The 63993-nt window shown below is 44.9% G+C and overlaps 1 protein-coding gene across 1 annotated transcript; it reads right to left on the bottom strand.

The window, feature by feature from the left end:
- Positions 1 to 4646: 4646 nt before the first annotated feature.
- LOC147106251 (A-type voltage-gated potassium channel KCND2-like) lies at positions 4647 to 42874 on the bottom strand. Its single transcript, XM_086009200.1, has 5 exons — positions 42718 to 42874; positions 22969 to 23067; positions 18790 to 18885; positions 9097 to 9344; positions 4647 to 7388 (listed from the first exon to the last, which is right to left on the bottom strand). Exons 1-5 carry the CDS (start codon positions 42868 to 42870, stop codon positions 7217 to 7219), a joined length of 768 nt encoding a protein of 255 aa, XP_085865326.1. The 5' UTR covers positions 42871 to 42874; the 3' UTR covers positions 4647 to 7216.
- Between the last annotated feature and the right edge of the window lie 21119 nt (positions 42875 to 63993).

The raw sequence follows: 63993 nt of genomic DNA, 5'->3' as shown, positions 1-63993 counted from the left end.
AGTAAAAGAGCAAAATCCTGTTAGCTAAAGAATACTATTTCTGATATTCATGATCTTAGGGAGAGCCACACAAGAGGACTGAAGGCAATTTGGGGTAAAGAAGCGCAGAGAGCATATTTCATTATATTTACATTGATTTGGAAACCTCAAAATCAATCTCTTACTGGATCCAGTACTGAAAAATATGAGGCTGACATGCCTATGCAACTGGTATCATTGTGAAGTGATAACAGCTAACATCTCTTCCTTGGATTATTTTACGGCTCCTGCATTGCTTTGCCCCAGGAGTGAGGCTTTTTTTTTAATGGAGTACTTGTTCCTCTTTCTAACCCGAATTTTTCTCCTGGGCCATATATTAAGTTCAACTAAGAGGCCAAGCAACCCTCGCTGGACGTTCAATTTACATTGCTCTTACATAGGATTACATAGGATATATGGCACAGAGACAGGCCATTTGGCCCAACCAGCCCAACTCTTGTTGACTGCCGGAAAGTGCCCAAATGGCCTGGTTATGACTCCCACATCCAGTGTATGACTTTCTTTTTATAATAAAAGCTTAATTGTTTTCATCAAATATTATGGAACCCTAAATGTAAGTTTTTTTGGTTATTTCAGTTTAACGAATTAAGCCTAAATCTTACAAATCTGAATGAAAGCATAATAGGGAGTTTAAAGACTATTAAAAAAATTATTAGTCATTCTCAGGATGTGGGCATTGGCAGAAGGCTAGCATATGTTCCTCATCCCTAGTTGCCCTGCAAAGGTCATGGCGGGGGGGGTCTCCTTCTTGAATTGATGTAGTGTGTGTGGTGAAGGTACCCCACAGTGCTGCTGGGTAGGGAGTTCCAGGATTTTGACCCAGCGACGATGAACAAATGGTGGTATATGTCCATGTCAGTATGGTGTGTGATGGAGAACTTGGAAGTGATGATGCACCTCTTACCCTTATCATTCTAGGTGGTGGATTTGGGAGGTGCTGCTGAAGAAGCCTTAATGGGTTGCTGTTGTACATGCTGTAGTCACAGCATGCCGTTGATGGAGGGCAGTGGCGGAGGTAGGTTTGGTTGACTGGGGGTCAAACTTGAGATTTGGCTGACTTGGCAGGAACGGGACAGAGTTGGGAACTGAGGAATGTCAGCATACCTGCACCGAAGGCTGAGTTGGGAACCACAGTCTTGCAGGCCGAACCTGGAGGGTGACAGAAATTCCTCAGAGCAAAATGGAGGTGGTCTTCTAAAGCCACGTTATTCGATCTCAAAATTATTGAGGGTTGTCATTATGCCCCCGCTCCCACTGGAGGAGGGGATGAATGTTTAGGCTTGTGAATGAGGACTGCTTTGTCTTGGATGGTGTCAAGCCTCTTGAGTGTGGTTGCAGCTACACCCATCCAGACAAGTGGAGAGAATCCATCACATTTCTGATTTGTGTCTTGTAGGTAGTGGAGAGGCTATGGGGAGTCAGGGATGAGCCACTCACCACAGAATACCCAGCCTCTAACCTGCTCTACTAGCCACGGCATTTATATGGCTGGTCCAGTTGAGTTTCTGGACAATGGTGACTCCCAGGATGTTGCTGGTGGGGAACTCGGAGATGATAATGCCACTGAATGTCAAGGGGCAATATCTAGGCTCTCTCTCGTTGGTGATGATCATTGATTGGCACTCATGTGACACAAATAATAGTTGCCACATAGCAGCCCATGCTTGGATGTTGTCCAGGTCTTGCTGCATGCGGGCATGGACTGCTTAATTATGTGAGCTCATGGAGCTGAACACTACAATCATCAGCGAACAACCCCACTTCTGACCTTATGATGGAGGAAAGGTCACTGATGAAGCAGCTGAAGATGGTTGACTCTGCCCTGAATATTTTCAGCTAATTCTTTAACAAAAATGTAATTTTTGTGAATAGTTATAAACACAACTTGCATTGGTTGAGATGGAATATTATAAATTATTACGTCACTTCAAGAGTACCATTTTACGTAGTTCGGCAAGCGGCTGTAACATACTCACTAAAGCAGAAGGCATTCCATTTCTATGGCAACTCTAAGTATTCAGCACTGGGGATCCTTTTAAAAGAGCAACAAAAGCAATATTATATTCCTCATTTCCAATGGGTAATGTTCTTAAATATTAATTAAATTCTTTTAATACTGTGTACGTCTCATTAGTTGGTCTCCTTCATTAAACTAATTTAGAAAATGTTACATCTGTATGGATGCAGAGGTCCTTAGTTCTGTGCTAAGAGTACCTTATTTTAATTCTCACGTTCTATAGCCGCTCGGTCAGCACTTCACAGTTCCAGGGCAGAGGAGAAAGTCTCAAAGGCACTATCAAAAACAAAGTAAACATTTTTGTGTATCATCAGAAAATTTTAGATGTTAACATGTTCTTTAGTACAGTGAGATCTTTTATCCAACTCAGATGACTGCATATTCTTGGTGTATTCCAGTTTTCTTTATATTCTTCCAGTATATTATTATAAAAATGCAGTAAAAGAGCAATTGAAAAGGAATGGAATGCTAGGATATATATAACCATAACAGTAGAAGTATAGAAGTTGCAAAATAGTATCCATAAAGCAAACCCAAATTATTATTTCATAAACACCAAGAAAGTAGGATCAGACAACATAAATAAAAATGAGTGAAAAGTAGTTAGGAACAGGTATCACGAATAAGACTTCTTTGCTCAAAAGAGTGATAAATATTTGGAATAATCTACCAAGCAAGATAATAAAAGCAAAATCACTGGGGTTACTTAAAATAGAATTGGGTGCCATGATGGGGGAGAGTTAGTGTACTGGAAGAATGGGCTTTGATGGGTCAAATGATGTTTTCTTATGGTCCTAGCAGTATTGCATAAATGATACAATAGCAAAATACTGCGTATGCTGGAAATATGAAATAACAACAGAAAATGCTGGAAACACTCAGCAGGCCAGGCAGCATCCATGGAGAGAGAAACAGAGTTAACGTTTCAGGTCTGGGACCCTTCATCAGAACTGGAGAAGGCTAGAGATGTAACAGATTTTAAGCAGGTGCAGAGGCAGAGAAAGGGAAACTTGCTTAAAATCTGTTGCATCTCTAGCCTTCTCCAGTTCTGATGAAGGGTCTCAGACCTGAAACGTTAACTCTGTTTCTCTCTCCACAGATGCTGCCTGGCCTGCTGAGTGTTTCCAGCATTTTCAGTTATTATTGCATAAATGATATTCTTGTTAGTAATTCCACCTATACATGGTTTTATCTGGACCAAATTATTATGTAAAACAGGCCTCCACACCCAATTCATCAAATGGATTTTTATAAGAACATAAAAATTAGGAGCAGGAGTAGGCCATTCGGCCCCTCGAGCCTGCTCCACCAGTCAATAAGATCATGGCTGATCTGATCTTCGGCTCAACTCCACTTTCTTTTTAAAAAGATTTTCTTGACAAATTTTGCTCCTTCCCTTCTCTTTAAGCATTGCTTTCTTGCAAGGTACAGCTCCATTGAGGCCGAGGACTCATTATAACCCAGTCAAGTGCACCATCTTTACGTGTGACCCAAAGACAGTAAATATAACCAAATTGTTTGGCAGTGGGCAGCTTAGCTGCTGAGCTTTATCTTGTCCTGACCTGATATCCACACATCCATTTCTAGCAGGGATAATGAATAGCAATCAGGAGAGTGATCCGCTGTTGATTTTTTCCTTCCTTATCCCAGGGGTGCTGAGGCCAATTGTAAGATCCCTAGTTGTTTGCTTGGCTGAATTATACTAACTCAGTATAGACCTGGAATCAAACCTGGAACTTTCTTGATTTTTAGAGCTCAGCTAATACTGTCTTAATCAGCTGGACAATCAGGAAGCCAAAGAGAGTTCTTTTCACATAAAATTCTTATAATTATTAAATTTGAGGCATTAGGGACTGGGAACCAATGAAAAGAATGATGGGTGATGGGTGAGAGGGACATGGTGCAGGATAGGGTATGGGCAGTAGAGTTTTGGATGAGCTGAAGTTTACACAGGGTACAGGTTGGGTTGCTGGCCAGAAGAGCATTGGAATAGTCAAGTCTGGGAGTGACAAAGGCATGGATGAGTGTTTCAGTGGCAGATGGGGTGAGGTAGAGGCCGGGGCAAGCAATGTTACAGAGGTGGATGAAGATGGTATTTCTAATGAAGAGGATATGAAGTCAGAAGTACAGCTAACATTGTGAAGTCCATTTCAGCCTGAGATTGTTGCCAAGGAGGGGAATGGAATTGGTGATGAGGGTACAGAGTTCGTGGCTGAAGATGATAGCTTCGGTCTTCTCAATACATAACTGGAGGAAATCGGAGCTCATCCAAGACTGGATGTCAGACAAGCAGCCTTACAGCAGAGTGGCAAGGTCGAGAGAGGTAAGGCTGGGAGTCATCAGCGTAGTCAAGATATTGCCTACATTAGGATTGTATATGATTGAGTTTTATTCTGTTGCAGAATGTAACCATGGTAGACCTTTCAAACAAATGACCATACAGTGCAGTATGTACAGACAGTTAAAGAACCAGGATGCTTGTTTTTTCTGATATTTTAATAAAGAAACTTCTTCTGTTATTTTGTGGGTAACAACTGGCTCCCCTTGAATATGGTTAATTGCATTACTGAGGTGACAGAAAACACACATGCCCAAAAATTAAAACATTTTAATCTCAACTTTCATACATGGGAATCATTTTCTGTATCATGTGTCTCCAATGTGCCTTTGTTTTTAAAAATTATGTAAAATTCACAATTTTTGATCCCTCATTCTATCAAATACTTGCATTTTAACAACACATCTTTCCATGTATATTTTACAGGTGAAGATGTTCAGCTCAAATATTCTCTGTATCTCTAAGTTCTATTAAATACATTCTATTTTCCAGTTGCACATTCTGCCTGCAAAAATACTTCATTGTTATCTCACATCATTCTTACTCTATTTGCCCCATACAATTTACCTATGGATAGTTTTACAAGACTTAACCTTTTAGTAGTTAAGAAAATGAATGCTGTTGATTTATTAAGCATTACTTCTAGTTACAATACCAACTCTTCCAACTGAAGCATGCAGACACTTTATTTTTAGATGTCTAGTTATCCAGCATAATAGGTGGCAAGTTATGCTGCTTCACTAAAATGGAACTTATGAAAGCTGTTTAACTACAAAACAGCCAAGTTAGCGAAATCATATGATACACTACAAAATTACAACTAGTTTACAGCACAGATTGCACACTGCAACAGTCATTTTACAACCCAGGACAGTAAGTCTGACAGAGGTTTCTGAGTCACCCTCACAACACAATCTTAAGGACACTAATATATAAAAAAAGTTCAGAAATGCAGAGAAAGAAATCCAAAAGGAAACTTTTGCATAAGTAATACTTAAGTGTACATGGGAAAGTTCCAGATGCAACTTCTGCTATCCTTTACTGTAAAAGTATGAAGCAAATAATTTTATATTTGCAACCAGGTATTTATTAGATCTTTAAAGAAGTATTGCTGTATTACTTTGCAGTGCTTCAGCCAGAGACCAATCTATGGAAAACGTTGAACAAAAACGCAATATATTTTTCTTTTTCTTTCCAAGCACCCTACCCCATTTAACAGCACGTTAACAATGTTCACATTTATAAACTAGATATATTAGTCTAAATACAACAGCATTACAAAAAGAAAAAAGATGTAGTGGAAGGTTCACTGCCTTGCCACAGAAATATCAATCATGCAAGCTTGAAGACTCTGTCCTTCTAACCTCTGTTTGAAGCACTGTATCGTTTTGCTATTTTACTTTTTTCAGGGATGGAGTGGGGGTGCTAAATAGGTTTACTCTGTTGAAACACGCTCTGTCGACTGAGCATTGCCCAATGAGTGCAGATTATGGTTCTCTTTCCTTTGAGCTGTGGCTGCGAGTAAAGGACACTCTTACTCCATAATACCTTCCAGCGTGATTTTAAGGAAAATGGTTTATCCAAAGTCTAAATCATTCAAATATTACCACACCTAAAATCCCCAATTAAAAAAAATTGAATTAATACTGCAATTCAGTACATTTGAAGATACTGACTCAAAAATATACATATATTTATAGCAGGAAGAACAACTTCCACAGCTACAGATGATTGGAGCACTTAGCTTGCTGAATAACCATCCACTAAATCCCATATAAATCTGGGAGTCCATGCAGAAAGAACAGTCTGTTTGTCTTGCTACAGCTGCAATGAAGAAGGAGAAAATCTGTAATACACATCAATTGCAGTTCACTCATTCAAGTGCTTGCCTGGAAATTGTTCACACTCATTAGAAGCATTATAGTACAAGATTGTAGAGGAAAAAAAGCCTGGATAGAAATTTGGATTCTGCTCTGTCTAGCTGCGTCAGTCTCAATACAACATTTTTAATTTGAGGCTTAATATTCACAAGGTTTTATTGTAGTGTAAACGATTAATATAAACTAATGACCAAAACTCATTACTGCAATCATTTTTTTCCATCTGGTATTAACTAAACAGTCTTTTAGTGACTAATGACCAACTAGCAAAGGTTCTAAGGTAGCCTATAGATAGTCCTCCGATAACAAACAGGTCCTGATCTTGGTAAAATATTGTACGTGCCCATTGCATTGAAAAACAAAGAATGTTAGGTACTGCCTCAAGGAAAATTTAACATGCATTTTTGTGGTCTTTGTTTAATTTAAAATACATCAGTCTTCAATCCAATATTTACAATTACTTCTGTCTAACTTAAACAAGTTCACTTTATTTTTGCTGAATTCATTGTTGCAAAGAAGAAAATTCCATTTGTAGTTTTGAAAAGTTGTTTTCGTTTCCCCCCCATGCACACTTTTCCAGTTCATGTGTACTTTTATAATAAAACGAGCCTTCAGGGCAGGAAATGTAGCATAAGTGGAAATGTCTCATTGTGCTCAACTGCAAAGTAATTATTGCAGAATTTTTTTCAAGCTTAATGGTACCTCCTTTTGCTCATCTCTCTGTCAATGTTACATAACTTTGATGTCAAGCTTCACTGATAATAACTTCAGTGCGATGATCACTGTTATCATGGATGACACAATGCAAAACTATCAGGGAAAGCACTGATGTTCTCCTCTTGCTCTCCAATCTGTGATGTTCTTTTCTATTTCTTCAATAGCAGGAACATAACACAGGTGGTCAGATGACTTTCCGGGCTCACATTTGACGTAGTAAGATTTTTACAGTGCTGACACTTTTACAATGTTGCTTTCTGCTTGGTCTGGAGAGTCAGGCCTGTCGTCTCCTTCGGGTGTTGGAGGGCTGGGCATGCTTATTACTGCTGTTGTTACATATGATTGCTCACAATTTAGTTTGACATTTTCCTCTACCTTTGCATTCAAACTGGATCGGCTGGAAGAATGAACACAAATTGTTATAGCCTGTAAGGTACTGACAAAGCAGGGGCCACCATAAGGTGAGCTATTTAAGCAATCTTTCACAAAGAACAACTGAAAACAAATGTTACAAAGTCAGCTTTTGCATCAAAACAGTCATTAAAATAGATCATGTATTGGTTCACTAAATCCTGCATTTTTTGTTTTATTGTTAAAATGATTAGCAGAAGAAATAGTTAACTTGATTCACGTAGTTTTATTTTAAAAGGCCTTGACATCAAGGATACTGCGTTTTTTTTAAAAAGGTCAAAATCACTCCCCAATTATCACAACTGTAATCTTTTCTTTAATATAAATGATTCTTCAAACTTGAAATGAGTCAACTGGATTTAAAGAAATGAAAAGATGAAAAGGAACTCAGGAATAATTCAACAAAAGAAATGATGGGGTAGACTTTGGTCTGGGTTGGTTTCCAGAGACAGCACACGCCTGAACAGCACACGCCTGATTTCACTGAATTGATGTGGTCTTGGTTTCTATAATTTATAAATAATGCACATTTTTGCCTTTACTTATTAAGTTAAAGAATTGGGTTATTAAGCTTTGGATTGCGAGGAATTGGTCCTCGGGCATCAGCTAGATATTCGGGGCGAGCAGACGGTGCCTGTCGCCACTCCACAGCCAGCTTGCCCCATGAAAATAAACAATTTCGGGCCACCTGCCTCCCCAGCAGTGGTCCGCAGGCAAGTTCTGGGAGGGGGGTTGAAGCGGGCAACATGGTGGTGTGGGGTACAATTGGCAGGACTATGGAGTTGGGGAGAGAACTCCTACTCCTCCTGGTTCCACAGAAAGGTTTATTAAAAAAAAAATTAAAACTTCCCTTTAGTCGGTGGCTGCAGGGGTCACTGAAGAATACTGAATGGGGAAGGCTGTGATGCCTGCTCCATTCATCGGGAACAAATTTTAAACAGATCCTTCAACATTAAAGCCTTTCAGTATGAAACCTATTCCAGGATGCTGTCACACACTGGTTTGAACTTGTACCAAGTGCAGCTTAACTCTCAGGCCCTGATATTCCTCTTTGTAGCACCTGGGAAATGCCTGGAGAGTTCCAGGGCTGCCCCAAAGAGGTGGACTTGGGCCTGCGTCTAAAACAGGTGTGTTTTTAAGGGCAATCATTGAAATAACGTGGAGAAGGATGTTGCCGGCCCTCCTGCCAAAGTTTCCTCTTGTAGGAAAAGAGCAACGCCCACTTTGAGGGGTGCCTGAAAGAGCTGGCTTTAGGCCTTGCGCGTGGGACCCGCTCAGGTTGGAGGGTCTTTGTGCCTTAGGCAAGAAGGCAGAGGTGGGCTTCTTTTGCAGCCTCACCACAGATCTTCAGGCAGCAGCCAGAAGGGCCCAAGGCCGGTGGCCAGCCCTACTCCTGTAGGCATCTTAGGCTTGCAGATGCATCTATGCTCTAGCACACTGTTTTCCAGTGCAGGGCCAGAGGCGGGCTTACACCGGGGATGTGACTGAGTCAAGCAAATGACCTGATCCACTAAGTTTGTGAACTCTCTCACGGCACAGCTTACTTCAAAGTTGACGGTGACCATTTCACTGAATTGATGTGGTCTTGGTTTCTATAATTTATAAATAATGCACATTTTTGCCTTTACTTATTAAGTTAAAGAATTGGGTCATTAAGCTTTGATTTAAAAAAAAAGTTACTTCGAAATAGTTACCTATTGGAGAGTGTACTCTGCTGCACACATCGAATCTGAATAGTACTGAGCTCCTGTACACTTCCAGGGTGACTGCAAGAAATATTGGAATTTGGGAGCCGGAAAGGCTTTTTGCTGCGCCTCGAACAACATGTTCCAGTTAAACCATGTTGAGAGGAGAGTGAAGGGCTGTCTGAATTTGGTCGCTTTCTTGTAGACGCTGCTAGACAATTCTCTTCATATGTTTGTTCATCCACAAAGTCGTAATTCTAATTGAAAGAAAAAAAAGGGACAGAAAAAGAAAACTATTTTATAAATCAGCTTTAAGAAAACTTTGGCGCTTTACCTCCTTTTAGAAGAATATGTCAACAGGAAGAATCAGGGTCTGACTGTCTAGACTCACTGCAAGTTCACGAATATGGATTGAAACTGTGGGCGCGCTGGCTGGCACTTGCTGTTGAATTCCAATCTCGTGTCTGGCTGACGAAGCTAGTGTCAGAGGCTGCAAATAGCTAACCAGGTTTTTCCAGATTTTGACAGTGCATTTCCTTCCTATCTGTGTTTAATATACTCACTCTGATTACATATTTTATTTTTCCTACTTTTTGGCTGAGATGATAAAGTGTGGATTAAGGTTTTAGTAGCACCGAGGCTAAGTGGCACTTAGTAAGTAGCCTGTTAGCACCACGAGTTGCTGAGCAAGTTTATCATGTGGCGAGTCAGGTGCTGGAGCAGACCAATTTCACAAAAGGGTTCTACGAGCGCAGGATTACAAAATTTGATCACCTAACATGGAACTTCACGGGCCAGCAGTGCACATTGGGAGTGTGGGCACAGAAGTCAGTGTGCTCCACAGAAAAGTTTGGATGTAAAATCCTGTCGGCTGTTCTGACCCAGTTCCCGATGTGCGCTCCAGGGGATGATGCTCTACACTGGGAACATGAATTTGTAAAATCTACTCTGTAGTACTCTAATGGTGATGGATGGAAAATGATAACAAAAGAGAAGGCACAGAAGAGATTGTTGGGTGAAATCAGGCAGTGTGACATTTGCTATTTTATTGAAGACTTTAACCTATTGAAAATAACTGGGTTAGCATTAATTCTTAAAATAGCTGACAAAGGTATTTCATATCAGTATGTTTGTACGTTAATAGTGCATGACACAATTTCACCCACATATCAGTGAAATCAAATTGCTTGTTTCAGTGAAGCAGTACCATTATTTTCAACACATTATTTTGGTAGAAATGCAGCATTCTCTACTGAAGTCCACCAACACATCTGGGCAATCATAATCAGAAAAATCAATAAAGTTTCTAGAGTTGTCAGAAATACAGATGACTGCAGAAAACATTAATGATTTGAACTAGAAACTTGGAAAAACAGGTGCAAGAGTAGGCCATTCGGCCCTACGAGCCTGCTCCGCCATTCAATATGACCATGGCTGATCCTCTATCTCAATACCATATTCCCGCTCTCTCCCCATACCCCTTGATGCCTTTTGTGTCTAGAAATCTATCTATCTCGTTCTTAAATATATTCAGTGACTTGGTCTCCACAGTCTTCTATGGTAGAGAATTCCACAGATTCACCACCCTCTGAGTGAAGAAATTTCTCCTCACCTCAGTCCTAAATGTCCTACCCCGTATCCTGAGACTGTGACCTCTCATTCTAGACCCCCAGCCAGGGGAAACATTCTCCCTGCATTCAGTATGTCTAGCCCTGTCAGAATTTTATACATTTCAATGAGATCCCCTCTCATTCTTCTAAACTCTAGTGAATACAGGCCTAGTCGACCTAATTTCTCCTCATACGATAGTCCTGCCATCCCAGGAATCAGTCTGGTGAACCTTCGCTGCACTCCCTCTATGACAAGTATATCCTTCCTTAGGTAAGGAGACCAAAACTGCACACAGTACTCCAGATGTGGTCTCACCAAGGCCCTGTATAACTGTAGTAAGACATCCTTGCTCCTGTACTCAAATCCTCTTGCAATGAAGGCCAACATACCATTTGCCTTCCTAACTGCTTGCTGCACCTGCATGTTTGCTTTCAGTGACTGGTGTACAAGGACACCCAGGTCCCTCTGTACATCAACGTTTCCCAATCTATCACCATTTAAATAATACTCTGCCTTTCTGTGTTTCCTACCAAAGTGGATAACTTCACATTTATCCATATTATACTGCATCTGCCATGTATTTGCCCACTCACTCAACTTGTCTAAATCACCTTGAAGCCTCTTTGCATCCTCCTCACAACTCACAATTCTACCTAGTTTTGTGTTGTCAGCAAACTTGGAAATATTACATTTGGTTCCCTCATCCAAATCATTGATATATATTGTGAATAGCTGGGGCCCAAGCACTGATCCCTGCAGTACCCCACTGGTCACTGCCTGCCACCCCGAAAAAGACCAATTTATTCCTACTCTCTGTTTCCTGTCTGTTAACCAATTTTCAATCCATGCCAGTATATTACCCCCAATCCCATGTGCTTTAATTTTGCACACTAACCTCTTGGCCTAGAAATTGGGTTTTGGCGCAGCGACGGCTTTAGCGCCGGAAGTTAGTGCCGGAGCTAAGTCGCGCTGGGCGGGCCAAAAATTCACTAGTTCTGCGCCCAAACGGCTGCCGGCGCTGCTGAAAGCTGTTTGCGCCTGAAAACTGGCGCTACGCGCTGAATTGCGGCGCTATTCCGGCGCTGCGGCGCCCGCTGCGGTAGGTTCGGGAAGTGCAGGCCTCCTCCTTCTCTTAAGGAGGAGCTGCCTGCACCCGGCCGCGGCCCGCGAAAATCATTGTAAAAATGAGCCCGGCACCTCGGACAAGTGCCGGGCTTGCATCTGTCCCGGTGGGGGGGGGGGGGGAGAAGTCCGGGGAGGGAGCTGCGGCCAGGCGGCCGGCGGGAAAGCGGCCGGCCGCCGCGGGGCCTTTAATGAGCCGGCGCAAAGTCCAGTAAGGCACCTCTGCCAGAACGTTGCTTGCGGCTGCCACGGGCGAGGCGGCCGCAAGTCAATTTCGGAGTTCGGGCGGGTTACCATGGCAACCGGGACGCTGCGCACACCGATGACGTCATCGGTGCCGGCGCAGCGCTAACGGCCTAACGCCGATTTAGGGACCCACTCAATTTCCAAACTGGCCATAACTCCGGCGCTAGGCCCTCTAGCGCCTCAAAAGCGGCGCTAAGCCTACCGAATTTCTAGGCCCTTATGTCAGACTTTATCAAAGGCCTTCTGAAAATCCAACTACACCACATCCACTGGTTCTTCCTTATCTATTCTACCAGTTACATCCTCAAAATACTCCAGTAGGTTTGTCAAACACGATTTCCCTTTCATAAAACCACGTTGACTTTGTCTAATCCCGTTGATATTTTCTAAGTGTCCTATTATCACATCCTTTATAACAGACTCTAGTATTTTCCCTTCTACTGATATTAGGCTAACCGGTCTGTAGTTCCCTGTTTTCTCTCTCCCTCCTTTTTTAAATAGTGGGGTTACATTTGCCACCCTCCAATCTGCAGGAACTGTTTCATAATCTATAGAATTTTGGAAGATGACAACTAATGGCTACCTCTTTTAGTACTCTGGGATGCAGATTATCAGGCCCTGGGAATTTATCAGCTTTCAGTCCCATTAATTTCTCCAGCACTATTTTTTTACGAATACTAATTTCCTTTAATTTCTCCTTCTCACTAGACCCTTGGTTCCCTAGCATTTCTGGGAAGTTATTTGTGTCCTCTTCCGTGAAGACAGAACCAAAGTATTTGTTTAATTGCTCTGCCATTTCCTTGTTCCCCATTATAAATTCTCCCGTTTCTGACTGTAGGGGACCTACATTTGTCTTCACTAATCTTTTTCTTTTTACATACTTGTGGAAGCTTTTACAATCTACTTTTATGTTCCTTGCAAGTTTACTCTCACTCTATTTCTTAATCAATCTCTTGGTCCTTTTTTGCTGAACTCTAAACTGCTCCCAATCCTCAGGCTTGCTACTTTTTCTGGCAACTTTATATGACTCCTCTTTGGATCTAATACTATCCTTAATTTCTTTTGTTAGCCATGGTTGGGCCACTTTTCCTTTTGTGTTTTTGTGCCAGAAAGGAATGTATAACTGTTGCAATTCATGCATTCGTTCCTTAAACGTTAGCCATTGCCTATCCACCGTCATGCCTTTTAATGAAGCTCCCCAATCTATCATAGCCAACTCAGTCCTCATACTATCGTACTTTCCTTTGTTTAGATTTAGGACCCTAGTTTCAGACCATGGCAGAATTTGCAGGATCAGTGGGAGGGCATGTAATCTTCATGGGGCAGGTGGGCGCATGCACCACTGCAGATGGATCTCTGGCACCCATCTCGCCCATGCAGCCATAAAATCTGGTGTTTGCCTGTCATGGGGTGGGTTGCCGAGACCCCTCTTCCAGATTCCAGCTATGTTTCCCTCGGCCCTCTGAGTAAAGGCACTGATCAAGAATTTTTTTCTTCGGTTGTCTAGAGCACTTTTCTGGTCTGGACTTTCTCTGGTGGAACCCATTTTAGCCTATCTGGAGGACAGTATGCCTCACCTCACTGGTACACCAGAATCCAGTACTATACTGGGTCCCAACTGAACCAAGGAAGCAGGAACTCCCATTGTAGAAAGTCCCCGCTCCTGATGACATTTGCATTGCAAGGGGCAAGTAGAGGTTTCACCCCATATAAGGCATGCTGGAAATTCCCAGAACAGTACAACCAGATTCCTGCTGTTGTATAGTGGGTTTTGCTACTCTCCTGCTAGAGTTATAGCAGAAGACTGGCAGAACCCCCAAGGATTTTTGGGACCATTAAATTTGCCAAAAGATTTCATGATTAAATTAAAATTTATATATGATATCAATGAATGCAAATGATATATTGAAAAGCCATTAGAATTTTTCTTGGATCTGGCATAAGTTTATACAGAAACCACTGTCCACATATTTATGTAGATATATACTTATCTTCCCCATTACTTTTAAATGTATTCTCATCAACTTTAAACTTTTATAAGAACATAAAAACATAAGAAACAGGAGCAGGAGTAGGCCAATCGGCCCCTCGAGCCTGCTCCGTCATTCCATAAGATCATGGCTGATCCAATCTTGTCCTCAACACCACTTTCCCGCTCTCTCCCCATACCCCTGGACTCCCCTGTAGTTCAAATGTCTGTCAATCTCCGCCTTGAATATATTCAGTGACTCCGCCTCCACAGCTCTCTGGGGTAGAGAATTCCAAAGATTCACGACCCTCTGAGAGAAGAAATTCCTCCTCATCTCCGTCTTAAATGGGCGACCCCTTATTCTGAAACTATGCCCCCTAGTTCTAGATTCCCCCACAAGGGGAAATATCCTCTCAGCATCTACCCTGTCAATCCCCCTCAGAATCTTATATGTTTCAATAAGATCACCTCTCATTCTTCTAAACTCCAATGAGTATAGACCCAACCTGCTCAACCTTTCATCATACGTCAACCCCTTCATCCCAGGAAGCAACCTAGTGAACCTTCTCTGCATTGCCTCCAATGCAAGTATATCCTTCCTTAAATATGGAGGCCAAAACTGTACGCAGTACTCCAGGTGCAGTCTCACCAGTGCCCTGTAAAGTTGCATCAAAATTTCCCTACTTTTATACTCCATACACCTTGCAATAAAGGCCAACATTCCATTAGCCTTACTGTCCAAAGTTTAAAGTTCAGAATCATTAGCACTGACTTCCCACCATCCCTCCACCAGAAATAAATCATTGCATTTTTATAACATTCAGAGTGAAAAGATAGCAAAATTCGATGTCATAAAACCCATGGATATACTACATGTGTGTGGCATAATATTACCTACCAGCTTGTACAGTATTTGTCATTATTATTGCTTCATACATTTATCAAGTGCTGGGCATTAATGCTAAGCTGATCAATACTTTTTACAGAGAATGACACATAAAATGTGGAGAATACTGAACCCATTAAAACAGCAAAACAAGTAACCAGCAGAAAAGCTTTTGCACAATCACAGATTAACAGCAAACAGCACAAATATCTTCAGACTGTCGAAGCATTAACAGCTGCAGCACAAATACCATAAAATGCAGAGTTACAGACAATTCTGACACGAACAATCAAACTGGTACCTTAATGGACGCTGAAGACCGAATTGATAAGAGGGGATCATCCACAAGATAGGACAATCCCTATATGGTAACATGCCAACAAAAAAGAAACAATGACTAATGCATCTTAACAGTTTAAAATGAATATATTCAAATATCTGAACAAAACACCAGCATCCCTCTGACAGCTTCATTACCTGGAAAGATTACACAGTTAATCACTATATAATATCTATGTTTATTTGATAGAAAAATTCAAATATTTTTAGTAAGAAATCATAGCCAGGAGGATTTTTAATGACTTTCTTAACAAGTTGCTTTGGGAAAATAAGATCTTAAAAATAAATAGGCTATCAAGAAGACAATAATCATCTTTAAAGAGCAAATTTAAGTATATATTATATATATGGTTTAAAAGTCTCCTATTTCATTAATGTATTGGGAGATGATTGCACTATATCTACTCTTTCCCAAGTAATATCTTTAGAGTTAGTCACGGAATGTTCTTAAGGCTTTAAGAAAACATTAAAAAAGGTTTCAATAGCTACTCTACTGAATGCCAAGCTTGTAAGTTACTTTTTTGGCAGTTAGCTGACAATAGGATTTTGAGAATAATTAAACAGCACTGGAAAACAGTGTCCTGATCAAAAAGGGCTACCATGTTAAATTTCAATCGTTTTGCAGCGACAGTCCCTGATGAGGGGAAACATAGGCTAATTTGTTAAAGACTTTCAAGAATATCACAAGAAACTTTCTTCAGATTTCGGTACATGGCAGTTTCTTCAAACTGAACATTCAAGAAGCAAAGTGGGCTAAGTAAATTTATTTCTATTCTGTGAAGTATTTAACATAAATAAGGAATGCTTTATGTGATATAGTTTCTGAGTTTGAACGCATGTTTGTGTTAGGTGACTGAGTGGCATAGTGGGCTAGCACAGTAAGCCTTCAGGTCTGGGTTCTGGGTCTGGCTGTAATGGCCCAATTTAAAATGAGCTTGGGCACTGTTAATCCAGTTCTTAGTAGATATGCATCCATGGCCAAAAATTGGTCCTAAATTAGCAATCACACTCAGAGAGGCCATAAAGATGACTCGGGTGGAAAATAAAAAAAGCCACTGTGGTGCAGTAGGGAGATGTTCTGAGATTAACAGTTAAGGCTCTTTGTTGAAGCAGAGTAGAGCGGCCAGCTAATCTCCTTCTCATAGCTGACCTGGAACTGATTGATGCTAAAATGGGAAATTTTATCCATTGTATCCATTTTCCAGTACTAACACCTGTTACCTTAATAGGTGGATACATATAAATAAAAATAACATCAGTGTTAGAGAGATATTATGCAGACAACAAAAAAACTGCAGACACAGTACTACAAATAATAACAAAGATTCCTTTCACATTTCATCAGAAATCATTCCAAGACATGCAAATCTTGCTTGCAACTTCAGACACTGGTTGGCACAATGCTGACCTATAGATGCGAACATAGAGGATACATAAAACGGACTGTCGGCTTGTGAAAAATATAGATGATTGAGTGATTTTGGATGCAGACCTCATGAGGAGGTTGAAATTCCTCTGTGTTATTTTTAACACTAGTTGATGAGTTTGCAGGAATTTCCTAAATGCGCTATTTTAACAAAGTCCTTAATCCATAGTTTATTTTTCATTAAATGCTTATTTCCCATTGTTTATTCTGTTTACATGGTGTGGTACTTTGGAAAGTTTTTTAGCCAATATTCAAGACTATTGCCAGACTGAAGTGAAACCATTGTATGAAGTCTTGCAAGGTGACTGTGATAGTGTAACACAAAGGGCTCACTGTTCCAGCAGTCCGTGCATTGGTTGCAAATTACTGCTGCAACTTCACCCGTCACATGCGCTATTTTCTTTCTGAATACAGTTACAGAAAGCTGTGAAGTGGAAAACCGAAAGAGGTAAATCTCCATATTGAATAACACAACAGTTACTTGTGTACAGTACAAGATATTTGCATTTGCACATAAGGTAAATCATCCCAATTACCACCACCAACTAAAATCATGGACTGAAACTCATTCATGCCATCGGTGATGCCATGGCCAAAAGCTCTGATGATGGCGTGCCTCAAGAAAGGACAATGATCAGAAAGATTTCTGTTGCTTTGAGCTCATGTGAAACATGATATCACTATGTATTTATTCTATGGGGATGATTGCTAGTTTTACTGCCCCCATGATTGATTCAAAAAATATTACACTGGGTGTGAAATTATATTTTCACTGTTTCGACAGCAGTGAAGATGTATTTAAGCTTCTACTAGAAGCCATGCTCCTTTATAACAAACAGAACATCATGCTGGGGAGGTCTTGAAATTGCTTCATACCAGCAAAATATGGGTGCAGCTCATAAGCACCCAGCTATGGATTTGCTACCCTTATGAAAGAAACACTAAAGTTATTGTCATTGGCAAGGTGGCTAGTTTATCATTCAATGACATTGTTAGGTAAATATCTGTCTTGGTTTGGTACCTAACAATAGAACTATAAATGTTTCTTTTTTAAAAACCCTTTGAGAACTAAATTATGTTGCAGTTTTCATAGTACTTTTTCAAATTTCCTTATTCTAAATATTTTTAAACTTCTTCCTTAAATTCCCTGTTTTATGTACAATTCCTCAACTGAAGATGTGCAGTTGACCAGCTTCCAGTCCATTGCCAATGCTGCTGTCAACTGAGTTTCCAGAATCTATCTACCCAGCAGTGGCGAGGGCTCATTCATTCTTCAATTGTCTTCTTCCCTCCTTGTGAGGAACCACTTGGTTCCTGTTCTGTGGCCTCCCTGATGCCCTGGCAAAAATTAGGAATTTTCCAAATATTTTACAATGTATAACATTTAGCCAAACTCTTCCCCCTAAAATATCTCCAGTGTTCTGGGTGTATCTTGGTTCCTATTACTGAAATATTTTTTCCGTGTTTTAAAAATAATTGCAATTCCCAGGGCATATTGTGTAAAGTAATTATTTTTAAGCATGGTAAAATTATTGGACATATAGTGGAGGAAGACTTTCCATCAAATTGAAATTATTTTTATGCAAAAAATATATATTTTTTTACAAATTTCTAAAGAAGATATAACCGTCAAATCAGTTAATGCTGAATTATCGCCAACATTTAAAGTACTGAAATTCCCCCAATCTTTTGCATTTTATGTCCTGGAGCATCTTCAAATGGTTCATTTTTTTGTCAGATTATTTCAGATATAACTAGATCCTATTAAATATTATGTGGAACATTTTTATTTTGACTTATCCTTGTTCCCTATAAATATTCCCACAGGAGGTGAAAGGGGAGGGGGTGGGGGTGGGGGCAAAGTGATGAAGGCGAAGCAAGAATGCTGTGGTGCTGTTTTAACAGAATTTTATAATTAAAATCTTAGAATTAGCTTTTTGTGTTTTCAGTGAATGGGCAATATGTTTTTTTGCAAAACATACTCCATAATTTTAGGACAATCAGTTTTCAAGCAAAAATGCTAAAAACACAAAAAGCTAGTTATAAGAGAGTCAATTCATTTTACTTCCAAGTTCTGGTGAAGGCTCAAATGTCATTTCTTACCGTAGTTTTCTCCAAACAATGTAAAAGATGGTGGTGTTGCCTCTGAAACGAAGACCCTGACTTGCTAACTAAGGCTTGTTCTTCATCATTAGATATCTGGAAAAATCAAGAGACAATTAATCGAAAACACTGTAGCCAATTAATGAATAGATTCCAAACTCTAGTTCAACATAAATGGATCCTATATTTTGAAGGATAATGTGAAGTGGGAGAGGCTACCTGTGGCTTGTGAGGAGCCATAGAAGGTGGGCGGGAAGTGTTAGAGGGGTGTTAAAGAAAAGGGAAGAGGAGAAGGGGATGAGAAGGTGGTTGCTAGAAAACTGCTCCAAAAGCCTGCTGTGAAGGCAAGAGAGGGGGGGTCAGTGGGGGAGAAATGACATTTGATACAAAGGTGAGGTTTGAGGTTTAGGAAGGTTTAGAAGGAATAGGAAGGCAAGAAATAAGCAGAGCAAGGCAGGGAAGAGGAAAGCAAAGAGGTTGGAAAGCTCTGGTAAGGCCCAACAGCCACTTTGCAGGCTTGTGCAGAACACAAACAAATCAAATTACATCACAGTAGAAAATAATGGAAAAGGAAATAAAAACAGTAGGGTAATAATAATAGCAATAGGTAAACGGCAGATGAGGAGCTGCTGCTGGTCGGATGTCAGGGTTGCTGGAAAATTAGGTTTCTTAGTAATACAAATACCTACAGGAGAGACCGTTCTATTAATTTAAATGCTCTTATACTGAGCCTTGGGACACAATATCCTCTAGAAATTCATATGTTCAGACATACAGATATCCAACTGTTCAAAATGATTCTGATTCTTTCAAGTTTATTCAACTGGATATCTGATTTTTGAATTGATTTCTTTATTCTCTCCCATCTACACTCTGTTATCTCTCCTGCAGTTCATTTTCTCTCACTGATAGTTTTCTTTTGCTGCAGTATCCATCCTCTGCTGTGATTTTTTTCTTCACGAAGGATTTTAAAAAATCCTCTCTCTGTTGTAGTTTGTTCCCCTCTCTTTCTAAATTGTTTATCTTTATTCTCATTTTTTCTTTCTTTTGCAGTCTGCACCTGTCTCCAGTTTGGTTTGTTTCCTTCTTGCTGTATTGCACTACCTCATGATGGTGGGAAGGGGATCGTGGGGGGCAGGACAGCAGGATTGGGAGGGCTCAGGAAGGAGAACAAGGGCTACTGGAACCGTTGGAGCTTTGACCACCAGGCACTGACAATAAACAAATGATACTAAAAAATCTTTACCTAAAGAAAAACTTTGCCGATTTCCAGATGCTGGAAATAGTGGGGCAATTCATGCTGCAAAGTTGGTAGCAGTGACTGCAGCAGAATCTCATTTGAATAATTTGGGGCAGACTCCTGCCTGACAGCCAGCCAGATTGACTGCCTGGCCAGTGGGCTGTAGCGGTAAGTAGAGGCAGGAGGCCACAGCCGGGACGGTCCCCAGTTTGGGGGGGGGGGGATAGAAGGGAGGCGCCAGGCTGCAGTCAGGGCTGGGGGGGTTGGGCAGGCAGATGGGGCACAAATGGGGCGGCAGTGGTGGCGAAGGCTTCCTTGCAAGAGGCCTGGGGGGAGCACTCCTGCGCCTCCTGGCCCACAGGAAATGCTAAAAGGAGCTGATCTGCAGCACTTACCTTAGGCAGTCATGCCGGGCAGCCGACAGCGCAGGCCTCCCCCCTGACCTACAGTTAAGTTTGATTCTCGCCACCGGTGCTGTCGTGGCTTTTGAATGTTAAATAGGCCCCTACCTACCTTGTGTGGGGCTTTGTTGTTGGCCTGATTGGGTTTGTAAATATGTAAATGGATGGGATTGGGTCCAGTTGCTCAATCCCGATATTTTAACCCTCCCCCAACCCTCTCCCATCGGGGGTGGGGGAGAGGGGGGTTAAAATCGAAGCCAATGAATCCAAAAGTCCACGTAACTTATGTTTAATGCTGATGGCAAAGTAATATATTTTGTACTTTAAGTTGTTCTTTGATTATATTGTGCATTTTCGAATGGATGTGAATTATTTGACATGTTTTTTTTGTTTATTCTTTAAAAAAAAAATTTTTTTATAAGTGATCAGGATTAACTGGGGGGCGAGTTTCTTTGGCATTCTCCCGCTCCACTGCTGTAACTTCAGCACATGTTCGGTGGAAACCCTCTCATAAACAGGGTCTCCGCCCAACTTCTGCCAAAGTTATGGCGGCAGAGCGGGATAAGCTGCATAATTACTAGCTGATCTGCTGTGTCTGTGTTTAAGGATAGTCTGGGTTATTGGAGCTGGGCTGTGATGTTTAGTTGCTAATCTGGCCAGTCTCTTTTCAGCTCCTATTCCGAAAAGGAGGTGGTCTAATAAGGCACATCTTGAGCAGAATTCCAGGCTAATTACTGTTGCTGTTTGAAGTGTCTCCAGATGAGCAGTTGCTTGGCTCCTTTCCTTGGTGACAGGCTACTTTATCTCAAGCTCAGAAAAACCTGCAAGAAACAACTTGCCTTCTCCTTTTGTGTATAATTTTATACACCATCGCACCAAACTCATGCGGAAGTTATGACAGCAAAGCAGGAGAAGTCCTGAAGGAATTCATCTCCGTTAATCCTGGTCACTTCTCAATCATTTTTTAAAATGATAGAGAAAACAACATGGCAAATAGTTTAAGTCTATTCGAAAATACACAACATAATCAAAGAACACCTTCAGGTACAGCATATATTTGATCTCCAAAAGGCCTTGATTGGGAGCATCACACGGAAACCATTGGTCTCCACTCTCCCAGAACCCCTAACTCAAATGCAGCATTGCTTTAATAAAGCACATGGCTTTGTAACATGAATTGATGAAAGTGTTCAGATCTTGTCCTGAAACAGGACCTGGGTGATGGAGATCGTTGGAATGTTTCGAATGACCATTTTAATTCCTAAATTCTTACCTTTTTAATAGGCCATCTGTGGTGTGCCCTAATTAACCCAGCCTTCCTCCTTCAACAAGTCCAAGTTTCCCTGGCAATTAGTCAGTGAATGCTGCCCTTTATTGTGCTTTTTATGTAGTACCGGGAATGCCTTGGACAGGCCCTTGCTTTGATATGCAGATTTCTACAGTGGCTGGATTGCGCCTGACTTTATGGAACATTGTGACCGAAGGAAACAAAAAGAAATGTTCCTAGAAAGCAGATGTATCAGATCGGCCGCCCGTTATACACAGCGCCTGATATTCAGTTCCACTGACGGCAATGGAACTGAAAGTAAGGCGCTGCGTGTGACGGGCGGCCGATCCGCTATCGCCTGTTTTGCGCCACCGCCCAAGATGATTTTCTAGGCCATGCTCTTTTCACTAGTCTTTTCCATTTTATACAAAAGTATCGAAAACCCAGTGAGGATTTAAAACACATGAGATACTGCCAGCACCTGCCACAGCTGGAACTGCTGCTACTAGATCCCGCTGTGCTCGTAAACTGTGCAGCTTGATGCTGCTCAATGGCGTCCTCTGTTGTAACCCTCCAGTGATTGCCATGCATCCGTCACATACTGCCAGCTTGTAATGATGAATCCTAGCTAGGACGTCCAGTGAACACTTTCAAAAGATATGCAAATCAAAGGGCAAATTGCTCTATCCTATCAGAAAATACACAATACACTCAAGCAGCATAGTCATGTACAGGAATTCAGTCTCTCTATGAACATGTAACTGAAAGACAACAAAATATCAGCAAACATATGTACAATAGCAAAATACGGCAGATGCTGGAAATCCGAAATAACAACTGAAAACGCTGGAAAAACTCAGCAGGCCAGGCAACATCCGTGGCGAGAGAAACAGAGTTAATGTTTCAGGTCGAAGACCTTCGTCAGAACTGGAAAAAAGCAGGAAATGGAAAGCAAGTTTAGGGGCTGGGAAAAGGGGGAGGGGATGAAAGAACAAAAGGGAAGGTCATAGGATATAAAGCAGGAGAGATTAAGAAACATTAAGAGATATTCAAGGCAAGAGGAGATGATAATGGGACAGGTTAAGATGAAGTGTGAATTGTGCTGGCAGAATGAAGGACAGCTGCCATGTGGGAGGGAAGAAAAAAAGGCCAAACAAAAAGCAAACATATGTAACTTGGGTAATAACAGTTGAATTATTTTTGGCTCAATTCTGTTTCCTGCAGAAAAGAGAAGAATAAAATGCAACACTGAGCTCTCAGCAGTCCATTACCTGCTCCAGTGAATCACTTAGTAAGCCATTGTGCTTGCTCTGCATATAAGCATTTGCACTCCCAATCTTTGACACACGGATTCTTGCAAGTCTGGCTTTCTGTACAAACAAAAACATATAAACCTATTAATAATTTATCCTTGAATTTTCCTTCCTCATTATATTTTGCATTGACAATAGAACACTCATATTGAAAGCTCCTTACCAATAAATGAGATTTGCAAGAGGAAATTATTTATTATTTATCATAATTTCAGGAGAGTAAATATTCACTCAAGTCAAAATTTTAGTCTAACGTGCTGTATTAATTTTTTTTTAAATCCTGTTTATACACCAGGCAGCTAATATCTCTTTTTCACTTAGTTTTACTTACCTGCTGAATTGATGAAAGAGTTCAGATATTGTCCTGAGGGACAAGTTTGCAGACGACACAAAGATGGGTGGGTGTGTCATGCTGTGAGGAGGATGCCGAGAAACTCCAGTATGATTCTGGACAGGTCGGGTGATTGGCAGATGCATAGCAGATGCAGTATAATGTGGATAAATGCGAGGTTATCCACTTTGGCAAACAGGAGGCGCAAAAACAGAACGGCAATATATCTGACGGAGATGGGAGGGAAGTGCAACTAGACCTGGGCGTCCTTGTGCACCAGTCGCTGACGAAAGCATGCAGGTCAGCAGGTGCAGCAGGTGGTTAAGAAGGCAAATGGTATGTTGGCCTTCGTAGCGAGAGGATTCGAGTACAGGAACAAGGGTGTCTTGCTGCAGTTGTACAGGGCCTTGGTGAGACCACACCTTGAGTATTGTGTGCAGTTTTGGTCGCCTTATCTGAGGAAGGATGTTCTTGCCATGGAGGGAGTGTAGCGAAGATTCACCAGACTGATACCTGGGATGGCAGGAATGCCGTATGAGGAGAGATTGGGTTGATTGGGCTTATACTCGCTGGAGTTTAGAAGAATGAGAGGGGATCTCATTGAAACTTATAAAATTCCTAACAGGACTAGACAGACTAGATGCAGGAAGATGTTCCCGATGGCGGGGGAGTCCAGAACCAGGGGTCACAGTCTAAAGATAAGGGGTAAGCCATTTAGGACAGAGATGAGGAGGAATTTCTTCACCCAGAGAGTGGTGAACCTGTGGAATTCTCTACCACAGAAGGCAGTTGAGGCCAATTCAATAAATATATGCAAGAAGGAGTTAGATATATTTCTTAAGGCTAAAGGGGATCAAGGATATGGGGAGAAAGCAGGGACAGGGTACTGAATTTGGATGATCAGCCATGATCTCATTAAATGGCGGAGCAGGCTCGAGGGGCCGAATGGCCTACTCCTGCTCCTATCTTCTATGTTTCTATGACCTGGGTGACGGAGATTGTTGGAATGTTTCGAATGACTATTTTAATTCTTAAATTCTTACCTTTTTAATAGGCCATCTGTGGTGTACCTTAATTAACCCAGCCTTCCTCCTTCAGCAAGCCCAAGTTTCCCTGGCAATTGGTCAGTGAATGCTGCCCTTTATTTGTGCTTCGTTAGTGGATTTTTTTACATTGATAAAATCCGTTACAATACACGCACTCATGTAAACACTCACCCTTACATCTACTGCACACACATAGTCACATTTGGTCACCATTTCAACCCTGAAACTTTTACTGAATAACCAGAGAGCATGTTGAAAACAAACATGTATGCACCCAGCCCCCACAACAAATATAACGATATTACACTGTATGAGACATTTTTAGACTGAACATGTAGGTTACCTAAAATTATGGGGGAGATTTCCACAGGCTCTGCCAGGTGGAAACAGGACAGTAACGCCCCGAAAATTATGGGGAAAACCTACTGCCCGATTTCCACTCCTGAACTCGAAACCACCATCCTCAAAGGGGCCTTCTGCTGAGTGGCTGGAGTGCCTATCTGTTTCAGGCGCTGGGCTGTTTTAATACATAAATTGGGGTCCTATGATGTAGATAGAGCCCCGATATCCTGTGCCGTGCATGCTCCGCCCAGTTTTACCTGGCGTACAGCCAAAGAGGACCAGAAACGGTAGATTTCAAATTATTTTTGTGAGGCCAGGGGGGGCAGGGGTGCTCCTCCAGGCTCCACAGGAATAATGTGGGCCACTGCCACACTGGGCTTCCACCCCCTTCAATTGCTCTTCCCCCCCCCAGACCTACCTTGCTGCCAGCTGGATCGGCCTCTGGCTGTCTTATACTGCACCAGCCTGGAGCTGGTGAGCTATGGCCTGCCGATGACACGGTATTGAGGCCCGGCCTTCAAAAAGGATCGGGCCACCCGCCAGCAATATTGGGCAGCTTCGCCATAGTTAAAATCTACCCCAGTATTTAATATAATACTCTGTTAAAAATACAAACCAGAAGACATAACGGGGGAGAAATTCGGTTGGTAGCGCCAGCGATTAGCGCCTAAAGAGGCCGAGAATTGGGGCGTTACCCAATTTTCGGGCAGGCGCAGTGAACCCAGCGCCTCTTGCCATATTGAGTGGGTTTTAGCGCCGGCGCTAGCACCCGCTCGTGGGCGCAGGCAGATCATGATGTCATTTCAGTGTGCAACGCCTTTTTGGCGCCCCGGACCGGAAATTCAGTGGCGCCCCCCTCCGTTCCAACCGGCGCTAATAAGGACAGCTTCCTGGAATGTTCCCCAGTCGCTCTCGGGCTTAGGGGGGCACTCTTTAAAGGGGACTGCACTGGTATAAAAGCGGCAGCCATTTTGGGAGCACAACTTCTTTGAGATATACACAGAGTTGCAAAGTTGAACTCTGAGCCATATCACTAGTGACCCAGCGCTGCCAGAGGACCTTCAGCCTTCATACCATCACCCTGCTGCTGGTGAGCGTTTACACCTTATTTAATTTCTGGTGACCTATTATTATGGGGGCTGCTTTGGAGGGGAACGTCCTGCTGCTCGACCATCTGGAAAGGGCACAGGGACGGAGGGAGAGAGGGCCAGGAATGGCCAGACGGAGGAGGGCCAACAGACATCGCCACACCAGACCTAACGCTGCCAGGGTATTAAGGCAGCAGTTCTCTTACCTCAACATGTCGGAGGAGCAGTGTGTTAGGAGGCTGCAATTCAGAAAGGAGGTGGTGACTGAGCTGTGCCACCTGCTTCAGGCAGATCTGCAGCCGCAGATAAGGTGCAGGACCTCTCTGTCGGTGGCTGTGAAGATAACAGTGGCATTGAATTTCTATGCGACCGGCTCCTTTCAGTCAGCAACTGGGGACATTGCCAACATCTCCCAGTTTGCGGTGCATAGCTGCATCCAGCAGGTTACAGATGCCCTGTTTAAAAGGCGGCAGCAGTACATCTCCTTCAATGTGACACCAGAGAAGCAGCGGGAGCGCGCAGAGGGCTTCGCGGCAATAGCGGACTTCCCCATGGTGCAGGGCGCCATTGACTGCACGCACGTGGCTTTGCGGGCGCCTGTTTTGAATCCTGAGGAGTTCCGCAACCGCAAGGGGTTCCACTCCTTGAATGTGCAGCTGGTCTGTGACCACCGGCAGCTGATCCTGGCGGTCAATGCTCAGTTCCCAGGCAGCAGCCACGACGCATTCATCCTGCGCCAGACTTCAGTCGCTGACCTTTTCGAGGCCCCGGCTCACCCAGAAGGCTGGCTTCTCGGCGACAAGGGCTATCCTCTGTGCCCATGGCTGATGACCCCGCTCCGTACGCCCAGCACCCCTGCTGAAGAGCACTACAACGTCAGCCATCAGGCGACGAGGAACATTGTGGAGCACACAATTGGCGTGCTGAAGCAGCGGTTCCGCTGTTTGGACCATTCAGGAGGCGCCTTGCAGTACTCACCAGAGCGAGTCTCCCACTTCGTCGTTGTCTGCTGCATGCTCCATAACCTCACCACCCTGCGCACCCAGCCAATGCCAGCAGACATTGAAGGACCAGCAGAGGAGGAGGAGGAGGAGGAGCAGGAGGAGGACCAAGACGGGAGGGTCCGAGAAACTGGAAGGGCCGTCCGTCAGAGGCTGATAAGGAGTCGGTTCTAACCATTCGGATAACCCAAAGCCTATGAAGGCCAGAATGATTGAAAATAGCAGAAATGGCCAATGACAATAAAATTATTTATTTTGAAAAATGTGCTTCCTTCCAACATGACAAAGCAATGGCAACAGAAATCTTAACTAACAAACTAACACATAAGTGTGTCGCACACCCGGGAGACTATCCAAAACATGACTAACATTCAGACCAAGTGGCTCGCACACCCGGGAGACTATCCAAAACATGACTAACATTCAGAACAACATCCACGGCCTTGATTTCTAGAAATAGGACGTCTCAGCAGCACCTTCTGCTCTTTCCCCTTTGATGGTGATCAACTTCTCTTGCGAGAACGGCCCCTTCCCTCCCTGCAACTCCTCCGTAATGGGACCCCAGTGGCTGCATGAAGGCTGGGGGACGCCTGCTGACTGTCCGAAAGCGCAGATGCCCCTGAGGGACGGCCTGGGCGGACTCTGGGCTTGGAGGGGCCGGATGCTGACTGCTCTAAATGGGCATGGGTGGAAGCAGTCTGCCCTGCAGGTGATGGCAGCTGCAGTGGAGACGTGCCAGCGTTGGCTTCAGGAATGCTGACATCCTGAGAGTGGACACCTGCTCCGTGGTCGGCCGACACACTTGCACTCTGACGGGGCAGCACCGCAGCATGCGCACCAATCGGCTGGTCCACAGATTGCTGGCCTGCTGTGGTGTTGCAAGGGCCCCAGGTAATCCTGCCTGATCCATTGAGGGTGGCAGCAGTCAGTGCTTGTGTGGCCTCAATCTGCCTCTGCATGAGGCCAGCGAGGGACTGCGTGGCAGCACTCAGCACTTGCGTGGCAGGTGCCAGTGCTTCGGTCAAGCCCTGGACAGTCCTTTCCAGTGATGCACCGAAGCCCTGGACAGTCCTTTCCAGTGATGCACCGAAGCCCTGGGCACTCCTTTCCTGTGCTGCCCCGAAGTCTTGTGTACTCCTCGCCTGTGCTGCCCCAAAGTCTTGCACAATCCTTGCCAGTGTCTCGATGGATTCAGGCATCCTTGCCACTGCAGCCATCAGCTCAGTGTGCCCGAGTCGAGCCTGTGCGCTCATTTCTGCGAGGGAACGCACCTCTTCTGCGCTCTGTGCAGCAGTCATCGTGGCCTGACGCGCTCTCCGGGGAGACGGTTCCCGAGCTTCCCTACTCCCCTTGCGTTGCTGGAGCCCGCTGGTTCCTGCAACTGGTTCCTCCTCAGAGCCATCCCCCCCGCTCCCTTCCAGGGAAGCACTATCCCCAGTCTGCAGATGGGCTGGCTCGCCTGAGGGTGGCACGGATGGTCCGGCTTCCTCCTGCTCCTCGCCTCCGGAGTCAGTGTCCCTGGCAGCTTGAGGGCCCGGCTCCCGAGCTGGTGATGCAGCATCTGAAAGCAGGGAGGTTGAAGAGTGGCTTTAGCGAAAGGACAGGGTGGCAGCAAGGGATGCAAGAGTGCTGCAATGCTCTGACATGGGTCCAGAGTGAAAAAGCATGCTGGTGGGGGGAACAAGTGGAAGGAGACAGTTCAAAAAGGTGATGACCTTACCATCGCTGTGCACAATGGGGTCGGCAGCTCCAGTGGTGACAGGACCACTCATCTGGCCTCCAACAATCTGGTGGACTCTCTCCTCCAGGTCCGTCAGTATCTGCAGCTGAGGAGGGCCTCCTCCAGTACGAATCTGTTCCCTCCGGTTCCTGGCCAGCTTGGCCTGCAGGACAGGAAGTTATGAAAAAGTGTGCCCTGAGTTGTCATCTCATGCCCCCCATGGTGGATCAGCCCTTACAGTGTGCCCTGAGTTGTCATCTCATGCCCCCCATGGTGGATCAGCCCTTACAGTATGCCCTGAGTTGAATGTGCGTGTGCGTTCCCAGAAAGGGCCATGGGTGCTGGCTGACAGATGGCCATTGGGGCATCGCGCACCCTCTGGCTATAAAGTCAGGTGCAGATGGAGGGATGAAGAAGATTGCCAAAAAGCCACTCACCCTAATAACCCGAGTGAGATCGTTGAACTTCTTCCTGCATTGCACAGGAATCCTGGGCGCCACGCTGCTGGAGTTGACTCTTCGACAAACTTCCCTCCAAGCTCTGCGGTATTCATTCTGATGAGGCCTCCTGCCATTGTCAGGGTACAGCACTGCTCGCCGGCGCTCCACTGCGCCAACCAAAGCATCCAATGCCCTCTCGGTAAAGCGCTCCGCTCTCTGCCTCACCCTCTCCATCTGGTCAAAGTTTGTAACGCCTCAGAATGCACAGCGCTGATTTTGAGGCCTACAGGGCGATGAGTGTGGCTCCTGAACCTAAATGACCCGCCCCTTTAAGAGCTGGCCGGTGCCAGCATGTCTCGTGGTCATCGATTATTGACAGCACCTGCGCTGCGCCCGTCCGCCCAGATATTGAGTAGCGCCGCCAGGTTAGCGCCTTAGGAGTCCCGTGCAGCGCCTGATTTTACGCCGCAATCTCCTTCAGGGGTGATGCAACCCAATATCGCTCGAGGTGGCAATAAGTTGCGCCTGGCGATACATTTTGTGCAGCGCCAATTCTAGCGCCCCAAGCGGGGCTATACCCAATTTCTCCCCCAACTTGTTTTAAATTACTTGATTTGCATATTTGCGAGTTCATATTTCAACAATTCCAACACTACACTCTCTTGCACCCCTCAATTGCTTATCTATATATATAAATCGGTACATCTGTCTGTCTGTCTGTCTGTCATTCTGTCATTCTGTCTGTCATCGCGTGTGCGTCTGTCGGGCTATGCGCTCGAAAGTTACAGGGCGTACCTACGCGCGCGTTACCTCCAAAGAAAGCTTACGCTTCCGAGACGGTTTTAAGCGTATTTACGTTTCGGCCGGGCTAAAATCGCGCCCGCGGTATGCCAAAAACCTTCAACGTTCCGCTCATTAGCATCTCATTATCCGCTCATTAGCGACAGAGTGACCTCGAGCTCGACCAATCGTACGCCGGGTTGCTGGCGTGTGCCGCCGGGCCAATCGGTGCGTGTGTGTCCGGGCCATATCGTTCTGAACCGAGGTGAGTCGCCGCCATCTTGATTCCAAACTTTTCCTTTCTTTTTTCCGCTTTCTGCGTCTTAAAAAAAAACGTTGCTTTTAAAACACATATTGTTTAAAAAAAAAATGATTTAGAAAGTAATTAACTTATCTAATCTAATTAATTTTCCTACCTTTCCCCGTTTTTCCAGGTAGGCCTAGAAGCCTCGGCGTCTCCTCCGCACCCACGCCCGAGCTAGGCACCTCCCGGCCCCACTCGAAGGCTGGAGGGCCGAGCCTCAGCCCAGCGCTGCTAGGGTGCGCGCACAGCAGGAGCTGAGACGCGGCGTCTCTCTCTGGCTCGGCCGGGGGGTGGGGCTTGCTGAGCGTCGACGGTTACCCTGGCAACCGGCCCCGCCGGCCGTCTTGCACAGCCGCAATCGGCGGTCTTCACCTCGGGGGGGGGGGGCGCGACCCTCGGAGGGGGGGGCCGCGACCCTCGGGGGGGGGGCCGCGCGCGCAGCAGGAGCAGCTGAGACGCGGCGTCTCTCTCTCTGGCTCGGCCGGGGGGGCGGGGCTTGGTCAGCATCACGGTTACCCTGGCAACCGGGCCCGCCGGCCGAGCCAGAGGGAGACGCCGCGTCTCAGCTGCTCCTGCTGCGCGCGCAATCGGCGGTCTTCACCTCGGGGGGGAGGCCGCGACCCTCAGGGGGGGGGGCCGCGACCCTCGGGGGGCCGCGACCCTCGGGGGGGGGCCGCGACCCTCGGGGGGGCCCCCCGCCCTCCCTCCCCTCCCGCCCTCCCCCCCCTCCCTCCCCCCTCCCCCCCACCCTCCCCCCTCCCTTCCCCCCCGCCCTCCCTTCCCCCCTCCCTTCCCCCCGCCCTCTTCCCCCCCGCCCTCCCTTCCCCACCCCCCCCTCCCCCTCCCCCCCCCTCCCCTCCCCTCCTCCCCTCCCCTCCCTCTCTTCCCCCCAGTCGCTCTCTCTCTTCCCCCCAGTCGCTCTCTCTCTCTCTCTTCCAACAACAACATTCCCTCGAAAAAGCCTCGGCACCGCCGGGCACTTCAGCTAGTCTATATATATAAATAAATCGGTACTTCTGTCTGTCATTCTGTCTGTCATCGCATGTGCGTCTGTCGGGTATGCGCTCGAAAGTTACAGGGTGTACCAACGCGCGCGTTACCTCCAAAGAAAGCTTACGTTTCCGAGACGGTTTTAAGCGTATTTACGTTTCGGCCGGGCTAAAATCGCGCCCGCGGTATCCGAAAAACCTTCAACGTTCCGCTCATTAGCATCTCATTATCCGCTCATTAGCGACAGAGTGACCTCGAGGTTGACCAATCGTACGGCGGCTTGCTTCCGCGTGCGGCCGGGCCAATTGGTGCGTGTGTTGGCGGGCCTTATCGCTCTGAACCGAGGTGAGTCGCCGCCATCTTGATTCCAAACTTTTCCTTTCTTTTTCCCGCTTTCTGCGTCTTTAAAAAAAACGTTGCTTTTAAAACACATATTGTTTTTTAAAAAAATGATTTAGAAACGAATTAACTTATCTAATCTCATTAATTTTCCTACCTTTCCCCGTTTTTCCAGGTAGGCCTCGAAGCCTCGGCTTCTCCTTCGCACCCACGCCCGAGCTAGGCACCTCCCGGCCCCACTCGAAGGCTGGAGGGCCGAGCCTCAGCCCAGCGCCGCTAGGGTGCGCGCGCAGCAGGAGCTGAGACGCGGCGTCTCTCTCTGGCTCGGCCGGGGGGCGGGACTTGCTGAGCGTCAAGCGTCACCCTGGCAACCGGCCCCCCGGCCGTCTCGCACAGCCGCAATCGCCGGTCTTCACCTCGGCGGGGGGGGGGGGGCGCGACCCTCGGGGAGGGCCGCGACCCTCGGGGGGGGGCCGCCAAGCGTCACCCTGGCAACCGGCCCCCCGGCCGTCTCGTACAGCCGCAATCGGCGGTCTTCACCTCGGGGGGGGGGCGCGACCCACGGGGGGGGGCCGCGACCCTCGGGGGGGCCGCGACCCTCGGGGCGGGGGGGCGTGACCCACGGGGGGGCCGCGACCCTCGGGGGGGGCCGCCCTCCCTCCCCTCCCTCCCCCCCCTGCGCCCCCCTCCCCTCTCTCCCCCCCCGCCCCCTCCCCTTCCCCCCTTACCTTCCCCCCCGCCCTCCCTTCCCCCCTCCCCTCCCTCCCCCCCGCCCCTCCCTCCCCTCCCTCCCCCCCACCCCCCTTCCCTTCCCCCCCTCTCCCCCCCCTTCCCTTCCCCCCTCCCCCCTTCCCTTCCCCCCCGCCCTCCCTTCCCCCCCGCCCCCTGCCCTCCCTCCCCCCCCCCCAGTCGCTCTCTCTCTCTCTCTCTTCCAACAACAACATGCCCTCGAAAAAGCCTCTGCACCGCCGGGCACTTCAGCTAGTTTTACAATATATAATCTGCACTATCCACCTCCACTATTTCCCTGAGCAGTCTGTACCACACATTCCCCCACTTTCTGTCTGAAGGGAGTGGTTGAGGCGAATAGCATAGATGCATTTAAGGGGAAGCTAGATAAACACATGAGGAAGAACGTAAAAAAAGGATACGCTGATAGGGTGAGATGAAGAGGGGGTGGGAAGAGGCTTGTATGGAGCATAAACACCAGCATGGACCAGTTGGGCCAAATGGCCTTTTTCTGTGCTGTAAAATTGATGTAATAGAATTATACAGCACAGAAACACGCCATTCAGACCTAAGAGGTCTATGCCGGTGTCTATGCTCCACACGAGCCTCCTCCCACCCTATCAACATATCATTCTATTCCTTTCTCCCTCATTATCTAGCTTCCCCTTAAATGCATCTGCTATTCGCCTCAACCACTCCATGTGGTAGCGAGTTCCACACTCTCACCACTCTCTGAGTAAGGAAGTTTCTCCTGAATTCCTTACTGGATTTATTAGTGACCATTCTGTATTTATGGCCCCTAGTTTTGGACTGTAATATAGTTTCATGTTTTTCTGCTGCCACACCTGTGCTGAATAAAAACCTGAAGCTGCACTTACCTCAACTGGTTATTTATATCACACAGCCAATTCAAATACTATATGGGAAAATCAGATTGAGAAATAGCTTGGGAAGGTATCATCACTTTACATAACAGAAAAAAAACATGCATAGTTTAAAACGGAATCACATTTGCTTTGTGAACCATCTAAAGATAATACAGCATTTTGTGTTTAAAATTAAATACATCTGTATGCACATGCTTATTTAGTATTCTAATCACTGCCACTGTAGACTCGAGTATGCAGACAACACCTGAATTGCTGTTACCTTGGGCACTATATTTAATCAAATATTTTGGCAAAGAATTTTGACATGGTTTCTTGTTTTACTGTCTAACTAAAACTTAGTGTAAATAAATGTTATTTATTCGCATAAATAACCAAAGGGAAAATAAGGTCAGTCAATTGAGCACTACTGCATAGTTTATCAAAGGATTTATTTTGATATGAAGCCAATTAAAACAATGTTCTGTAGAACTTTGTCCCTCATATGTTATTGGTTAATAAAGTAACAATGTATTTCAATCACACACTCAGCTTTATTAAATATTTCTCAGGTTTTGCTCCTCCTGTGATAAGCATGTAGCACCACTGGGCAGTTACAATTTTTCTGCTGTCAATGGTTAGTTTTAGTTTTCACTCAAGACAAACATCACACAATATATAGGGCAAAAAGTTCAAATATTTTATAAGGTAACAAAACCATTAGAAAGATGTGATCTTATTCCATAATACATCGCATTAGATGAAAGCAATGTTATTAGATTGAACTTGACAAAGCATCATGAAAGATGTTGAAGAAATTCATGGTATTTATATAAACTCTGCTAATATAAATTTTTAATATCTTGGTGAAGCAATGCAAGTATAACCTGTGCTTGGACATAGAATCATCATGGAAGCTTACAGCTCAGAAGGAGGCCATTCGGTCCGTCGTGCCTATGCTGGCTCTTTGAAAGAGCAGTTGTGCTTAGTCCTCTCCACCCCCGCCCCCGTTGCATTTTGTCCGTAACCCTGTAAGTTCGTCATCCTCAAGTACCTGTGTAACTCCCTTTTAAAATTGCTTATGGAATCAGCTTCCTCCACCTTTTTGAAGTAGAGCGTTCCAGATCCCGACAACTCTCTGAGTGCGAAGATTTTTCCTCATCTCCCCTCTAGATCTCTTGCCAATGATGTTAAATCTATGACCTCTGGTTATTAACCCACTCGCCAGAGGGAATAGTTTTTCTCTATCTATTCTATCAAAACCTCTCATCATCTTGAAAACCTCTATTAGGTCACCTCTTAACCGTTTCTGTTCCTTGGAGAACAGTCCTAACCTTTCCAATCTACACTCATAACTGAAGTCCTTCATCCCTGGTAGCATCCTGGTAAACCTCTTCTGTACCCTTTCTAAGGCCTTTACATCTTTCCTGAAGTGTGATACCTAGAATTGTCCACAATACTCCAGCTGAGGCCTAACCAGTGATTTACTGTAACTACTTTCCTATCTGCCTGACACTTCGTTCACACTGACTGGTTTCAGCAATATTCTTGCACCTGTGATGAAGTATAATTGAAGAAATCTATTTTATCCACTCTAAACTTTTCCTGCTTCATAGAGCACTGTAGGACAACTGTGATATCGCAGGCAGGAATTCAAAATTCAAGTGGAACATAAGAAATAGGAGCAGGAGTAGGCCATATGGCCCCTCGATAGATTCTGAAAACACTTCACAGAAAGAGTAGATAGATACTATATTTTCTAGTACCTGAGACATTTAATAATCATTAAAAAATACTTAACTGCTATTCATTGTCAAACTTCCTAATGGCAAATTAAAAAAAATATATGGTCCTAAAAGGATAAAGGTCAGGTTTCATAATAAAGCTGGTGTCAAAATAATTGTCTATCAATTTAGAATGGTCAATATTTGTAACAACTCCGTGTAAATAAGTTTTGTCTGCTCTCTGTTCTAAATTCCTATGGTCCACGGCACTGAGCTTGTATTTTTTAACCAAAATCCACCACCTCACACTTACTGACATTGATCATATGGCCCTTTTGCAAATGCTTATTTTTTAACCTTTTCTTTTATTCTACTACAGAATGTTAATTACTGGTGTGAAAACTGAAATTATATAAACATTAGCAGATCTCCTGTGGCAATGTGAGCTGGAGGTTATAATGCTGCAAGATGGGGTGTTGGAGTGGGGAAGTGTTGTACAGTACATTTCCAATGAAATGATTTGGAAAGGAGTTTGTGTGAGGATGCTCAGAGACAGTGAAGTAAATATTTTTAATTGGTTTCCGAAAAATAAACAACTAGAGGTTGAATTTCTGCAGTTGTTCTCCTGGCCATCCGCTGTAACTTCACAGCAGATGAACGGGAGAATTCCAATAGGAATTCAATCCCAGTGTTTAACTTACTCACTGCATATAGAGGAAAAAATTGTTCCCCTTGCATACCAGGATTACAGGGCCTTTAATGTAGTAAAACGACCCAAGGTGCTTCATAGGCTGCGCTCAGGGAAACCAGCCCTACTCAACGCCTGTCAACCAAGAAGGTAACCAACTTACCTAAATGTGGAGCCGGTAGGAGCAGGTATGCTCCTCCCAACCCCTCATTTAAAGGACCTGGGGCTAGATTTTCAGTTGCTTGCGCCAGCAATTAGCGCCTTAAGAGAAGTGATTTTCGGGCGCTATGCGTGTAGTGCCCGGGCGCAGCGCAGTTTGCGCTCCGCCCCAAATTAAGTTGCCCGTTAGCGCCGGCGCAAAGTTTAGCGGCCGCCCGGATGCGCGCGCAGAAAATGACGTCACATCCTCGTGCAACGCCCTTTGGCCGCCCCGAATCCAAACTTCAGTCGGACCGCCCCATTGTGCGGCTGGCGTCCAGAGCGTTCGTAAAATGGAACGCAACACACCCTGGGGAGCGCAAATTAAAGGGCGCTCCTCCTGCACTATAACAGGCACTCTGCATGTGTTGTGTGGAAGGCTCCAGTGTGTTGTTGTGAACGGTGTATTTATGTTTCCGTCCTCCTCCTCCTCCTCCTCCTCTTCTCTCTTGACCTTTCCCCCCCAGACTGTGCCTTTGAAAAAAACACATGCACCCTTCCCCTTTAAGAGCTCACTGGCACCAGAGTGTCTGCCGTGCGCTGCGCCCGAGCTCGGGCGCTGCGCTCTGCACCGCCGGCTTAGCGCCTAAAGATAGTAGTGGAACGCCTCTTTTAGCGCTCCACCAACCTCTTAGGGCGAAGCCACTGAATTTCCGGCAACGGGGCGCTACTTTGGGGCGGGCGCTAACTGCGGGCGGGCGCTAAGGTTAGCGCCCCAAAACTGTCTATACTGAAAATCTAGGCCCTGGACTGCAGCTTATCAGAGAGACCCGAAGCATTTGCAACAAAAAAAGACATCAAAGTCAACTCAATAATTGAAAATAAAGAAAAAAAGACAGGCCTTTCACGACCTCAGGATGTTCCAAAGTGCTTTACAGCCAATGGTGTATTTTTGAAGTGTAGTCACTGTTGTAATGTAGGAAACGCGGCAGCCAATTTTGTACACAACAGCAATGTGATAATGACCAGATAATCTGTTTTAGTGATGTTGATTGAGGGATAAATATTAGCCAGGACACCGGGGAGAACTCCCCTGCTCCTCTTCGAAATAGTGCCATGGGATCTTTTACATCCACCTTAGAGGACAGATGGTTTAACGTCTCATCTGAAAGATGGCACCTCTGACAGTGCAGCACTCCCTCAGTACTGCACTAGAGTGGCAGCCTAGGTTTTTGAACCTCCAGGCAAGTACTCCAAAGTGATCCTCAGGCTTGTGATACAGGAGGCCTTTGCAAGAAAATATTTCTAGGGATTTAACCTGTTCAGGCAGCTCTATGAGTAAAAAGAAACATTTTACTCTGAAGAGTTTAATTTTTTTAATTTTTTTTTATGAAGATACTTTCGCCATCATGTGACTGGACCAGTAAAACAAATACACTGGCAGTTTCAGAGATTACTTTGACATAAATTAAGTAGGATATTAGAAATTCTGAAAGCTAAGTTTTTAAGGTCTAAGAATACCTAGACAGAGAAATAATGAACTGGATAAATTTGTGGTGCAGATGTTAATGAGCACCCAAACAGTAAACTACCGACCAATACATAACCAATCATTTTCTTTAAATACCTGTTATTTGTTGCTTGCTATCATCAGAACAAGGAATATTGCCAAGTTTACACCTCAAATGCCTGCTTGGCCTTGAGTTCCAAGTACAGTTTGGGTATTATTAAAAACATAAAAGGGGCTCCTACCTTCAAAGATCAGTTTGCACCTCCCTAGAACAAGATTGCGATTCAGTTCCAAAAGGAGTTAAAAGCAGTTTATCTGAGATTGCCTCAATTTATTTCTCATAGGACCCTTACGGCCCACAAAGAGGAGAATTTAATCTCATCATTCTGGGCTGAGTGTTGCTAAAAAGAAATAAATGACGTATAAGTAACTTCTTTCACCATATGGGTAAAAGGAAAACCATAAAAAAGCTGTAAATCTGAAATAAAAGCAGAAAATGCTAGAAATGCACAGCAGGTTGACCAGGATCTGAAAAAAGATAGGTTAATAGTTTGGGTGCAACCCTTCATCAGAACTGCCGCAGTCAGGTTGGAGAACTGTATAATAGGGGGTTGTTCAGTATGATTATGGCAGTTCTGATGAAGGATATGTCTAAAACTTTTCTCTTATGACCTATTTCAGCTTTAAATGCATTCCTGAGTCCTCAACTATTGCTATAAATAACCAAAGTAAAATATTGAAGGTAAAACTTCAAACAAATCTGTCACTGGTAGCTCAGTCAGTGAGTGCTCTGCGTGCTAGGAACCATGCAGACTAGGAAATTCCCAGGTTAATCTTTGGTCTCTGCTGAATTAACTCATCTTAGCTGGCTTGGCGCAGCTGGTGGGACCTTACAATTGACCTCAATGTCTCTGGGCTAGAGCAGGAAAAAATAGATAGGGTTTCTGTTCCCGATCACCATCCAGTGATTCATTGTGAAAAGTGGTGAGTATATGCACCTGTGTTTTAGTGTTCCCTTGGGAGTTTCCAAGTCTGTATGGCTCAGCAGGCAGTGCTTTTACTCACTGAGCTACCAGTGGCAGATTTATCTTTTACATTTTACCTTCAATGTTTCACTCTACCAACTGAAGTTTCAGTTAAATAGTGTGCAACAAGCTCCTGAATTTTGTCACTTACAATGCTGTTACAGACTGAATGAGAACAGATATGACCAGCCCAACCTATCCTCTCGAAAAATGGATGAAAGAGGCACATATACCTTGCTTCAGATTATATTATGTCTGTATCTTGTTCTTTTGAGTCTACTCCATCAACAGCCTCCACTGAGCATAGCATAAACAGAAAATTCTTCCAAAATGAAAAAATGTTTCAACTCTTTGCATTAATAACTACATGTGCTAATCTCTGCTTAAATTAGATTTTGGAGGCAGCACAAATAAATGTTGAACTTGCCAGAAAGGCTGAAATACTATGAGCCATTCAATTAATTCTGTTTGCAATGGCTACAGTTGGACAGGAACTGAGCTCACTTTGAGAGTTTTTACAGCATCAAGTTTTGATGTGATCTTCCAAGGGAATAGTACCTTAGTAATAGCCTGGCAAGAGGAAAAGATACGAACTCTGAGACAGCAATGTTCGAATATTGATATGAGTGACTGGATCCGCTTCTTTAAAACCTTCTACTCAGAGCTATAATGGGAAGAAGAGGAAATCTTGATGCTTAATTTTAATTCATGGCATGTTCCCGATGCATCCCCGCCATCCCCCACCTTAACTTCCCTGAACAGGGACAGAAAGGCCACCCGCTACAGAGGACTGGGGCTCTAATTTAAATGGTGAAGTTGCGTCCCAATTATGTCATCGGGAGACTAATAGCTGGACATTCTCTGACTCACCAGCAAGAGCTGGCGGTAGGCAGCATCCTGGCCACAGGTGGCCCAGGTAAATTCATTTTGTCTTACTTGTTAAAGGTTCCTTGTGGGCCTCCTCTGCTCCGGGCATCTCCCACTGATTGTGGATTTTCCCGATCCATCCCCCATTCCTGACACCTTGCTGGGGACCATTTCCGTGCAAACAGAAATATTGGTCTGGTGCTTTAAATAGTTATATTTTACTGCATTACAATCATTATAATTTATAACATTTTCATCCATGAATAATCCAAATAAAGCTAGAATTTTGAACGAGATATGATAGCCAGTTAATTTCAACAATATCATGAATTAAGAAATCCTAAAAGGGAGTTGCCCTGATAACTCAGTGAATAAGTACATTGCATAGTAGTATGGCATTGATCCACATAGACAAGGATAGTTGGAGTATTGGGCCAACATTTGCGATCAGAGACTTCCCGCGGGCGGACGCCTCCGACCTGCAAAATGTCTACGAAAGTAGCTGGTGACCCGGGAGGTACGGTGGCTTGCGATCCTGGGCCTCTCCGGGTCCACGCGGGCAAAGCCCCACGTATCCCAGGGGCACAAGCAGTTCATAGGCGCTCCTGGGATCACGTGGGCCGGCCCAAACAATAAAAGAAGGGAATCCCCATTCATACTTTTGACAGTATGAATGGGGATCACTTAAAAAATACACCAACACATGAAATAATTTTTTAAAATTATATATTTAAAATGAATTAAAATGCCGTTTAATTAAATATTTTAAACAAAAGTTTTATTTTTTGAAAAAAAAAATTAAATCTTTTTACGGGGCTAAAAATAAACTTACCTTTTTGAAGAGTATTATTAATTTATAAATGAGCGATAACATTTTATTTTTCTATTTTTTAAAACTCTTTTGCTGGTAAAAGCAGGTCTTACACTTGCTTTTACCAGCTTGAAGAATTTGACAGGCATTCACCGGGCAGAAGTTGTGCAAATAGCGCAACTCTCCACCCGCAGAGGCCCATCTCCTGTGGATGCAGAGCATCTGTCAAGCTAATTCTTGACATATCTCATGTGCCGGGTTTCTGTGCATGCGCTTCGTATGCCTGAACCCGGAACTTGCACGGTCCCTACGGGCACGTACACACCTCATACGCACCCGTGGGGGTCGCAAAATATGGCCTATTGTGTCCAGTTTTAGGTGCCCTACTTTAGCAAGAACATTAATGTCTTGGAAACAGTATTGTACTGGCTGCGCTAGACTTGCTCCTATCTAGCTATCCAGCAAGTTAAACACTCATTCAAAATAATTCTTCTGAAGCCTTTTGCCTTTTGAAGCCTTTACTTGAACAAATTTGTGAAACTGTAAACAAAGACAAAGTATGTTTTGTACATAAACTGAGTACTATACATTCGATATTACATAAGATATAAACATATTTACAACAGTAGAATAGACTAATTGTATAACTAACTAACATTTGGACTAACTTCTATAACTATCAAATATTAACCTTTTATAAACATAGTATCATCAAAATATTACTCTGACAACATTGCTATTATGCTAAGAACCAAAGATACTCACAGATATTGCGCTTGGCCTAACATATGAAATCAGATTACACTGGATTGTAAATGGAACCTCTCATGGCAGATTCTCCATTACTCAAGTCAGGTTCTTCCTGGCAAAACTGCTTCCTGAGGTCAACAGGAAGAAAGGTAGGAAGGTCAAATGACCTCTCACAGGAAGAAAGGAACAGAGGTCAAATGACCTCACACAGGAAGAAAGGAACAGATGACCTTTTCAGCATACAAACTGTTAACACAATAACCGCCACCAGAGGGTGCTATTGCATGTAAAAATGTCCAGAATGTCACATAATGTCCATCGGTCCAGAACAAGTATAGAAGGGATTTACTAAGGTGATATCAAGGATGAGAGACTTTAGTTATCAGAGGAGTCTAGAGAAACTGAGGCTCTTTTTTGTATTAGATCAGAGAAGGTTAAGAGGAGATCTGATAGGGATGTTCAAAATTATGAAAGGTTTTGATAAGATAAATAGGGTAAAATAGTACTGCACTGTCAGAGGTGCCGGCTTTCGGTTGAGACGTTAAACCGAGACCCCGTCTGCCCTCTCAGGTGGAATTAAAAGGTCCCATGGCACTATTTTGAAGAAGGGCAGGGGAGTTATCCCTGGTGACCTGGTGAGTTTATAACTTGAGTGCATAAATTTAAGATCATCACAAAAAGAACGAAGAGAGAAGTTAAGAGTTTTTAATTATACAAAGGGCTGTTAAGACATGGAATGCCGTACCTCTCTCGACCCCTCCACTGCCTCTGTGTTGTCAGACTGCTTGTCTGGCATCCAGTCCTGGATGATCTGAAATTTCCTCCAATTAAACATTAGGAAGACCAAAACCATAAGCCTTCGGCACCCGCCACAAACTCCATTCCCTCACCACCGATTCCATTCCCCTCCCTGGTCACTGTTTCAGTCTGAACCAGGCTGTTCATGACCTTGGTGTCCTATTTAACCCTGAGCTGAGCTTCTGACATATGTTCTCCATCACAAAGATCACTTACTTCCACCTCCATAACATCACCCGTCTCCGCCCCTGCCTTAGTCCATCTGCTGCTGAAATCTTCATCCATGATTTTCTTACCTCCAGACTCGACTATTCCAATGCTCTCCTGACCGGCCTCCCATCTTCCACCCTCCAAAAACTCGAGCTCATCCAAAGCTCAAATCCCTCCATGGCCCATCTCCGAGAACTCTGCTTTCTTCCAACTCTGGCCTCTTGCGCATCTCCCACATCCTTTGCTCATCGTTGGAGGCAATGCCTTCGGTCGTTTAAGTCCTTAGCTCTGGTATTTGCCTCCCCAAAGCTCCCTGCCTCTCCACCTTTCTCTCCTCCTTTAAGACATTTCTTAAAACCTACCTCTGACCAAGCTTTTAGTCAGCCAATATGCAGGAATTTGGTCCGAATGAGGGTGTTACAGTTAGTTTCAGCATCCCAGTGCTATGGGAAATCGGGTGTTCCTGCACCTAACTCAGAGTTTTATTGGCAATGGATAACACCTTCCTATCCATTTGGCCAGGAATAGCACCATGGCCTTGAGAAACTTAAAAAAGAGATGGATGGAAAAACTAGGCAGGAACCTCTAATGCTATTTTGCAACATTAAGTATCAGGACCTTTCAATTTCAACTGAAAGGACCAGCAGGCGGGGTGTATAATGAGCAGCCAATCCGCTACTGCTCCTTTTATGCCCCGCTGAAGGTGAAAGTTCTGCTCCTGAAATTGGAAAGCAGTGAATGACACACGTTTAAAGATCCAAAAGACATTCAGTACTCAAAGGATTCAACTAGTTTTCCTTGAGTTGGAACCACCACGCGTAAATCGGGGTCCTGAGCCACAACCACTAATAGTGAGATGACAGTCATTAGTCTTTCGATTGATAATCGTTTCAAAAGAATTGAAAATATGACTACTATTTTAATGGGCTCCTTTCATTTGATTAAATGGAGTTGTTACTCATATTCAAAAACATTTTTTTGGAGAGATTGCACTCACAAAGCTCTCTACCTATCTCATCCCAAAAAATAAAGTGGTGAAGCACATCCTACTTTTGTTGATAGCATTAAACTATTGTAACAGTTGATGGTGTACTTACCGGCAGAAAAGGACTTTTGTGCCAGCAACTAGTACAAAGAGGAGCGACCACAAACACATCACAAATAAGTCCTAGGTGTACATTGACCAGAAGAGAACTAAGCAGCACAGTACCTTCTGCGCCTTGCGTTTATCTGCCCGTTGATTCTGATGGTAGATGCGGCTGAAGTTTGAGACAATCACAGGGACTGGTAAGGCAATAACCAACACACCACTCAAAGAGCAGATAGAACCAAAAATCTTCCCAGCAATGGTCTTTGGTACCATGTCACCATACCTGTACCAAAAAGAACAAATTGTCAGGTTTTAATAATAAGATATCTACCAGATTTTTAGAACAGATGTTTATAAATAAAAGATAGACAGTGGGTTATAGCAGGATAACCAGTTCGTTCCAGACAGGGGAGGAACGCTTACAATATGAGTATCAGAGTTACAAAAATCAAGTTTAATTTCAGTTTTAAGTTTAAAGTCTTTTTCCCAGGCTCTGTTGCTGTCAAAGTCTGACCAGCATGTCAAACAATTTCTTTCATTCTATTTCTTAGGAAGTCGTAAAGTAAAATGGGGAGAAATTCATTTTAGCCCTATTTGGGGTGCTAACTTTTAAAAGTTGAAAAAATTAGCGACAGGTGCTAATGTTTCTCAACTTTTAAAAAATTCGGTTTTGCACTCCAGGAAGGAAGTGGAGTGCTAATCAAGTGCTCCACTTCCTTCCTGGAGCGAAACAGGCAGCAGGTGGGGCAGTAGGTAAGCAGCGCCGCACAATGGAAGGGCCATCGCTGCAGGTTCTGCAAGGGAAAGCAACTTACCTGGTCCCCGACGGCAGCTCTGATCCAGTCCGACCAGCCCGATGCACTGCAGCAGAGTGCCGGGCTGATCGAGCGTTGGGGAAAGAAGGAAAGAAAACAGAAAACGAGCATTTGATTAATTTTTCCCCTACCTCGGCCACCTCGCCTTTAAGTATCGCCCCCGAAGCGCCCGGCCTCCCGATGAATGCCTCCTGCAGCTGCCGGTGTTGTTGCCCGGCGATGCTGCATGGGGCGAAACTGATGTTCGAGTCCGGGGCGCAACCTGGGCGATGCGCGCGGCGATGACGTCACGATCTCCGGGCGAAGGAGATTGGAGTGCAACGCCATACCACCACTGCAAACCTCCCGCCGAATTTAGCAGGAAGCTATATTCTCGCTGCGCCCGGGCGGTAATTGGTTAGCGCCCCTTTATCGTCCCCGGAGGCAATAATGTGAGGTGCAAAGGTACCCAATTAAAATAATATGCCAAATTTGTCAAAAAACCCCCCATAAAAGCAAGAGGTTATTCTTTTACCCAGTCCTGCAACTTTTTACAGTATGGACCTGCAATATCCACTCCTTCAGATAATGGCCACAGCACAAAAGGCACATTAGTGTACACATTTTTAAGCCAGCTTCCTTTTGCACACAGCTTTTGCCTTTCTATAGAAGTTATTTCCTAATCCCAAGCAATCCAAACTGTCCTGATAACATGTTTCAAAGTTTGCTCTCTTTTCCGATTTCTCAGGAGGGAGAATGTCAATTCCAAATTCACAATAATCCAGTCTGGAGTGTGTTTCAAGACGGCAATGCAGCAATAATAACCTGGAAGAATGTAATCTGAACACTTCTCTGTGTTACTGTTACACACTTCTGACTGTGCATTATCCTTTACTAAAATCTACACTTTGGCAACTTCCACCTTGCATTGCTATCAGGTCATTTTAAAGAACAGTATTGTGGTTCAAAGTAAATTAATTTACATTACTGATCCAGTAAAATAGTTGGCATATCATTTTACACAGTGCTTTTAAATAGAGGTGTGTAGACAGAACTGGTGGCATTACATAATTATAATACAATTTGTGTAAGGCTCCCAAAGTTGGCATTTATACACACCTGACTATGGTCACACATATTTGGCATTCCTACCTGTGTGTTGGTTCAGATACAATGCCATTTTTGTTGAAGAGATGACACATTGACACTTACTGCAACAGTTATCCAGGTATAACCGGGAATATCATAACCGAGTAATACATTAGCCTCAATCAAACTTACTTACAGTGGCAGAGATGATCTACTGCACCATCCATTGATTAAATACAGCAATTAACTACACATTTGGTTTCTTCATAGAAAGGATTTAGCTGCAGCTTAGCATTTATTTCCTCTTTTATAGCCAGTTAACATTCCTAATGTACCGTACAACAGAAAAGATTTTGTGTGAAGTGTCTAAATAGACAATATGAACAAGAAAAGTCAATTGTAGTAGCTAATAGCTTCCACTGGAGGGTACATGACCTGCATTTTAAGATGTCTTTGGCCTAGAAATTCGGTGGGCTGCGCCACCAGTTAGCGCCTAAAGAGGGCACTCAGTGGCTTTAGCGCCACTGGCCACGCCTCCCGCGATATTTAGCTGGGGCGCTAATGGCGGCGTTAGCCTGTTGCGCTGCGCCGCCACCGATGACGTCATCGGTGTGCGCAGGCGCCCTGCTACCGCCCCGCCTCTGTAGCGCCGTTCGCAAATCGCGCCAGGTTCACGGGGCCTACCTGTGGCGACAGTGGCGCAAATTAAGGTGGAGGTGCGGGGTGGCCGTTTTTTCGGCGGCCGCCTGCCAGCACCTCCGTCCCCGGCCTCCTGATCTCCCCCCGCGGCAATGCCGGCTGTTTTCCGAGAGCCCGGCACTTCTCCTCGGTGCCGGGCTCTTTTGCCGGCACTCGCGATCTCCGATCGCGCTGGTGCAGGCCCCTCCCCCTTAAGAATGGGAGGAAGGCCTGCAGTACCGCAGCGCGCTGTGCCGCAGCGTGTGGCGCTGCGGCACGTTGCGCTGCGATATTCAGTTTCAGCGCCCTAAGAGGGACGCGGAGCGCCTCGAGCCTCGCCCCGTGTCCCTCTTGGGGCGTTCAAGCTGAATTTCCGGCGGTCGCAACTGCTCCGATCGCTGCGCTAATTCCGGCGCCTAGGCGAGCTTGGTGCCCAGTTTGCGGCTCCACCGAATTTCTCCCCCTTTATAACCAGGAATAAGCACTGATATTGCAAGTCAATCTAACTGAGATTAGTTTATTATACAATACAGTATTTATCTTTACACTTAATGCAGTAATTGTCAAAAACATGTCATCTCTTCCTAGGCATACAAACTATCTAGAATTTTATTGCGGGTAATGTAGTATGGCCCATGATGGCCATGAGTCATCCCTGTTTGAATTTTCAACATAAATGGCACAACATTTGAACTGCTAGACATATGCACTTCTGCTCCTCCTGGCCCGCAAAAATAAATGAAAACTTACCTGCTGGGCACCTCTTGGGCTGGACTACCAGCTGATATGGGGCAGAGCGTGCATGGCAATAGCTTCGTCCATGACTGTCCTAACTGGCGTCCTGTGTACATCATAGGACCTCGATTAGTTTATTAAAAGAGGCAACAGCCTGACACAGACGGGTTGGCCCTGGGGACGAGAGGCACAGCTATGCCGGCGGCAGGACGGAGTGCCAAGTCATGCCCACCATTTTCGGGGTGCTATCGCCTGTTTGCGCCAGGTGGGAGGCTTCAGAATCTCACCCATTGGGTGGAACTTTCAACTTTGGCGGGGATATAATGGACAGTGCTTGTTTTACACCCCACCTGATTTTCCTTTCCAGTCACTTCAATGCTGTATAATGGGCGGCCGATCTGCTACTGCACGATTCATGCCCCCGTCGGAGTTGAAAACTCCGCCCAATAATTCAATATCCTGTATAAACTTTAATTTGTATATCATCTGAGAAGATACAAAAGTCATTTGAGGTATTGTATGTGGATTCCCACAAGCCTCAAAACTTTGAACACCATGAAAAATGGAATTTCGTAATTTGGAATGTCGAGGTGCAGTGAAAACAGAAAGACCACTTATTTTGAGGTGTAGTCGTTGAATAAATAGAGGATATATTCTGGAAATGGTTTGGGAAATGATTTATAGTTAGCAGCACTAGTGTGATATACATGATATCCCACAGCCTATAACCATGAAATCTGTTTATTGCATATATTAGGCAACAAATTAAAATGATAAAAATTAGGCTGAAACATTCATTTTAAAATGGCAGTATGTTGACATGCATATTGTGGATGAGTTTCAGTAATGGCAGGATGAAATGTTCTTTCTTGCAGTGCCTCTGCTCTCAGCTGCCATGTCATATGCACAAAATATGAATATCTCATGGAAATTATATCATATGTGCCATAAATTTCTGATATAAATCTCTGATTTACGTGATTTATTTTGGTGCAATGACTTGGGGCTAATTTCCAATCTCTACTCAGTCTCCAGAACAAGCCCAGTTATTCAATTAATGCTTTGAAACAAGAGTGTATTTTAGTGGGGGTCGATTTTCGTGGAGCCGTCAGGCGGGGTTTCAGGCGTGTGGGGGGGGGGGAAATCCTGAATTCGGGGGTCCCGACAGCATCCCGCCCAAAATCCCACTCCATGCAACTTTCAGAGGCGGCGGGTACTCGCCCCGCACTGGGACCCGCCAAAACCAGGCGGCAAGGGATTAGTGCCAATTAACTGCCTGTTAACAGGTAGTTAATATTATGTCCGTGTATAATTGAGACACGGACTGCAGGAGTTGGTTATAACAGGTCTTTACTGAGTGGAGACAAACTGGAACTAACTATGCAAAGTTACTACACAGGCTTATATACAGGGGTGGTCACTACTGGTACTGCAGTATACAGGGGCTGCAGAATATAGTTCCTTCTGCAAAGTACATACACTACAATTCCTCCCCTTTTAGCTAAACAGTACATAACATTCGATTAATAATTAAACAACATATTTACAATTACAGTTGTCATATACATTAGCTGAAGTTAAGCAATTATAAGTTCAGTCTTTGAGGAGGCTTCCTGATTCTGTCTGGATAACGCCTCTTTGGGGTATCAGGTTCTTCTGGCAGAGTTGATTTGGAATCAACATCGTTGTTGGGTTCGTCTGCTTCCAATATTCCCGATTCTGAGGTAGATGCAATTGGTACTTCGGTTTCATCACCAGGTGTATCGGATCGTGGTGTGGAATTGACATTTTCCAGTGACTCTAGAATCTGGTCAGCATGGCGTCTTACTCTCCAACATCCACGGTATACATTAGAGGTCCTTGCCGTGTACAGATCGTTCCTGGCTGCCATTTCTCTGTGCGGTAGTCCCGGGCAAAAACTGGTTGACCTATCTTAAAACTCCTGGTCGGCCTTTCATTCATATTCTGAAACTGTCTGTTCTCCACATCTCTTCTGATGTTTGGCTTAACCAAATCAAAGCGGCATCGTAGTCTTCGATTGAAGAACATCATGGCTGGAGTTTGGTTGGTAACCGCATGTGTCGCATTCTGGTAGGCAAACAAGAAGTTATCCACCTTGTGTTGTTAGGGGTATGTCTTCATTACACATTGCTTTGATAGCCTTCTTGAATGTTTGAACGAACCTCTCAGCCAATCCATTGGTGGCTGGATGATATGGGGCGGATGTGTAATGCTTAACACCATTGTTCTTTAAGAACCTCCGGAACTCTTCAGACACAAACTGTGGTCCATTGTCGGAGCAAATCTGTTCAGGCAGCCCATTTCTGGCGAATATGGTTCGTAAGACTGTGATAGTTTTTTCTGTGGTGGTTGAGGACATTTTTATTACCTCTGGCCACTTTGAATGTACATCCACCGCAATTAAAAACATCGAGTCCATAAATGGACCAGCAAAATCAATGTGCACCCTTTGCCATGGAGATGAGGACCACTCCCATCTTGTGGTGGGGCGTTTTGGATCTTCTGGCATCCTGTACAGCTCTTGGTCATCTCTTCGATTTCTCTATCGATTCCCGGCCACCACACAAACGCTCTGGCTAAGTTCTTCATTTTTACCCCTCCCAGATGACCCTCATGAAGCTCATTGAGCACTCTATCCTTCAATTTGGGTGGAGTTACTACTCTGGATCCACACATCAAGGTTCCTCTGCACACTGACAGCTGTTCTCTTCTTGGCGAGAATGCTGGCAACAGTGGTTCGCCATGTGCTGGCCATCCCTTCACCGTAAAATCATAGACCCAGGAGAGTGTCGGGTCATTTCGTGTTTCCTTTTCTATCATTGCATTCATCACAGGTAGACATTCGACTATGGTCGAGTGGAATATCTCCACTGGATCCACTGTAGGTGCTTCTTCCACCATCGGCAACGGTAGGCGCAACAATCCATCAGCATTCCCATGCTGTTTAGTTCCTTTGTACTCGATGTCATATTGGTGTGCCCCTAGGAAAAGGGACCACCTCTGTAGCCATTGTGCTGTCATTATCGGGACGCCCTTCTGAGGGTTGAAAATGGAGACAAGAGGTTGATGATCAGTTAGTAGAGTAAATTTCTGACCGTGCAGGTAGTGATTGAACTTCTTCACCCCCCACACCAGGCTGAGGGCCTCTCTGTCAATCTGGGCGTAGTTACGCTCGGCGGAAGTTAACGAGCGTGACGCAAAAGCTATCGGCCTCTCTGAACCATCAAGGAATTTATGTGACAGTACCGCTCCAATGCCATAGGGAGACGCATCACATGCCAGTCTTATCGGTAGTGATGGGTTGTAGTGAGCCAATACTTCTCTTGAAGTGATTAGGTCTTTACTCTTCTGAAAGGCCCGCTTACATTCATCGCTCCATTTCCATGCTACTCCAGTTTGTAGTAGGGCGTTCAGTGGGTGCAGAATTGTGGACAAATTCGGCAAAAACTTATGGTAGTAATTCACCAATCCGAGGAATGACCTCAGTTGCGACACATTTTCAGGCGCTGGAGCCTTAACTACCACTTCAATTTTGTCAGGGGACTTATGTAACCCCTCTTCATCAATCACGTGGCCACAATACGATATCTGTTTCTTAAAAAACTCGCACTTGGGGCGATTGGCTCGTAGCCCATGTTCTCTTAGTCGAGTGAGCACCTGCTCTAGGTTGGCAAGGTGTTCACTGTCATCTTCACCTGTCACTAGGATGTCGTCCAAGTAACACTGAGTTCCCGGAATCCCTTGCAGGACTTGTTCCATCGCTCTTTGCCATATCGCCGGAGCTGATGCTACTCCGAATACCAGTCGATTATACTGGTAAAGACCTTTGTGAGTGTTTATCGTGAGATACTTCCTAGAGGATTCTTCAACCTCCATCTGCAAATATGCTTGTGCTAGGTCAATTTTTGTAAAACGCTTCCCTCCAGATAGTGAGGCGAAAATATCTTCTATCCTCGGGAGAGGATATTGTACTGTGTGAAGGACTGGGTTCACCGTCACCTTGAAGTCCCCACAGATGCGAACCTTCCTTGGCTCCTCAGACTTATTGTTTTAACGTTTTCTTCATGACAGGAACGATGGGTGTCGCCCACTCGCTCCAGTCTACCTTAGATAACACGCCTGCATTCTCCAGATTCTCCAGCTCTGCCTCGACGGCTGGGCGAATTGCATATGGTACCGGTCTTGCTTTGAAAAACTTGTGAATTGCATTCTCTTCTATTTTTATCGAGGCGGTTACGCCTTTAAGAGTTCCCAGTTCTTGTTGAAATACCTCTTTGGTGTTAGCTAAGATTTTGTGTGACGTCGTCGTCCTTTTTACCAGCCACCGTCAGTGCCTGAATGGAGTGCCAGTCTAAACTTATCTTTCTGATCTATTCATGTCCCAATAACGGTAGTCCACCATCTTGCAGTATATACAGATACAATTTCTGTATTTCCTTGCCGTTGTATTCGACAGGCACCCTTATTTTCCCTCTGGGGTGTACTTTTTGCCCCGTATACGTCTTCAAGACAATGGATGTCTCTTTCAAGGGTATGTGTGAGAATAGCCGCTCGTAGTCTCGTCGATTCATGACGGTCAGGGCTGATCCTGTATCCAATTCCATTTTGACTTGGGACCCTGCTATCGTGAGGGTGACCCAAATGGTTCGGTGATCCTCTTTTGCGATTACGTTGTGAAGTTTGAGACAGCTTAGTCTCTTGTTCCCGGATTCACTATCACTCATCTGGTCTTCGGAACTACTGTCCGTCATCTTTTGTACTTTCCTGTACTGTTCCTTAGTAGCCTTTTTGTTGTCGTTGGTCTTCTTCCCAGACCTGCAAACTCGTGCAATGTGTCCCATCTTTCCGCATTGCCTGCATATTTTGTCCTTGGACCAGCAGTCCTTCTGGTCATGGGTTGTTCTGCCGCAGCGATAACATTTTTCAAATCCCCGTGTCATTTCGTGGGTGCCGTATTCCTGTGGCTTTTGCTGTATTTCCGCAGCTCCCCTTGCTGCAGCTTCGTACGATACTGCCACGCTGAAAGCCTTATCTAGCGTCAGCTCTTTCTCTGGGAGTAACCTCTTCTGGGTTCCTTCACTCAGGAGTCCACAGACAAATTTGTCCTGTAGGGTATCTGCCAGTCCTGCTCCGAACTGGCAGTGCTTTGATACATAGATACATAGATACATAGAAGATAGGAGCAGGAGTAGGCCATTCGGCCCTTCGTGCCTGCTCCGCCATTCGATGAGATCATGGCTGATCCTTTAATTCAGTATCCCGTCCCCGCCTTCTCTCCGTAACCCTTAACCCCTTTTGCCCGTAGAAATATATCTAATTCCCTCTTAAATATATTTAATGAGCTGGCGTACACTGCCCTCTGTGGCAATGAGTTCCACAGGTTCACCACTCTCTGAGTGAAGAAATTCCCCCTCATCTCTGTCCTAAATGGTTTAGCCCTTATCCTTAAATTATGTCCTCTAGTTCTGTTCTCACCCGCCAAGGGAAACATTCCTTCTGCATCCAGTCTGTCTAGACCTGTCAGAATTTTATACACTTCTATGAGGTCCCCTCTCAATCTTCTAAACTCCAGTGTGTACATCCCTAAACTACATAGTCTCTCCTCATAGGTCATTCCCGCCATTCCTGGTATCAGCCTGGTGAATCGCCGCTGCACCCCCTCCATGGCAAGAACATCCTTCCTCAGATGAGGCGACCAAAACTGTACACAGTACTCGAGGTGTGGTCTCACCAGTGCCCTGTACAGCTGCAGCAAGGTATCCCTGTTCCTGTATTCTAACCCTTTTGCTATGAAGGCCAGCATACCGTTTGCCTTCTTGACCGCCTGTTGCACCTGCATGCTCGCCTTCAGTGACTGGTGTACAAGAACACCCAGGTCTCTCTGTACTTCCCCCTCTCCCAATCTATTGCCATTTAAATAATAATTTGCCCTCCCGTTCCTGCACCCAAGGTGGATAACTTCGCACTTGTCCACATTATAGTGCATCTGCCATTTATCCGCCCAATCGCCCAGTCTGTCCAAATCGCTCTGGAGCTTCCTGGTCTCTTCCTCTGAGCCCACCCCCCCTCCTAGTTTAGTGTCGTCTGCAAATTTGGAAATGCTGCATCCGACTCCCTGATCCAGGTCATTAATGTAAATTGTGAACAGCTGGGGGCCCAGGACAGATCCCTGTGGTACCCCACTTGTTACTGCCTGCCATTCAGAAAATGAGCCGTTTATTCCAACTCTCTGTTTTCTATCTGACAGCCAGTTCCCTATCCACGCCAAAACTTTCCCCTTTATCCCATGAGCCTCAATTTTCCATGCTAATCTTTTATGTGGGACCTTATCGAAGGCCTTTTGGAAGTCCAGGTACACCACATCTACTGGCTCTCCCCCATCTATTCTACCAGTTACTCCCTCAAAAAATTCCAATAGATTAGTCAAGCACGATTTACCCTTTGTAAATCCATGTTGACTCTGTCCTATCCTGTCCCCATTTGCTAAGTGCTCCGCTATTTCATCCTTAATGATGGACTCCAGCATTTTGCCCACAACTGATGTAAGGCTTACAGGTCTGTAATTACCTGCTTTTTCCCTACCCCCCTTTTTGAATAGTGGGGTAACGTTAGCTACCCTCCAATCCATCGGCACTGTTCCCGAGTCTAATGAATTCTGAAAAATCATCCTTAGTGCATCCGCTATCTCTAGGGCCACCTCCTTCAGTACCCTAGGATGCATGTTATCAGGCCCTGGGGATTTGTCCACCTTCAATCCCTTTAGCTTCCTTAACACCATATCCTTAGAGATATTGATTTGCGTCAGTTCCTCCTTTGCCAATGTCCCTATTTTTCCCGATATCCCAGGGAGGTTTTTTGTGTCTTCCTTCGTAAAGACTGACCCAAAGTATGCATTTAGTTGATCTGCCATTTCCTTATTTCCCATTATATATTCCCCCGTATCTGACTGCAATGGACCAACTTTGGTTTTCACCAGTCTTTTCCTTTTGATATATTTATAAAAGCTTTTGGAGTTAGTTTTTATATTTTCCGCCAGCTTGTTTTCGTAAGCTATTTTGCCCCTCTTGATCATGCCCTTTGCCCTCCTTTGCTCTATCTTAAACTGTTCCCAATCTTCCGCTCTGGCGCTTTTTTTGGCTATTTTATACGCCCTATCTTTGGATTTTATGCTGTCTCTAATTTCCCCTGTTATCCACGGTTGAGTCACCTTTTTAGATTTCCTTTTATGCCAGATTGGTATAAACAATTTTTGCAATTTTGTCATTCTATCTTTAAATGTTTGCCATTGTTTATCTACCTCCAGTCCTCCCAGGAACGTTGTCCAATCAGACCTACTCAGTTCCCGTCTCATGGCATCATAATTCCCCTTGTTTAAATTCAGGACCTTAGTCTCTGAGTCAATTTCTTCGCTCTCCATTTCGAGTGAGAAATCGATCATGTTATGATCGCTCTGACCCAGCTTGCGTAGTTCCATAAGTTAATCAGCATTGCTTTCATCTTTATGCTGATTTCTCCTGTGGAATTTAAATCTGCTATCAGCAGCGGTGTAGGATTTAGGTGTTCCTGTAGGATATCAACAATTTCGTTAAAACTCTTCGCCATCGGTTTGGCTGGAGTAATCAGGTTCCGCAATAGGCCGTACGTTCTTGCGCCCATTAAGTTTAGTAGTACCGATGCCTTTTTCTCATCGGCTACTTCGTTTGCCTTGCAATATACTTCGACTCTTTCCACATACGTGGTCCAGTCTTCTATTGTATTATCGAAGGCAGTGATATTGGCAGTCTTTGGCACCTTGGAAATCTAAGATGGCGCCTGATGTAACAAAAGAGTCTCAGACATCAAGGAACTTTAAAGTAAGCTTTAAGCAACTTATAATTAAACTATATACAAGAGCGGTCTTCACCATGCCTCTAGGTGAAGCCCTTTTACCATACTGAGCAGTACAGTATTTATACAAGTCCAAACACAGGAAGTGACGTATGCACAGGAAGTGATGTATGCACAGAGTTCACAGTTCACAGGAAGTGATGTGCACATAACTTCCCGGAAGTTATTATTATTATCACATTCTTCCCTCCTGCGAGATTAGAAGGCTGTGGTCTTCCTTTTATTCCGCAGCCGCCGAACGAGGAAGAGTCGCACCCGTTTGGGTTCCCATCGTAGAGGGTCGCTGGTCCGCTTACATGCTGTTGGCCACTGGTCAGAGTCTGTGTGGCCTGGATTACCCTGTGAAGGGTCGGGGAGATCATGGCTTCGTGTACGAGTCCCAATAGGTGCAGAGTCGGTCTGTCTCTGTTCAGAGGGAGGTGCAGAGCTGGTCTGTGGCGGATCAGTACTTTGGTGCGCGGTGCTGGGAGGGTCGCAACTTTGAGTACGGGGTTCTACCGGCACCAAGCTAGTTGGTGTCAGATCAGGATCCTGGAGAGGGGTACCCGGTAGGTTCCAAGAGGCTCCTGGTAAAATACCATCACTCAATGTCCCACTAGGTCCTGGTGGGCAGGGAGCCAGATCCCGTAATGATACGGTAGATTCTCGGCCGTCGGGATATCGTATGTATGCATAGGTGGGGTTGGCATCGGTTAGTTCGACCTCATCTACGAGAGGGTCATTTTTAGACGTCCGAACGTATCTTCGGAGTAGTACAGGTCCAGGAGTAGTTAGCCATGATGGGAGGGATGTCCCATAAGATGAGCGACGCTGGAATCCAAAGAACCGCTCATGAGGTGTAGTATTTGTGGCTGTAGAAAGAAGGGACCGTATAGAGTGCAATGCATCCGGAAGCACTGTTTCCCATTGCTGGTTTGGTAGGCCCCGAGATCTTAAAGCAAGATGTACGGAATTCCAGATGATACCGTTATACCTCTCTACCTGCTCATTTCCGATGGGATGATATGGCGTCGTTTTGCTTGTAGCAATTCCCCGTTCTGAGAGATAGTCCTTGAGTTCCCTTGACATAAAGGATGGACCCCGATCCGAGTGAATGTAAGCCGCCATGCCACAGAGAGAAAATACCTGCTCAAGGCAGCAGATTACTGTGGATGCCAGCATATTAGAGCAGGGGAAGGCAAACGGAAAACGTGAATATTCATCAATCATGGTGAGCAAATATGTGTTCCAAGTCGAAGAGGGTACTGGGCCCTTAAAATCGATTCTAAGTCGTTGCATCGGTTGGGTTGCGTGTATGAGCATACCATCTGAGGGGCGGAAGAACTGAGGTTTTAATTCTGCACAAAGCCGGCATTCTGAGCACATTTTCTTTACATCTCCAGTAGAAAAAGGGAGATTCCGTGATCGTACGAAATGTAGCATGCGCGTAACGCCAGGATGACACAATCCATTATGGACATCTATGAGAGTAGAGGACAACATAGTGGAGCCGAATGCTCGTGTGAGGGTATACGGGGCCACATTCTCCTTGCCAGGTCGATAGTGAATGGTGTAACCAAAAGAGGCCAGTTCCATCCTCCAAAGCTGTATTTTATTATTCTTAATTTTGGTTCGTTTTCGATTATCGAGCATGAAGGCGACTGATTGCTGGTCCGTGATTAGTGTAAAGTGCTGGCGAGCTAGGAAATGGTTCCACTTCCGTACCGCCTCTATGATGGCTGTGGCTTCCTTCTCAACCAGAGGATAATGTAGCTCGGCACCTTGTAAGGTCCTGGACATAAATGCTACAGGACGACCTTCCTGATTTAGAGTAGCCGAGATCGCCACCTCCGAGGCATCACATTCGACTATGAAAGGGAGATTCTCATCGATGGAGTGAAGAGCCGCTTTCTCCAACTGTTTTTTGAGAAGGCTAAAGGCTGCAACAGCCGCTGTTTCCAATGGAAATGATCGAGCATGCAGCAAGGGTTGGATTTTGTCTGAAAAATGAGGAATCCATTTAGCGTAGTATGCAAACAGACCGAGAGCCCGACGTAAAGAAGCCGGATTCTTAGGTGACGGGAGCTCTTGGAGCGGGCGAAGTCTTTCTGGGTCTGGCTTAATGATACCATTGCCTACGCAGTAGCCAAGGATGTTGATGGTCGGTTGCGACTCAACAGATTTAGATTCATTCAAAGTTAAGTTACGGTGATGGAGGGCATCCCGAAATTTTTGGAGGTTGGCGTCGTGTTCCTGTTGATCGTGACCTGCAATAGTAATGTTATCAAGATAGGGAAAAGTGTCCCTTAAGTTTTCCTGCTTAACCAGGCCATCCATTGCCCGTTGCAAGACAGCCACTCCATTAGTAACCCCGAATGGGAGGCGACGAAATTGGTACAGCCGTCCATTAGCCTCAAAGGCCGTGTACTGCTTATCTAAGACCTTCAAGGGTACCTGATGATAGGCACTTTTTAAATCATAAGTTGAGAACACTTTGTATTCGGCCAGTTTATTAACCATATCATCAATTCGTGGCAATGGGTAGGCGTCCAAGTCAGTATATTGATTGATGGTTTGTGAATAATCAATGCATAGTCATTGTTTGTGAGGTTTTAGAGGGTTCTTGACGATGACGATTTGAGCCCGCCAGGGCGACGAACATGGTTCGATGATATCCTCTGCTAAAAGTCGAGAGATTTCAGCCTCAATAAAAGATTGGTCTTCCTGACTAAAGCGCCGCGATTTCGTTATTATTGGTTTGCATCGAGGAGGAATACTGGCAAATAATGAGGGTTCATCAAGTGAAGCTGCTGATAATGCACAAAATGGTAATTTAGACAGTATATTAGAAATAGTAAGTCCAGGTTTGGATCCGCCGAACTCAATGGTGAGTTTCTTATGCTGTTTTTGAAAATCCAGCCCTAAGATGAGATCACTACATAAGTCCTTGAGCACCGAAAGTCGGGTGGAGGGATACATGCGACCATTAAGTGTCATATCAATAATACAAAAGCCGGAGATTCTGGTATTAAGTGATGACTGAGCCATCGCAATTGCCTGGTCCAATGGGAAGATATGTAGTTTCAATTTCGCAACAATCTGTTCTCTAATGAAACTATCAGTACTTCCTGAGTCAATTAAGGCATCTAAGGTATGCCCATTAAATGAAACTTTTGTAGCTGCATGAAACAGGTTCTGTGGGCAAGCAGCTGTAATTGGTATGGTTGCACAGAGAGTGGCTGAAACTCTAGGTGTGCTTCTTCGGGAGAGAGCTCGAGAGGAAGCTTGATAGGTCCTAGCCGGAGCATCTTCATAGGCCCTAATTGGGGCAGTTCGGTAGGCCTTAGCTGGATAGGCCCTCGTAGAGGCTCTTGATTGGCAAACTTTTGCAAAGTGTCCCTTTTTATCGCAATGACTGCAGATCGCATTGCGAGCAGGGCAGAATTTCCTAGGGTGAAAAGAATCTCCACAAAAGAAGCATTCCTTCCTAGATTGCCAAGAGGCTGCTAAAGTGGGGTCATACTCCTCTTCTTCATCAGAAGTATCATCAGGATTAGATTCCTCCATGATAGGGTTCACCTGAGGCCACTTGAATCGTCTGGTTGCAGTTACAGCAGCAGATCGAGATCTGGGCAGCTGATTGAGGTCTGCATTTTTCTTTGCCAAATCCAGAGAACAAGCCAGGTCAAAAGCCTTTTGTAGCTCAAGTGTTTTACTTTCTAGTAGACGCTGGCGTATAAATGGAGAGGCAATCCCGCAGATGAAAGCATCACGAATCATTTCTTCGCGGTACAGCTCAGCCAAGGCTGCCTGAAAGTTACAATCTACGCTGAGCCTGCGAAGTTCTTGAAGGAATTCGTTAATCGATTCCCCTGGCCCTTGTCGGGCTGTGGCCAGTAGATGCCTAGCATAGACCTCATTTGCGGTCTTGGCATATAGTTTTTTAAGTGCCCGGATCACCTCATCGTAATTATCCCATTCATCAACATATTCAAACAGTGTTGGGGTCACATAGTTGATAAGTATCCTCAGTTTAGTAGAAGCATTCGCTTTACATTCATCAAGAAAATTCTCAAAAGTACGGTACCAATGCTTCCATACCCTGCCAGCTGCTGGTGCGTTTGGGTCCAAGTCCAGACGAGTAGGTTTAAGGATGTTTTCCATGATGGGTGGTTCCCTGGATCCTTAACTCCGAGTTTCTCCGAAGGTCTAGTATTTGTGAGTGTAAATACTCAGTTGCTTAAATTGATGTAACAAAAGAGTCTCACACATCAAGGAACTTTAAAGTAAGCTTTAAGCAACTTATAATTAAACTATATACAAGAGCGGTCTTCACCATGCCTCTAGGTGAAGCCCTTTTACCATACTGAGCAGTACAGTATTTATACTAGTCCAAACACAGGAAGTGACGTATGCACAGGAAGTGATGTATGCACAGAGTTCACAGTTCACAGGAAGTGATGTGCACATAACTTCCTGGAAGTTATTATTATCACAGCGCCTCCCGCGCTTTGCCTTCTTCCCCGATTTAACAAAATGGCGCCTCCCACGCTTTCCGTCTTCTCCGCTGCTGCTAGCGCTGTTGCTGGCGTTTTATGCCTTGATGGCGATGCCCTATGGTCTTCGCGCACTTCCCCCCACGCTGCTGCAAATGCCGCTCTCCGCGGTTCCCGTGGCAAACTGCAGCTCCTCGCGGCTTTCTGCGCTTCTAATTTCTTTTATTTCCCCGTCGTCGGAGCAACCCTGCGGGACACTTTCCTCCCTCTTCTCGGGTCTGTACGCTGCCCGGCTTCGTAGCACCGGCCGCGCCCTGTGTGCTCCACCCTCTCTCTCTCTCTCCTCTTCCCGACAACACTGCTCGGCCCCGTTGAAAAGCCACCCGATCGAGCTCTAGCCCGCCGCAGCCCAGGAAGGATCAGTGTACTACCTGCCACCAGCCCGATTAGCTGGAACACCATCGACAGGATAACCAAGCCCCACTCTCGACAGCCTCTCCTGCAAATCTTTCACTCCGATGAATCAGAGGCGGTTGCCCACGGTCGACGCCCGTTTCTTCTGATTGTTTTTTTTTTTTTTTTTTTTCTTTCTTCCTTCTGGCCTCGACCTCTGACAACTTCGCTTCAGGGATGGATCCCCATGAGGTGGTGCAGACTATAGGTAAGTTCGGACCTGCTCGTCGCCAGTATTATGTCCGTGTATAATTGAGACACGGACTGCAGGAGTTGGTTATAACAGGTCTTTACTGAGTGGAGACAAACTGGAACTAACTATGCAAAGTTACTACACAGGCTTATATACAGGGGTGGTCACTACTGGTACTGCAGTATACAGGGGCTGCAGAATATAGTCCCTTCTGCAAAGTACATACACTACAGTTAACAGGCAGTTTTTAGCCTACTCCCTATTTTGAGGGGTTTCGTGTGGGATTCCCGACGACTCCAAACCACGCTAGGTTAGAGCAGGCGGGCCGTCGGGTTGAAGGAGTTGGAGGGGTCGCGATGTCGGTGTTCAGGTGAGTGATGGGTGCATGAGTGTAAAGGTAAGTGTGTTTGGTGTGTCTAAAGTGTGTAAAGAACTTTTACTTACCTGTACTTACCTTCACAGCCTTTCTTCATGTAGCCGTCGGGAGCCCATCACTCAGCTGGCACTTAAAGCTGAACGGCTGCGATCTGTGAAAAGTGACAGCCTTCAGCTTTGAGTGCCGGTAAGAGTTCTAACTGAGTCTGTGCAGAAGGACTCATGTTAGAACTCGGACTGTCAGTGTTTCACAGCTTCAAACAGCTGTGAAACACTGATATTTCATCTGTCAAGAACTCTTGACAGATGAAATTGCAGTCTGTGACGTCACCTGTTGCCGGGTGACCCTTAATTGGCCTGCTGAGCCTGCTGGGCGGGCTCAACAAGGTCAATCAAGGGAAAATCATGCAGATTGGTCAGATGTCGAAGTAGGCGGGTCTAAAACCCAAAAGTTGTAGTCCCACCTTCTTCCCCGACAGCTTCAGGAAAATCGACCCCATGTCTCAAATTTCTCTCATTGTAAGTATAAATACATGTTACAAAATAAAAAGTTTGGAAAAGACCTGAACCACAGAGGTGATGGTGAATGGCAAGGCCACTAGCTTCCCCAATGACTTTCAGTTACAAATATTCTTGAAATATTTAGATTGCTGGAAGGTCAAAGAGCTAGAAATGTAAACGAGCTTCATGACAAATGATTAAAACATGATTAAGGCTGTGCCTGCCCATAATTCTAACTTTTTGATCTTGGATAATTTCATTAGCCTCAACTCCTAGCACCACCCCCACAGTTCATTGCTTACCTTGAGGTGGGTGGGAGAGTGGGGGATGTCACAATTCTGCATAGGTTTTAAAATGCAGAGAAGGTTAAAGCTCCAATCAGAGTGTTAGTTACCTCTTGGTTCCGTCAAAAGTACTTTTGTTAAATACACAAATGGAATGCATTTTTCAAATACTTGAGGATAAGGTACTGCTAGACTATATCTTGAATATCCCTTTAAACAAATATATGATCTTATGACGTAGAAAGAATAGAGTTATGAAAACTCTCCCTGCCAACTACTAACATGACATGACTATCAATAATTAACAGAATTATGCTGTTGTACCTTTAGGATTAAAACGTGAATGTGGAGCACAAAGTAGAATTTTGAATCTGCTGGTGAAAATTCATGAGACATAAAACATTTCACTATTAATCTCCATTTACTGCCAATTTTTAAACATAATAGCTTTGCATGTAAAACTAACAGGATGTAACACAGATATAGATTTATTGCAGGGCCTTGCCTATAACTCATTGCACTATAACCTTTGAGATTAAGTGCCATAGTTAAGTACTATATATATATATATATATAACAAGCAGGGATGCACATAGCTTGGAATTGAGACATACAGTATTCCATTATACATAATGCAACACATTTGCATTTCATATTGTATAAACTATCACAAAGAGAAATAGACATTTTACAAGGAAGCTACTACAAAAAATTGATATCTCCTTAGATCCATAAAGTATTACAGGAGGTATATGCAGTTGTTCAGATTAATCTTCTAGACAAGATAGTAAGAATAAGGTACTTGGAGCACTCAAAATTCAGTTGGTGGTAGATGGGAGAGTTTTAGACCTTTGAGGGCCTCTTCTTGTCCTTGTATGTTGTATGCTAGCCTCAAACCATCTCAAATGCGTCCCTGACCAACCATAATTTTACACATAACAGACACCAGTATTTTGTAACAAAACATTGTAGAAGCATGCTGAAAAACAAACACAAGACATAATCCGAAAATAAAAGTGACCTTAAAAAATTAACAGCAGGCTAATTTCACCATCTAAGGGGGTGATTTTGTGAATGGAGGCGCGTTGGAGGCGGGACTGCTGCTTGTCGGGTCGATGCCCGCCTCCATCGATTTGTGGCCAACCCACCCTATTTTCCCTTGATTGGCCTTGTTAAGCCATTGACTTTAGTGGGCAATGTCTATAACAGATGGCCAATCCGATATTGCCCATTTTACATCCTCGTCACAGTTGAAACTTCTGGCATCTCTGATCTTTCATGAGCAGCACTACTGGAGATTTACAAATCTGTATATAAAAGTTTTGTGTCTGGTGTCTGTTTGTCACAGGGGCAGATGTCACATTTTGATACAGATGCAAGCAATCTTTAAAAAAAAGAGAAAGCCTATCATTGAGCTGGGGGCTGACGTTTACAAATAGCTAACAATTGCCCTGTGATTGACATGAGCAGTTTATAAGTGTCTATAATGACCTGGATTTGCCTGTTTAGAGGCACAGGCCAGTTTAGCAGCTTAACATCACCACTGTACTCCAGACCTGAGATTACCCATGAGTAATGTCATTTTTGACAGCACTGTGAAGCTGTCAAACAGTGACGATCTCTGCAGTTTGATCAACCTTCTTTCTTTTACAGAATTGAGATGGTTGTTGCATCTGAGATTGCAATGGCCATCTCTCATCTGCAACACGGAGGTCTGAGACTCTCTGCATAGAAACCGACTGAAGCCAGCAGGAAGAAACAAAGGTAAGCACACTTTTAAAAACACTTAGGACTTACCTCACTCACCTCTACACTCTTGCACCCATCACTTACCTTCACACCACACTTTTGTCCCCCCCGCCGACCCCCGCAGACCCAGTACTCGCCTCGCTGAGCTGGCGGGTTTCGGAGCCTTCGGGAAGCCCACACTTGTGAGGGCAAAAAGGGGATAATCCTATCTTCTGCCTGTTAACTACCTGTTAAAAGGCAGTTAATAGGCTTTAATCCCTTCTCACCTCCAAGGAGACGGGAGCCGGCACGGGATGGCAACCCGGGTTACCATCCCGCGCCGGCTCCCATCTTCCGGGGTAGATGGCACGGAGGCGGGTTGGGAGCGGGTTTGCCAACCGCCCCCAAATTCTGCCATTTTCCCAGCAGTCCCGCCTCCCAAGGGCTGGCGAAATCGTCCCCTAACTGTTTCACGGCAGTAAGCGGTCTTTCAACAGTTACGAACAGATCCCCCATGACATTACTCATGGGTAATCTCAGGTCTGGAGTACAGTGGTGATGTTAAGCTGCTAAACTGGCCTGTGCCTCTAAACAGGCAAATCCAGGTCATTATAGACACTTATAAACTGCTCATGTCTGTTGTGTCTGTACCTTTCTACCTAGACACAATGGCCCAGTAATTCGGGTCCCAACGCGTGAGTACGCACGGGGTACTCATGCGTGGACCCGATGGAAGTGCCGGTTTCTTGCATGCACAGTGCATGCGCGGGAAAATGGCACTTCCGGTCCCCTGAAAGCAGGGGTTAAGAGGTGAAACGCGTGCAACATATGAGGCAGCGCGTGCGCGTTGAACTTCCTTTTTTTTGACAGGTTTGCCCGTGCATGAAGGCCTCCACTTTTTACATATTAAAAAAGCAGACGTAAGGACTTCATTTTAAAAGGTAAGTGGTCAATTAATTAAAATTAGAACATTTTTTCCACAGGTTTATTATTTTTAAATACTTTACAGTAAGTTAAGTGTATTTTTAGCTCCAATTTTTTATAAAATTATTTTTTTCAAAAATTTAAATTATTGTTTAAAATGGTTATTTAATTTTATTTATAGTTGATTTAAATAGTGTGATTTAAAAAAAATGTATTTTAAGGTTAGGTACTGTTTTGGGCACCCAGAGTTTTCATGAGTTTGACAGTTCTTATGTCAAACTCATGAATGGACTTTTCCCTTGGTTGCCCAGTGCTCACGTGATCCCAGCCGACGCATCGCACTAAGTGCGCCACTGGATCACGCAAGCACAGCGTGCCAGGAGCTGGACCGGGCCACAGACAGGAAATCCACACAGGCCCAGACCTCAACTGTTGGCGCGCAATGTAAGTGTAGGTCGGGGGCTTGCACCCGCGGGAAGCCCCTGACACGGATTTCTGGGCCAATAAGAACTCAGAACTCAGAGATTCAAACATGAAGTGTTTTATTCAAAAAGGTTCTAGAGAGTACCGAACAAAGAGAACTAAAACTTAACCAAGAGAACACCCAACCATTTATCTGCTGTGACAGCGCCACCGCAGGTGGGAGGAGAGCACACAATACATAACATATTCCTCCCCTCTTAAATGAAAGGCCCACATTATTTCTCAACAGGTAAGTTACTTTCAATGCACTCAACTAACCAAGGGTAGAGGTAGACTGCCTCAAACCCTGACTTTACCCTGGGGTTTATTCTGCCCCAGTCTTGTGGGTAAGTCACTAAGCCTACAGATCCAAGCATCTTGGAGGCCGCCGCTCTCTGACAGGATACCGGCGGTCATCGCTGGCTTCCACAGCAGTAGGTATTGACACAGGCCTAGATAGAGAAGGTGCCTGTGTCAGTCGAAAGTCAGGAGTTTGCACAGGTGGAACAGTCTCTTTGACTTCCTGTGTTGGAGAAGAGCACTGTGGCAAAGGATGCTGGTTTGCGGTATCATCCGGAAACAGTTCAGGCCAACCAGCCGTTGGAGCCTCTGTGGCTGTCTCTGCTCCTAGCAACAGTTGATCTGTGTGTCTTCTCCAGACGACGTCCTTAGCAGTCTCAACCATGTAAGACACAGGGCCCGTCTGCGCGATCACCGTAGCAGGAACCCATTTCGGTCCAGTGTTGTAGTTTCGAGCTAGGACGTGCTCTCCAGGATGAAGCCGTCTCTCCTTGGCT

The sequence above is a fragment of the Somniosus microcephalus genome, chromosome 16 (genome assembly GCF_052327205.1).
Source record: "Somniosus microcephalus isolate GS21.2 chromosome 16, FLI_Smic_1.0, whole genome shotgun sequence".
Lineage (NCBI taxonomy): Eukaryota > Metazoa > Chordata > Chondrichthyes > Squaliformes > Somniosidae > Somniosus > Somniosus microcephalus.
Note: the sequence above shows the minus strand (reverse complement) of the source record. Positions and strands in the feature narration are given on the sequence as shown.

Coding starts and splice junctions, on each gene's coding strand:
- LOC147106251 (XM_086009200.1), bottom strand. CDS start 42,870: ATGGTACCAAAGACCATTGCTGGGAAGATTTTTGGTTCTATCTGCTCT. Junction 23,068..42,717: donor ATAAACGCAAGGCGCAGAAG/GTACTGTGCTGC, acceptor TTGTTTGTACAG/AAAGCCAGACTTGCAAGAAT. Junction 7,389..9,096: donor CAGAGTACACTCTCCAATAG/GTAACTATTTCG, acceptor TCATTCTTCCAG/CCGATCCAGTTTGAATGCAA.